The 63,416-nt window shown below is 41.9% G+C and overlaps 2 protein-coding genes across 11 annotated transcripts; both read right to left on the bottom strand.

Annotated features, from left to right (window-relative positions):
* Positions 1 to 9,181: 9,181 nt before the first annotated feature.
* Positions 9,182 to 32,740, bottom strand: nup214 (nucleoporin 214). 7 transcript variants are annotated; one of them, XM_068706312.1, is made up of 36 exons: positions 32,581 to 32,740; positions 31,675 to 31,870; positions 31,394 to 31,548; positions 30,748 to 30,946; positions 30,598 to 30,668; positions 30,422 to 30,485; positions 30,137 to 30,240; positions 29,423 to 29,529; positions 29,213 to 29,282; positions 28,459 to 28,582; positions 26,757 to 26,915; positions 25,862 to 26,297; positions 25,634 to 25,770; positions 25,403 to 25,491; positions 24,939 to 25,022; positions 24,251 to 24,400; positions 23,918 to 24,076; positions 23,716 to 23,819; positions 23,454 to 23,633; positions 22,929 to 23,017; positions 22,749 to 22,835; positions 22,204 to 22,515; positions 21,879 to 22,046; positions 21,374 to 21,485; positions 19,519 to 19,582; positions 18,688 to 18,757; positions 18,038 to 18,122; positions 17,689 to 17,741; positions 15,624 to 17,282; positions 14,658 to 14,725; positions 14,370 to 14,556; positions 14,103 to 14,255; positions 12,878 to 13,064; positions 11,812 to 11,957; positions 11,418 to 11,451; positions 9,182 to 10,026 (listed from the first exon to the last, which is right to left on the bottom strand). In XM_068706312.1, the coding sequence occupies exons 1-36, from the start codon at positions 32,620 to 32,622 to the stop codon at positions 9,990 to 9,992; spliced, it is 6,141 nt and encodes a 2,046-aa protein (XP_068562413.1). In that variant the 5' UTR covers positions 32,623 to 32,740; the 3' UTR covers positions 9,182 to 9,989. The 7 variants fall into 7 exon arrangements, with proteins under 7 accessions (XP_068562413.1, XP_068562414.1, XP_068562417.1 ...); XM_068706313.1 differs by having other exon boundaries at positions 14,370 to 14,553; XM_068706316.1 differs by having other exon boundaries at positions 14,370 to 14,550.
* Positions 32,741 to 33,818: 1,078 nt separating this feature from the next.
* LOC137869124 (nucleus accumbens-associated protein 2) lies at positions 33,819 to 63,166 on the bottom strand. Of its 4 annotated transcripts, none has more exons than XM_068706307.1 (7): positions 62,720 to 63,166; positions 44,409 to 44,590; positions 43,534 to 44,298; positions 41,677 to 41,853; positions 40,131 to 40,236; positions 39,795 to 39,892; positions 33,819 to 39,698 (listed from the first exon to the last, which is right to left on the bottom strand). In XM_068706307.1, the coding sequence occupies exons 2-7, from the start codon at positions 44,518 to 44,520 to the stop codon at positions 39,166 to 39,168; spliced, it is 1,791 nt and encodes a 596-aa protein (XP_068562408.1). In that variant the 5' UTR covers positions 44,521 to 44,590; positions 62,720 to 63,166; the 3' UTR covers positions 33,819 to 39,165. The 4 variants fall into 4 exon arrangements, with proteins under 4 accessions (XP_068562408.1, XP_068562410.1, XP_068562411.1 ...); XM_068706309.1 differs by lacking the exon at positions 62,720 to 63,166 and adding an exon at positions 45,888 to 46,431; XM_068706310.1 differs by lacking the exon at positions 62,720 to 63,166 and adding an exon at positions 45,920 to 46,431.
* Between the last annotated feature and the right edge of the window lie 250 nt (positions 63,167 to 63,416).

Raw genomic sequence — 63,416 nt, 5'->3', positions numbered from 1 at the left:
GCAGTGTGTCTGCCTTTCGGTTCAAAGATATTGCCTTTACAGCGGGATGGAAAAAATACTCCAGCGTCTGTGTGGAGAATGACTTCTTTTTTTTTTTTTACTTTATTTTTTGCCCTTTCACCACAGACAGAACACATACATACAAGATGTAAACATTGTCCATTTGTCCCATTTCTCACGACATCGCTCCTCTTCAGCTCTTATTCTGTGAGTTAGCAGTTCTATATCATACAATTCAGTCACAATTTTCAACCATCCATCTTGTGATGGTGGTTCTATCTTTCATCTCTTCGTAATAGCTCTTTTACTAGCTGCTAGCAGAATTTTCACTAGATACCTGTCTTCTATTAGCACAATATCTTCTGTCATATTACCAAAGTAAAGAAACATACACGACTTAGGTATATCATAGCCCAGAATTTTGGTGATAACCGTATGAACATTTCCCCAAAACTGTACTATTTACGGACATAACCAAAATACATGGGAGTGGTTTACATTTACTGCCCCACATTTCCTCCAGCATTTGAACAATAGACAGATATTTGTTTGTAGTTTGAGGAGTAATAAAGAATCTGATTATATTCTTCCAACAATGTTCTCTCCAAGTACGCGAGGATGATGAAGACTGTTGTGTCCTCCAGATATTCAACCATTCATCCTCTGTAATATTCACACCAAGTTCTTGTTCCCATTTCAGTTTTACATAAAATGTTGTATTTCCAAATTTTTCCATCAGATGTTGATATAAAGTCGATATGATTCTATATTTATTTGAGTTGTAAACTCCTATTATGGTTTGAATTATTCCATTTCAAGTTAATTTTGTGCTTTATTTCTCTGTTGAAAAAGTCCCTTAATTGCAAATATCTGAAGTGGTCCTGGTTATTTAGTGAGTATTTGTCTTTCAACTCCTGGAAACTCACAACACTTCCATCTTTAATAACTGTGCATGTTGCTGTTATTCCATATGAAATCCATTGTTTAAACCTCGGATCGAGAGCACCCGGGATAAAATGTCTATCATAGGCTATCCATCGTAGAAGCCTGAGCTCTTCTTCTAATCCATATTTTCGTACCACTTTAAACCACATCTCTAACGTAAATCGAGTGACAACATCCATCTGTTCAAGTAAATCTTTTGCTATATTTCTATCTCCAATAAGGCTTTGAATTTCCCTTCCTTCAACATATTGTTCTAGGTTTTTCCATTTTGCGTCATAGTCATTGGTACACCAATAAATTACTGGTCTAATTTGAGCTGCATGGAAATATGCCCTAAGGTTTGGTAATGACATGCCCCCTTTATGTTTTTCAATCTGTAATGTTTCGTATACTTGACTCTTGACCTTTGGCCATTCCATATAAACCTTAAAATAACTTTATCCCAGGCTCTGAATTGTTTCTCAGGGATCTCGATTGGTAGTGATTGATAGAAATAGAGGAGTCTTGGAAGTATGCTCATTTTTATAGTGTCTATCCGTGAACTGAGATCTAGTGGAAGAACATCCCACCTCTCCATATCATTCCTAATGTCCCGATCCACTTTAATATAGTTGGCTTTATATAGATCATCAATACTTTTTGTTATAGTTACCCCGAGATATGTCATTCTTTTCGAACTCCATTTTAAGTGAAGTGTTTGTTGTATAGTTTCGGATGGTTTGTAATTCAGTGTTAAAATTTCTGTTTTTGACAAATTCCATTTATATCCAGAGTAAGAGTCGAACGTCTCAAGTTGGTTAATTAATATAGGGAGGCGTGTGTTAGGGTCCTCTAAATAACACGTTGTGAGAGTGAGAATGACTCTTTTTATTATCTCTCCTCCATCTCTCATTGTTGACTCATTCACAGTTCTTTTCAATCTTATTCTTTTATAGGTTTTTTGGATTTTATTTAAAAGATAAAACTGGCAATACGTTCTATTTTTCTTATTGTCTGTTAATCCCATTAAAACAGCAATATTTTTCTGACTTACCTCACCTGTCTGTGACAAGTAAATCCTTTCAAATGTCAAAATATATGAATCTGAATTAAGTCATTGGAATGCAAGAGGGTACACAAGCATGCTGAACAGCAATAATAGCAGATGAGTTCTTTTCCAGCCCGTGTTCCTCTGTTATAACTCTTTAAGGAGTCCTCAAAGGGTTGCAAAGTGCTCTATTGGGCCGCTTAATTTTCCGTTCATCACTTGGTATATAATATCACCACATTAAGCACGTAAGGTAAGGGCTTAAAGTTAATCTTTAGTCTACAGCGTTAGCGGGGAGCTGATATCGTCCCTTTCGGTACAGGCTCAGAGAATCACTGCAGATATGGAGGACGGTGACTCACAAATCTTAAGAACAACTTTGGGATTCAGCCACTGGTGGCTTTAATGAGGACTGGTCTGGTTAAAAGTAGAGAAGCCAGAGGGGCTGATAAGGTAATGTCCGGTTTACAAAAAAATTATTGATCCTATGACGTGTCCATGTACCAAAAGAACTCGCCCAGCAGCAGTTTCTGCATGCCTGGTTGGACTGCAGCCTCCACTGTCTGTGCTATCCTGGTCACATTCCTGAGCTTTACATTCACAGCTATATTTACTTGACTCAGAGTCTGTGAGCATGTTGCAGTGTCTCCCAACATACATCCACCTGTCCCTATTTGTAATACTAAGTAATCACTGTGCCACTGTATATCTGGCACCAGACATCACTATTAATACTGCATGGTTCAAATGGTGGAAGGTGAAATAGCTCTCCATCATTCTTTGTGATCTCTGGGACAATATTGGGATTTATTTTCCACGGATCCACAGAAACGCACCGGCTCGGCCATTTTGGTTTGAAAAGACCTCCGTCTTTACGAGGGCAGACCTCTTTATGTTAGTTTACACTTTATGTCACTATTTCACCTCCAACGTTACAGTACTTGCAAACATGGAAGTATAATGCCTTTGAGTCACCTTTATATTTTAGTACAATGGAGAATCCAAAGGCATATTTGTGAGGATGTATTAATATTGGCAAATATATATTCTATCAATGAAAAATGGGGAAAATAAGTGATGGAAATGACAGCTTCCGACTATTTCCTGATTCCATTTTTTGTATTCAGCGTTGACAAAGACCAGGAGTGAATTCTTTCTGAGGGCACTGTGCTGTCCGTGTCTGTTATGAAGTGATCAGAGACCGGTGAGGTCACAAAACCGCATCGTGTTTGGTTCCCTGAGTGCTTTCAAGGATGTAATATCCGGTTAGGCCTGCTGGACTCTCAGTCAACACAAACAGAACAAATCAATGGAGGGAGAAAGAAGGAAAGCTTTATATTAAGAAACATATTTTCCTTCAGTCACAGGATCTGATATCCCTGTTGATAGCGTCACTCACAGGGTTTCTGCAGAGTTATCAAAGTTAAATTGAAGACTTAAGTCCTTTTCAATACCACATAAAATGTCCACTTTAATATCCATTTTATGACCATAGAGACCACAGTGAAAGTATGATTAAATCATTAGTTTTTTTAGTACTTTCCAGCATTATAGCACAATAATTAATTAATACAACCTGGGCTAAGGTAAGTGTCAGAAAATGGGGGGATTAAGACTTTTATGAATAAAATTTAGAACTTTTTTAATACCTTCTAAGGCCTTTTTTAGGTAAATTAATTTAATGCGTGACGACTTTTTTTTTTAAGGCCTGCAGACAATATTACGTAATTTTTCATTTAAATGTAATGCTGCATCAAAGTATATAAATCATTGTTGCGCTCAAGCCAGGCACTCACATTGCAACCCTTACAGTTACATAAGATTGGTGTTTAAACAACAACTACATCTGGACTACATCTGGACAGGCTAATCCTTAAATAAGGACAACAACTGCTTACTATACAGTACGGTGTAATACCCATTTAAATTAATGATAGCCATTAAACACTGAACATCCCACAAGCGGGGACAAGGGTACTTATAGGCAAACTTTAATTGCCATCAGTGTAATTACAGCATGTGAAGTTGTTGGCTCCTACACCTCCCACACTCTGCCAAGGCTTTTGTAATAAACGCAGAGATCACCGGCAGCACCTGAGGGAAAGCATCATTTACACAATCATAAGCTGAACTACTTCATGAAAAGTTAAAATGAACACCTCATCTGACCTGAGCCTGCCTTGTCCATAATTTAATTCTGTAAATATTAATACCTTCACTTGCATGAATAAAACATGAGACTTAGTCTCCTTTCATTTCATAGTTACTTTAATTTCTCTGTACAGTTTAAAAGGAGCTTACAAAAGGTCGGATGAGGTCTAAAATAGGTCAGAAAAATCAGACAGAGCAACAGTTTTTGAAAGATTTCAATTACAGACTCATTTTTCTAAAGAGACGCTGATCATTCTCGTCGGTGTGCTGTTGTCCCAAGTGACGACGTGTGTTCTCGTAGTGATATACGGTCACGCGTCTTGGCCTTTGTAATCTCTCATGTGGTGTTCCGACTGTTGAGAAGAGTAAAAAAAACATCAACACGTTTCATTTAGATTGACAGCAGTAAGGAGAGCGCGTGAAACAAAGTTCACGGATGTGGACCGTCATGTCTCGTTATTCCACACTGCTGTGCCATGTGTAGCACCTCCATACATCCACAACCAGCCATTCTCTAACAAACATACACTGAATACACTTGGTACCACTTTCTATTTGTAACTAATAGCTTTATTGATCCAAAAAAATATATTAATGTTTTATAGATCAGTTGCAAGCCATTAATGACAACAGATTTTGGGTTGCCACAATCCTAATGGCTGGTATTTAGCCTCTCTTTTTTTAATAATGCAATTGTATCATCACTTCTGTGGGTGTACATGTTAATAAGTCGTTAATAATGGCTTTTAAACATCAAGTCTACATCATTTATTAACAATTAATAAAGTCATTAGTTGTATAACTAATACTATACTTTAGAAGGATGCCTTAATAGAAAGTGTTCAGCCTACAAAACTTGCCACAAAAAAAATGATCAGCTAATTCGACTTTATTTCGTTATTAATATACAATTTAAATATAGGCATGGAGAATATAGCCAGCAGCACACAAAATGATTTCTTAATCCTACGTCAGATCGCTCAAATACGCTACAAAATAGAAACAATACTGTATCTGTAGATCTGTAGGTTTTAGAATAGACATATCGGGCAAAGGCTAAAGCTACACAGTGAGAATCATTCTGAAGCATTTGCTAACGGAGCGAAAGCCAACAAACAACAGATTGGATCAGTACTGTGGCTGACATTAGCCGCAATCAAACATGGATGTCATTAATGTAAAAGCTTAGTGAGTACATAGCCGATGATTCCTATGCTTATCCTCTTTGACCAATGAGAAAGAAAAGCCATTGGCGACTGGTAGTTTGGCCACGTGGCCTGTTAAAACAACTCGCTTTAAAGTTCATTCTCATTATCTTTATGGCATGTTTGAGTTGACATGGCGTTATTAGAGCCAACATGCCACTGTCTAAAAAAAAGAAAAAGGAAAAAAAGGTGATACCGTTATTGATGACCAAAATCTGGATATGGAGTCAGTTCATTTATGTGCCCTAAATTTGAGCAGCACAACACATCTGCTGACACCAGCAGTGTTTAACATGCATCCAAAATGCAAGACGCTTGCTTAGTGAAAAGAGGGAAAGCCCTTGATTCAGCAAATGAGAGAATTAACTACAGCAAGTGTTGACGGAGATTCAAGAGCTCAAACTGAAATAGTCCCAGAGGGTTATTGACGAAATGATGCAAGTCTTCTGCTGCAAAACAGATTCCACGCGATATCAAAACCACTGCAATCAAATTATACCTCAGGAGGATGGAGAAGATAACACCAAAGTTACTTTTGCGATCAGTTCTGACAAAGTTGATTGATGACTTAGACCATAAGCTCAAACTGAATGCCAGCGCTATAGAAGCAGCGAATGCTCACCTGAGTGGGACATTTAGAGGTGAGGCTGGGAAGCCAGCTGTGGCTCAGCTCACACACTTCAACAGAAAAACAGCTTTTGTGGCAAAAGGGGCGAATCTCAAGTGTGCTCGAGATACTGTCAGAGCAAGACATGCACTATGTTTTCCGCCGACTGGTGGAGTTTATTGTCTCATTTCAGATGTTCCCTAATGTTTACATTTGAATGATGGAAAAGGAAACAGTGTGGCGATGCCTTCCCCCTGACGCCTGTGATAACGCCTGACATCCATGGTCAAGTCTGTTAAGACGTTGAACCCATTCTCAGTAATCCATTCTAAGTGTGGAAATTGCTGTTGCATGCACATGTTTTTCTAGTGTCACGCGTAAATGGGGAGGGGGTGTCGACTGTCCCCGCAGAGGCAGGGCTCACTTTCTGGACACTTTGTGGATACTTGGAAGACGAAATGGAGTTTGATTTAAATTAAAACTCTCAGTATAAAGCTCCTTTGAAGTATCAGGATAAGTAATGACACTGAACTGCGTAATCCCTGTGAGTCACTTAAAGACAGAGAGGGAAAGAGGAGGAACGAGGAGGAACTGAGGCAGGTAGGTAATTAAAGGCTGTGAGGTTGGGATGGACTTCCTGGTATCGCTCGGGTGTTATTTATCATGCATGCTGCTTGTGTCAGTGCTGCTATAAGGCTCAAAGCTGTGCTTAGCATTTGATAATGAATACTGGCCCACAAAGTAATCGTGTCCTTACATTCTGGTACCAGTATACAGGGCTGAGTAACAGCAGTTAAAGAAGGGACAGACATGCAGCTGGGGGCGATGAGTTGCAACATGCACACAATAAAACAAATAAAAAAAAAACCTTTTGAAATTAATATTAATAGTAAATGTGACGATGCAAGACAAAGGCAAAGTATAAAGCAAATATATTTTCCCTTGCTTTGGATTTAAAGCAGTGGGTTGTTTTGGAAAAACTTTTACTTTTTTGGCGAGTAAAAATATTTGACATGCCAATCAAAGTAAAGTAATATAACAATTAACTTTATAATGTGTGGACTAAGAGAAGATATATGTTCTTAGGCTAGCGGCTCTTCAAGGCAGTACTTAGGCACCTGAAGCTAAATGCTAACATCCGCAAGCTAACATGATCACAATGATAATATGCCGATGCTAAGCAGTTATGTTACCATCTAAAAAGTGTTAGCATGCTAACATTAGCGACTTAGCAATAAACAAAACAAAGTACAGCTGCGGATGATAGGAATGTCGATAGTTTTGCGTGGGTATTTGGTCATAAACCAATAAGAATAAGTGAAATTTTGACCTGGATGAAAGGTTGTTCATTCTGAGGGGAACATGAATGTCTCGACCAAATATTTGTAGTGAAATTTCAGTCTGGAACAAAGTGGTGGACTAACAGACCGACCAACATTGCCATTCCTTAAACTAACATGGCTCAAAAAACAATCTGGTTACGAATAGATTTCCTTTGGTATAATGTTACGAATACAAGTGGTCTGAATCCTATTCTGTTGCTCTGCAGAGTAAGAAAAAAAATGGACACTGGTAACCTTAGATCCGCAGTGCACCACCATGTCAGCATGGTGTGCAGAGAGAAGAGAAACAGGGGGCGAGGTCTCCCTCGTCCCTCAGTGGATTATTGGATTTGGATTATCTGGACAGACAAAATTACCCATTAGGGAAAATTGTAGCACGCTCTATCAGAGGAGCTGGTGTCCAGCCCACACAATAGTGTGTGACCTGAACAGCACGGCTGGCACACGTATGGGAGACACCTGAGTCATTCACCACTGTTCATAGGAATGCCTTAAGACCCAAAAGGTGCACCCACTGGGGAGTGAATTGGCACATGTCGAGATGATGAATGTGTCAGCAAAGCAACGCAGGATGTGCTGAAGAGCTGCTAATCATCACTAACTTGGTGATGTGGGGGGGGGGGGGGGGCACAGAGAATGACGGTGTGGTTGGGGGATGGGTGGGAAGCGGTTTTGACTAAGCTATTTTTAACTGGATTCCATGAAGACAGCTGCCATCCTCCCGAGTGTCAGTGAGACTTTCCATCACCAGGAACAGCGCCGCAAGAAAGAAGTTAGTCACTATTGAGTATTTCTGTTATATTTGTGATGTAATAATAATAAAAACAACAACTCTTGTCATTAATGCTTTCATAGAGGCCAGTTGTGGATTGGGTGCTGAAAATGTCATAATCTCATCCGGTTTAGCTGAAAGCATTACAGACTTTGGGCTCTGTAATCTGCCAGTGTGTCCAACTGCAACTCTTTACCTGAGACATCAAAATAGAGCAGACGTTGATCAAGCATCATTGTGATAACGCCGCTTATTATGCGTCTTCAGACAGAAACACAAAAAAACAACACCGTTATAATTTATTTGTAGCCAATTCTCTGCAGGAAGCCTACCGTTTATATACAGTATATATTAAAGACTATTGGGGGATAAAGATTCTAACACTTCAGCCTGTGGGTGAGTTCAGGTCACTTTTTTTTGTATGACCGTGACATTCCTGACCCACTTCAGAGCGACCGGGACCGGTGAGAGACCCCAAGATAAGGATGGACAGTGACAGTGACATGCTCCACAGCCATTAAGCCGGGAATGTAATTCCGTCTGTGGTAGACCAAATGCCACAACATCGAGTCTCTTGATACAGCGCCGCGGATCCCCATCAGCATTCTCCCGCAGCCCAATTTAGCTCCGTATGCGAGTCAATGAATTGCTCACTGAAGACGGAGGAATGAGCTGCATATCAAGGATTTAGCATTAATTAGTGAACCGTGGCTCGAGGCCTTGAGGCTCGCTGCCATGCTATTCTCCAAGCCACCTCGAATTAAAGAGAATTTAGTTTTGATTGACTGTCCGTCAGTTGATTTTCCTCTGTATTAAGGAAATACTAAGCACAGCCATGCCCTGTGACGCTGTGCAATGATGCTACAGAGTTTAATGTCAAGACATTAAACTCAATAAAATGGTATAAAATTAAAGTATCATCTCTCCACTTTGCAACATAATTTATCGAAGCAGCACAGTGAGGGCTTTAGATCATTTAACACTTTACTGCCATTGCTTCCAAGAACATAAAGAGACACTGCATTAGACACTAATGTTAGTTTTTGTTCCGTTTCATGACTACGAGAGAATAAACATAATAAATGAGCGATTAACATGATGCATTAAGAAATACAATTTTGAATAGACAAATATTTTGAGAAATTCCATTTATTTCCACACTTTCATGTAAAAAATATATCAAAGGGGGATTTACTGCAAAAATCATCTGAAAAGAAATATATAACTTTTTTCACCGTTGACCAAAATTCTTTGTATTACAGTTTAGCATGTCGGGCTTGCTTAATTGTGGTTGTAGGGCACATTTTTTGACATATATTTACAACTGTACTGACATATGCAACTGGACTGAATTTGAATTTGTATAGCCATGCAAAGGACACCATTTCCCATCATTCAACGAAAGACTGAACTGTTCAGAAGATTCAAAGTTTTTGTGTATTTCTATGCTTAAAAGTGCAAAAACAAAAACTTACAAATGCTGGACACAAAATGAACTAGAAACCAAAATCGCCCTGCAGTATGAATGTTATGACAACAAAGAATAATTAAGTCTGTAAACTTCATAAATGTGGAACAACGTACTACATGTGTACAACAAAGTTTTCTATAATTTTTTAAAAACCTTGTAGGAAATCTGTTTTTCAATGTTTAATAGTCGATTCTCGTGTGTCCTAAGAACATATTAAGATCAGGCATAAAGTTCCCACATGAATATATATAAGTAAATATAAACTGCAAACTGAAAGCTGGTTGAAAACCTTTTCTATTATATACAAACCTTTTCTAGAAAAGAAAATGCATGTATATCTGCTAATTCACTTTTCTTTATTTAGCCTAAATGCAACACAATCTCCGCCCTATTCCCTTCACACATTATGTGGCACGAAGAGCTTGATTGCAGAAAGCACTGTAGCAGTGACGTGGACGTTTAATAAAACTAGCTTCTCCAACTGGCAAATGTTTGTGGACTTGATCTGGAAGAAGAAACGACAGACAAAGCAGAGAGGGAGAGATTATTGAGAAGAGTTTCAAAGCCAGTTGTAATATTATTAGTTTTATCACAAGCTCTGAACAACTTTTTCCATTTGAAGTTATGGTGCCGTTATATGATTGAAATATTTCTGTCGGCATAAGATGGATACGGCTTCAATAAAGTGTTGGAACAACAAAACCGATATTAAGTGACGCTGAGGAGCTTCATATATTTAAATAGGACAAACAAGCAGTAGAGTTGGACAGCTTCGTAATAAAAATAACAAGAACAGTAATGTCTTTTGCAATTCATCAAAAATCAGTAATTGAAATGGAAATATGATTTTTTTAAATGTTTTTTTGAACATGTGAAAGCTTCACGGTGGATTTAGGATGGGCTGGGGATTTCTGTAAATTTTTTATCTAATTTTGAAGTGGTTCTTTTGTGGTCTGGTTGTTTTGGGGTATTAAAAGGTGGTTATACAAATATATATAAATAAATACAAAAATATATATATAAACAAATACAAAAATATATATATATAAACAAATACAAATATATATATATAAACAAATATATATATATATATATAAACAAATAAAATAAATATATATATGTATATAAACAAATAAAAAAATATATAAACAAATATATATATATATATATATAGTTTCAGTCAAAAATGAGGCTTGTTTTGCATATTAACTATAACATAATCATAATCTAATCCAATGAATGAGAACAGTTTAGCAAAGCAGCATTGATATGAATGTACTATGCAGGGAAGTCACAAAAGAACAAGTACAAAAGACGGAGAGAAGGATTATTAACAGCATGTGAACATGTCCAGTGGGCTAAGCCTCGTCCCGAAACACTCCGGCACACTTCAGAGTGCATTTCACTGGAACACACCCCGGGGAACTCTGGCTGCCATGTGACATGCAGCAGCAAATGGAGAGAGAGAAGCAACATGAACGAAGGAGAGGTAGGAAGTGGGACTGAGGGACGAAAGACCGAAAAGGAGAAGCAGTAGTGATGGGAATGAAACTATAATCACAAGGGGACAATTAGTAAGGAAGAGCTCGGAGAATGATGCATATTTAGTACTGTAAATTTGATCTATTGGATATTTTTAAGCAAGATTTTAATACAGGGAAATAGCAATAAAGCTCAGTTTGAAGCTAAATGAATAAAGAAGAGAAAAGGCAAATAAAATGAAACAGATGAGGTGGTATTAAATCTGAAAGGTTCTATGGCAAATTGTGTTGTGGTAGAAAGATGTGAGCTTCACCACAGGCACAACACACTGCTGCCAGTGGGGAACAGGGAAATGTGGGTCTGTCCATTCATTGGTTCACTCAGATTAAAATGAAATGTGTTGACCACACTTACTGGTTTGTAGAGCCAAAAGTGTTTCCGGAGAATCCTACCAAATAGAGAATAAAAGAAGAAGTGATTAATCGGGTGATTGTAGCAATAAAACATTATGACTGTGGAATTTGCGCCAAAAGATGAAAACCCACAATTGTAACGCAATGCTCAGTAAAATGAATCACTACATACCGGGTGGGCAACTACAATTGTGATTTGCACTGCCTGTATACATTTATAGGATGAAAAATAATGGACTGAAAATGCTTTGTTGCCATTGCTATTAATATTGTACTGATGAAGAATCGCATAGCGACCAGACTTGAGCTACTGACCGTGCTGCTTAACAATATGTAACTGCGTGCTGGTAAGACATTTGAAGATGATGAGGGAAGAAAAGAAGTAGCAGTCTCACCTCCCGCCTGTGGCTGTTGTCCAAAGCCTGAGAAGTTGCTGGGCTGACTTCCGAAGCCGGGGCCCTGTTGGGCGAGGCCCCCGAACGACGGAGCGCTCTGAGTGGCTAGAGCGCCAAAGGACGGGCCGCTGGGCGGGGAGGCAAACCTGAAAACGGAAGCAGATGTGTTCACAGCAACAAAAACGGTACATACTCCTTGTCTAGCTGCTACTAAGTAAACATGCTACAAGGCAGAAGGTGTCAGATGGTGAATGTGTGTGGATTGCGAGACAAGGGTTTAAGAGGTAATCCCACTCCCCTTGAGTCCCATGGGGAAGAATGGGGGAGAATAAGCGAAACAGAGGGGGGAGAGAGCGAGCAGGCCAGTTTAATCTGCAGGCAGCATGACCCTGGAGTGAGATTATCTGAGGGGGAATAATCTAGTCCTGCACAGTGATGCAGAGTTTTGGGCTCTTAGCCAAGCTCACTGTAACAAAACACATGGATGTGGTGGACACACAATGTTGATGGAGCTGGAGAAATCATTAGAGTGGGAATAATGACACGAAGGAGAAGATTTCTGATTTGGAATAAATCTGACTTCGTGGGGGCTGATAGGAATTTCCCATTTAGTGAGATTCAGAAAATTCAAAATGTAAACATTTTTAAATGTATCTGTGTTACAGTGTGAAAGCAGCCTCCCTCAGTAAATGGACAAGGTTTCAACGGGGCTACTAAAATTTGCTCCATTTGGTAAATTTGATCACGTCATCTCTATAATGTTAATAGAGGGTTTAACACTGGGGTGAATGGTGCTCTTCAGTTGCTTTATGTGTTAGTGATGGCGCACTGAGCCAGAGAGAAAGCAGATGTTCCCTGCAAGCGAACATCAGCTTCTCTGCTCTGCTCAGCCCTCTGTAAAGGCCTAATGGCGCCGACATTCTCAATTCTCAAAGTAAACAGCTGGTTTAATGTGATCCACTAAAATGTTGTGCCACATAAAACATTTGCTGACTTTGATTTAGTGAAACTTTTTTTACTTTTTATTTTTTTTTAAACCTTTCACAGAGCACATTAAGTTTCGTACCCATATCCTCCCATATTGGCTGCCGCGGTTCCCTCTCCAAACACTTTACCAGCCGAGGGACCATGTTGTTGAGGAACCATGTTGTTGGGGAAGGAAGGACTCGAGCCGAATGCTGCTCCACCACCAAATGCTTGGGAGCTACCAAAGGAAGGGGGGCTTCCAAACACCGGCGCACTGCCAAAACCACCTGCAGGGAGGAAAATAGAAAAGGTTTTGTAACAGCAACCAGCAGAATATATACAAGGAGCTACATGGTCCTCAGCACTGTTGTTTGTCTGAACTTGGTGAATACAGTAACAACAATGCGTCTTGTTGTGTACAGCACATATTCTATAACAACACACTGTGACAGCTTAAAGACGAGGCGAATACTTCTCACCAACTCAAAGCCACGGAGGTGGGCGTGGCCGAGGGAGGAGAAAGGTTGGACTGAAATTACAGCCAGGCTACCAGCAGGCCTGCAGTAAATAATTGATTGAGCTAATGTAACCAGATTACATTCCCCGTACGTAGGCCAGTGACGGGGCATTAGTGTGCCGACTGGTACCGACATCCCAGTAGAGCTAACAAACAGCTGGGAGGGTTACCACAACGACCAAGATGGATTTAAACCTTTAAAATGTAAACCTTTTGGGTATGAAATGTGCATATGCACTGTGACTTGGTGTGTTGAGAGTTAGGCAGGCAATGACACATCCCGACTACCTCCCTGTCTGCTCTGCTGGGGTGAGGAGATAAGAGCCCTTGCTGTAGCTCAGGTGATAAAGGAGAGAGCAATGTCAGCTGATGTGCAAGATGTCATTATGTGTAGAAGCCAAGGATCGCTATTATAGCCTTCCCACTATCACTGAACCTCACACATCGCCAGACCAGAGCCCCCAAGCCAGACCCCCCCAAAAACGTCAAACAGAGAATATCAAACATCTCTAGTGCAAGCCATATCAGGTGAATGTGTGTGGAATTATGAAATGATGCTATTACACCACTATTTACATTTGCTTGGCCTTTAGCTCAGTTCTAATTGAGAAAATAAATCCCTACCTTAGGATGTATGAACAGCACATTAGTCTGGGTCTGAAAATGTCAGCACTATGAATGCTAAAATGTTAACTGCAAAGTGCAAGCAAGCATCAATTTCATAGAGTGGATGAGAGTAGGGTGAGCCAACAAGGACCGAAGAACCAAAGCACCATTAGAAATAAAAGGAACATGGGGGAAGCTGGACCTGATTTTGTCGGAGAAGAGAAGGAGCCAAATCCCTGGGATGCTACACTCCCCGCACCGGTGGTGAAGGTCCCGCTCGGTTTCTGCTCACCGAAGGAGGACTGTCCAAAACCAAAGGTCTTGGCACTGCTATTCCCAAACAGACTGGGTGCACCTAGAGGAGATTAACGTGTCATTGACACTCGCTCAACAATATGTGAACAGAAGTTGGAATAAAAATATTTTAGGAATCTTAATTTAGTTTTTTGTACAGATTGTGTAAGCGTACCTGTCTGAGCAGGCTGCCCAAACCCTCCGGTGGGGACGTTGGTGCCGAATGGGTTCTTGTTGGCAGCGTCTTCGCTCGGTTTGCCTCCGAGGCCGGTGAAGAAGCCTCCACCGGCAGCTGAGCCCGCTGTGTTAGCTGCATTTAAGCCAAACAGAGTCCCACCAGATGATGGCTGCTGCTGCTGCTGCTGGGAGAGAAATGCTAGTTAGTTACAATGTGTCCAGAAGAATGGAACTGGCTGCTCTATCATTCAAATCAACAGAATTAAAATAAATCAGTGGATGATACCTGGCCAAATACACTTCCGCTGCTAGCTTGTTGGCCAAACACAGGGTTCGCAGGAGAGCAGCCGAAAGCTGTAATAAGAAGGAAAAAGAGTCAAGACAGAGACATCCTCAGCGCGACTAGATGTCAGGAATATATATATATATATATATATATATATATATATATATATATATATATATATATATATATTTTTTTTTTTTTTCTTCCTTTTCTTCCCCCGATATCATAAAACACAATAAGTGAAGTCTGGAAACCCAGAGAGACAGGAGAGGCTGCGTCTTACTGCTGAGTCGATACGTTAACATCAGCTGTCAAGACAAAGACATTCCCATAATATGCTGGGTATTTAGAGAATCTATGGGAATGCGACAACTCCCCTCATGCCACCCTCTTTACTCAGACTACCCGCCCCCCCCCCCATCCACTCAGGCAGGCCGTAAACTACAGACACAATACAATTGGATGTCTTCTCTGCTGCAAGACGACGGCTTTTCATCCAAACAAAGTGCCACATTTGACATCTGACACTATCTTAAACACTGTCAGACACAACTTAACTATTTGTAGCTGCGTAGTTCTGATTAGTATAATATAACAGCACTTTTGAGTGACAACATCGTCTCCAGCTTTTTTTTTTTTATGGCTGACTGGTTTGAAATGGAGAACCTTGTAACACCCAATGCCTTTGAAAGCCTGAAGGTGTCGTTTTCCTTAGTTATAAATAGTCACAGGATTCCAATTGAATACTGTGTTGTGGTGAAATAATGTAACGACTTGAGACCGTCAGGTTCAGTGTAGCATTAGTGACATTGGAACTGTAATTTGCATATGCCATAGAACGTAGAAGACAAAAATGAGAATCGCATGACAAAAATAATCTTCACAAAGCTATTGCTTTATATAGACTACTATTGCATCCCACAGATTTTTTACTCCGCATTAATAAATAAAACTGCACATACTCACACTCACCTGACGGCTGTCCAAAGCTGAATCCTGTAGATGAGGATGTGGTGGTGTTACTCCCAAACACAGACCCTTGTCCAAACCCTGAGCTCTGGCCAAACGCCGGTGCTGTGGTTTGTCCGAACAGCCCCGACCCAGTGCTGCTGGCGGTGTTGGCACTGCTTGTGCCAAAGGAGAAGGAACTGGCGTTGGTAGCAGTAGCAGCACCAAATACGCCTCCGCCAGTAGTCGCGCTGTTGGGACTCGCTCCGAAGGCCGACTGGCCAAAAGAAAAGCCGCTGGGTGTTTCGGTGTTGCTGGCAGGCTGACCAAAGCCACTCATCTGGCCAAACGCAGATTTGCCAAAACCAGTTCCAGTCGGTGTTCCGAAGGCAGTTGAGCCAAAACCGATGGATGCTGGGGCTGCTGGGGCTGTGGGGGCTGCTGGGGCTGAGGGGGCTGCTGGGGCTGAGGGGGCTGAGGGGGCTGAGGGGGCTGAGGGGGCTGAGGGGGCTGCTGGGGCGGCTGGGGCTGCTGGGACCGCGGGGGCCGAAGAAGCTGGAGGAGCAACAGGTTGTCCAAACACAGTGCTTCCAGCTGTAGTTGTTGTACTGTCAACAGTAGGGGTGGGAGTGGTAACTGCAGCGGCAACTGTGGTGATAACTGGTATAATACCAAGGGAACTGCTGTCTGTTGTTGCAGGAGCAGGGTGAGTGAAAATGGAGCCTGGTTTGTCAGAACTGGGCACCTGGAATGCTGTTGGAGCGACCTGGGAGACCGATGCTTCAGCAGGGGTGGCCGCAGCGGAAGTGGGCACAGGAGCAACGGCGGTGGTGGTGGTGCTGTCTGGGGTGGCTTCTAATGCGGGAGCCGCACCGGCTGGTGCTGGAGCGGTTGCTTCAGTTGGTGCAGTGATGGAGGAGGGAAGGTTTGCGGTCGGGGCAAATGTGGCCAAAGGAGGTGTTGGTGTTGGTGCTGGAACTGTGACTTCGGTGGTTTCTGTCGCAGTTGCATCTGCTGCAGGCTCGAGTACTACAAGGGGACTGCCGCTGTCTACAGCTGGTCCAGTAGCAGGTTCTTTTTCAGGGGGCGGCGTGGGTTCTGAAGGTGGTGGGGAAACCTTTGGTTCCTCTGAGGAGTCTGAAGGAGCCCCAAGGAGACTACCGAAAGACGTAGGTGAAGCCGAGGCAATAGAGCTAGACTGGGGAACAGAGAAGGCCTGCTTGGGGTTCGGCTCAGGAGGCTTGAACAAACTGCCTGACGCCGCTGCCCCCATGGACAAGTCTGCTACTGTAGAATCTTCTGCAGACTTCTGGAGACCTGAAGCAAAGCTAAACTGTGCTGCTCCCTTGCCTACACCAAGTCCCGCCTCCCCAAAGGTAAATGAGCCGGCAGCAGGTTTGGCGGCTAAATCTTTAGCCTCTTCTCCGTGGCCCACGCGCAGTCCAGAGAAACTGCCCAGAGTCTCTCCTCCAATTGTCTTAAGGGGCTGTGGCTCTATCCTGAGGGCAGATGTGCTAGAGGCAGGTTTGTCCCCTGATGTGTGTGGAGGCTGGGTGGGAGATCCTGTGCCAAGAGCAGGGGAGGTGGATGTTGGGGTGAGGGCGAATGGCTCTTCTCCCGTCTGCCCAAACATCATCTTGCCATTTCCACCGAAGGCGAACTTATTCACATCTTTCACTGGAGAGACAAATAAGAAAAAGGATGAGTGTGTGTACATTTGACATCATCCTAAGTCAATTGACAGAGAAAACCAATCAAATCAAGCAAGAGGCGGGCTTTACTACTTTACCACTGACTTCCTGTTTTTATGTAGATATCGTTGGAACGGACATTGATATCAGCGATAGCTGATTACGATGATATATAGAATTTCCCCCTCCTCCTCCTCATTCAACGGCAGAGCAACAGCAAGAGCTCGACGTCCACATTGAATCATTTTTCTCTCCGTTGTTTACATTTGATCGCCGCTCGCCCGGCTCATCAGCTGTTTTGCCTGACTCGCTTTGCCACGGTGCGTTTTTGAAGCGTCTCGGTTTGATCTGCCCCTAAGATTGTCTGATAGCAAGCTGCTGTATCGTCTTACCTTGTGACATTCCAGCTCCCTGAGTAACAGAAGCAAAACTGAAGCCTGCAGACCTGCAAGAGAACATTTAAGTCACAATGAACCAAGAGCATCTTTAGCTTCTGTAATGCCACACATTTCCAAGTGAAACAGAACATATGTATGGGCAGAGTATTATTTCAAGAGGGATTGATATTGCGATAGCCAAATGCCACCAATAGCTGCTTTCACCCACAAACTGATGGTCAAGTGCATTTCTAAATGATGGAAGGTCTAAGTTAGTCTCCCCAGACTACATTTGATTGGATACATACATTGATAATTATGAACATAAAATATGCAACATGTTAGGCATACATAATTGACTCACCCTGATGTAAAGGAGAAACTTTTGCTGGTGCTTTGCTCTGCTGAGAAAGCAGGAGCCACTGAAGCGTCTGTTTTGGACGTTTGACCTAAAAGACACACAAGTTTATTGCCCGATATCAGACAGAATTGTCAACTCCTCACTTTCGAGGGGGTCATATATTAAAAAATATTATTCAGCAGCCCAAAAGTGAGGGAGATCGATTCAGAGATGTCAGGGTAATTCTCCCGTATAGACTCAGTGTCTATTCTGGGAGCATTTGTGTAAATGTTTTAAATTATTTGTAAGACTTGGATATTCACAATGTCCGCGATACGCCAACAAAGACGGCACAGAAAAGAAGCTATGCTACGAGACTCAATCCGTCATCTTGTAGCAGTATGACAGAGGTAAATAATAAATTTTTTCCCCAGACATCAAAGCAGAGTGCTGTTGGAATTTCAAAGATATCTTCTTCTTTTAATCGATTTAGAACAGCCTCGATAGCAGCATCAGTGTCGCCTGTAGCGCCCTCCATTGTTGTCATTATTACTCCTCGGTTCCAGCGCACAGCGACATTAGACCCGCCCCTGGTGCTGATTGGCTTATCATTAAAAAAAAAAAAAAAAGCTTCGAGGAAACTATGTATTCACCTACATCTAAGCAGTGCTTACCAAACACAAAGCCTGTTTGTTGGGAGGTTGTGCTTTCATTGGACATCTTCTGGATACCTTGGGTAGGATTCTGTAAAGACAGTTTTTAAACAGGGATTGGCTATTAATTCTGCAAAGTGTTAATACAGACAAACAGTATATTCATTGTGTATGATTAAGAGATCATTGTGCAGGTTCCTTTGAACACACAGCTATATCTGCCGCAATTTTAAGGCAGATGTGAGTGTTTATGTGCACACATGTGGCTGGAGATCAGTATGTTTTGGGTCATTCCCATTTAAATTGAACAGTGACGAAGATTCGTGCGAGGAGTTCCCATGTCACCAAACTGCAATTTGTAACATCAACATGGGAGGGAACTGGGGCATTTCTCACCCATGTAGTTAATGGTCCGTCTTCGCATGTAAAACTGTCAGCAATCTGTGAATTCTCACAAGTTGAACAATCTTTAAAACTGCAGGCAGAGGGATACTAATACTGAATGTGCTTGATCTTAAGTGTTTAAATAACAGCATGTAAACGGACAAAATACATTGAAGACATGTATGTGTGGCTGCACCAAACAGTTCCACTTGGAAATCGCAAACACTACAGGTGGTCATGTCAATATTTTCACATTTCTTTTAATCAATTAACCTTTCTTTTTTTTTTTTTTAAGCTCTAAACCTTTTTAAGAGCATCTGATTGTGTACTTTGTGGAAACGTGTGGTATGATATATATATATATATATAAATAAATAAATAAATAAATGGTACATAGCTGTGTGGGTGTACAAACGTAAGACAAGATGAATGACAGCTTGGGGAGTGATGGGTAGATGGAGAACTCACTCGTTTGGCCTGGTTGGAAGACACTGTTGCAAAGACGGGAGCTGCTGGATCTGGCATTGATGAGCTGGGAAACAGAGCAGAACAAAGAGTGGAGAGAGTGTTCAGTGTTTGGTTTTTAAAACTGTCCAACTGACACCTTAACATCTAGAGAGAGATGCGGTGTTCATGTCTAAATGAGGTATCCACAACCTGGTCTCTGCTACCAAGTATTTCCTTTGTGTAGGATTGGACAAAAATGAAATATTACGGTTTATCATCTCTTTTTCATACCAATCCCTTAGCTTTAAGTCTAAATTAATGGTAGTTTAAATCTTAACCAAATCTTTAACAATGTGGATTTTGAAATTCTTGGGAGCATGTATTATTATTTTTTTCTTCTTCTTTTGGTAAAACAAAACGTATCAAGCTGGGAATCATTTGAAAAAATGTCTGAACCTTTACACTACTGCGAGATAAAAGAGTAGGCTGGAATCAGGGAAAAAAACCCACATTCATAATCATCTTACTCTCACAATGCCTTGCTGTGCTCGTTATTGTGAGCAGGCTTTATTTGGGTAAAGCCGCAAGGACGGATGGCCTGCCGAAATATCAAGCACAAAAAGTGGTGCGCAGCCCAGTGAGGCAGAAAGAGGAAGGTGCAGGAGACTGGAACAAGAGTGTGTGAGTCATGCAGTGAATTAAGAGTCCAATGAAAGACGTGGAAGTGAAAAGGATAGCGGTATTAAAAGAGACAATTAGACAGTGTGCATACAGTGCAGTCTATTCACACCGTTTTGTTTTGGCTCCATTCTACAGAGATTTAAAATCCAGTGTGCTGAAGTAGAGCCATGACGTAAAAATACAGATCAGTTACATTCTACAGGATCATACACAACATATTAGAATAAAGAGGTTTATAAAAATGCAGGAAATGGAAGCAGGATTTTTAACTGAACATTAAAAAGGTAAGACTATATACAAAGTGATATTTATTTATAAGTGTATAATTATATGGAAGAGATGGAATACTTGAGGAAAACAGGCTCAAATGCAAAGGCTGCTGGGCTGAGCCAGTCGTGAGCATCGGCTGAGATTAGGTGGAGTCAGTGACCTGATAAATGTCTGCAAAACAAACAGGAAACCCCTCGAGGACTCACAGTGACAGACCGTCTACTCACTGTATCACAAATAGATCCATGTGGATACTGGCAGGATTTAACGTCATATATATTATATAACATGTTTAATATTAGACAGGATGTACATAGATAGGACAGATAAGATAAGATATATAGATTTAAAAAAATAAAAAATAAAATATGTATTAAACCAAATAAAGAAATTGCTTAAAAATTGAAATTTTCAAAAAAATAATTTCATTTATCTGCCATGTTAATTAAACGTGATAATACGACTCTATTCCAATTCAAAGTGGACTGCATGAGAACCAGTTAGGACATATATTGCTAAAACGTGTCATCAGTAAGCGTCCACAAACTACAAATGTGTGATTGTTTACAGTTATTCTGTAAAATAAGACAATGAAAGTGTCTGTTTTGTTGATATCATTGTCACTGTATCATAAGAGCCATATCCAGACCTGAAATATTAAGCATAAACCACAGAACTTTGGATATATTCCTGACTTTAACTGCCTGAAACTTACAAAAGTGGTTGTCATCAGACTTTTATGTGTGTGTGTGTGTGTGTGTGTGTGTGTGTGTGTGTGTGTGTATATATATATATATATAAATATATATATAGTTTAAACTACATGTATTCAAGACCTCCCCTACCGTAACACAGCCAACTGTCACTTAGTTAAGGAAATTTAGGCATAACTCAAAAGAAATCTATATAATTCTTTTTTTTTTACCTGATGATATTGGAAACCAGCATAGGAGGCCCTTTGTCCTTAAGCTCCTGGACATTGACCACCTGAGGAACCGTCTTCAATGTGGACTCTGTCAACGAAGTACTGACCACAGCTGGTAAACACAGATATGCATATGTAACCAAATCACACACAGATGGACATATACACACAAACTTATACACGTTCATATTTTTAAAGAAGGAACACATCAGGCAGGTGTATTTAAATGAATTTAACATATCCATGGGGATTCATGCCTGGTTTGAATTGTTTTAGTAAGTGATTCTAAGACATGATGGGGCAACCACTGTGCTTAGTCATTAAGCTACCCGGTTCACATTATTTCTGGAAGTCTGTGTCTCCCCCTGGTGAATTACAGTGGGTACAGCAACACAATATTATACAAACAGCTTCTTAGACACACAGTGTAGCCCATAACAACTTAATACATCTGCCATTACCATTTAAAAATAAACTAATTAGTATTTTCAACTGCTCCCCCTACCTGTCTTCTGATTGGCCATCTGCCTGCGTAGAGCAGCCGTGGCTGCAGCCTGCTGGGCGGGGATGGCGACAGGGGCGGTCCTCTCAGATGGTGGGGCTCCATGTTTTACCGTCTTTGTGGCGAGAGCAGTGCTATCAGCCCCACTGAGGTTGATCTTATTGGTTGGAACTGAAATATCAATACAGTTAGCAACAGTTATGAAACAAAGCATGTCTGCTCGTGTTTGACAGCTGCACTCTGTGTTTCATGTGACATTTTTAAAAGCAGTTCTCTCCTGGCTTTGAAGGACAACTTTAAAAAGGAATAGTTAGTGTGATTTACTCACTTGGGCTGGCAATAGGGCTGAGTCCGAAGGCCATACCCTGGGCTGAGTGGATTTTTGTTACAGGAGTTGACTGGATGGCCCCAAAGCCAGGCGCGATAGAGGGGGTCCTCACAACTGTGGGGTGGCGGGGGTTGGGCAATGCTGAAAGGCTGACCGGAAGGGGTTCTGGCTGTAGCTCCTCCTCTTCCTCCTCCTCTAGCTCCAAGTCCGCTGGGTGAGGCTCCAGGGACTGGGACAGGGAGGACGTAGAGCTCACATCGTCCAAGTCCTCGTAGTATTTAGGTGAAAGGAAGGCCGAGCGAGACAGGTTGGCTGGAAGAGAATAGATGAAGAACATCTAGTTCACCAATAACCGTGGTATTGCTGTATTAAGGTAATATTTAAAAACAAAAAACTGTTATTTTTCTTTGTTTGACTGCTATTGGGGTCCATTTGAGAGTTCTCGTTTCACGGAACGACAAATTTAAAGTCAGTAGACCAAACTTACAGAAGAAAAAAATACTTGTAACCCTTGTTAAAAATCAGTTTGTGCAGGATGTGTGTACCTGGTGCAGTTGAGCGGACAGGAGGCATCTGTCCCTTTGAGAGGAAGTTACGCAGCTGGGACTGTTTCACTGGTGAGATCTTGACTGCTGAAGAAACGTATATATATGTAGTGTATGCGGAAATAAAGAAATTTGATAGCCTTCATTATTTTTATACCAAAAATATATAAAGCTTGATACCTGGAGACTTGGACTTGGTTTGAGGCGGGGTGGTGTCCAGCCTGGCTTTCAGGAGTGCATCCCTTAAGCTCTCAAGCTCGCTTTCCAAACTGTCATAAAACACAGATACAAGTTGTTTAGGTTGGGAACAACAACAACACATTTTCTAAGAGCTGTTTGCAGTGTACTGGTGCAGAAAATTACGAATCAATGTTAATGTCCCATTCCACACTGAAAGAAATTAGTGCAATCGTTGTTATTCTTGGAAAATGGTGATTATTTTGCTAGTAATTATACCACACTGTTATGAAAACAAATAAGTTGAATCTGTTTATCTTTAATTACCAAAAAAACAATTCTAGATTCAAATTGCAGCCCATTTAAGTCAATGTTAAATTGAAATATGAATTATCTTATCCCCAAACCCACTCCACAGTCTCCTCCCTCACAACAAACCTAAAAAAAAATCTACAAAATGCAATACTCATTTATCCCACAAATGTTCACATTCCTCCATCTCTACGACTGCTCCTTGCCAGCTCCTACCCAGCAGTTGTTTCAGTAGCGGCGCTGCGGTTTATAGTGGGAGCGGTAGTCTTGTTGTAGAGGCGCAGTGAGGTGAGTTGCTTAATCAACTGGTCCAATCTGTTCTTCTGTTGGTTGATGATGTACAGGTTGTTGGCCAGCGTAGTGAACAGACCCTCACGCCCCGGCACGGCCATGTGTCTGTGAAGAAGATCATTATTTCATAATGAAATTATACTTAAACAACAAGCTTTTCAGTAGATTTTAGAAGCGTTGTGCTTACTTCTGCTTTTTCTTCTTCTCAAGGTGTTTCTCCCATTCCACATCCAACACGTCATTGACGTCTTCCACAGCAAACGTAACGTACTGGTAGAGCCTGCGAATCTCCTAAATAAGGAAAAAAAAAGAAAATCAATGAAATAGAAGAAATGCTCAGAGTGTGTAGGTGACTCTACGAAGAGTATCGATTCATGCAAACATTTCACCTTGAGGTGCTCCTCGCTGCGGGGGTCCAGAGGTTTTTTGTACAGCAGCTGTCTGTAGTTTCTGTCTCTGCTCAGCTCACTCTGGGCCTTGGCTTCTTCTGCCCCAGCAAAGCCCTCCAGCAAGGTGGTCTTCAGTGTACCAATGTCTCCATGGAGAGACTGTGAATCAGAAAATAACATTAATTCAACTAGGAGACACCACCTAACCACCGCAAACATGTGACAGTGACTGTAAGGCCATTGCATTCTGGGTAGGAGGCAGTTGTTGGGTGTGGGATTAAGCGAACAAGGTTTTTATCCGAGTGTGTTTTGGTTTTCTAACCATGCTCTTACCTCTGTCGTTTCCTTAATCTCCAGGGTGAAGATATGGAGGTCCTCCGACTCCTTCCTTAACTCCTTCATCTCCTCATTGGCGCCAACCTTGAAGTCAGCTCTCGCGCTTCGTGCCTTAAGATCGTCCAACTCCTTCTGGAAGTGTGCAATCTGATAACAAGCCGAAGACATGTTTAGTTAAATAACAAACAGAGAGTAAGTGAAGCATATTGTGCTGTAACAGAACTTCAAAAACTCACCTTTTTTTAGGAGGCCAAATAATATATTTAACATATATATTTGTGTCAGAGTTGTAGTATTAATGCAGTTACACGTGAGCAGGAAATAGCCAATTAAGCTAAGCTAACCAATGTTATTGAGTCATTTAGTCTGATGTCATTAATGCTTTATAACTTGGGGTATATTGTGCCGTTTGTGAACCAGTCTACCCAGTTTGCATCATTATTTGAATCAGATCAGGTGTCAGGCCAGATATGTTGACCACATTCAATTAATCTCTTTTACTTTACAATCTCAACATCATATCTTAAGAAAACAAGCAAACATCAGTTCTGTAAGGTGAGCGCTAGCTAGCTAACCTAGCTCGGTTAGCTGATATGTAGCTAGCGTTATGCTCGTATTTTTGGTTTGGGCCAACGAGGAGAAGTGGTGCATGGTACTCTAGTGTGTAGTGAATGATGCGTCTCACCTCCTCCAATATACCGGCCATAATGGGGTCGGAGTCTCTCTTTTGCTGTAGCTGCTTCTCCAGGGCCTTCACACTAACAGCTGCCTGCATGGAGAAGTAATAAAGTAGATTAAAATCGACACTTAAGTCAATAGGAAACACACACCAACAAATACACACACAACAAAGCTAAAAATGATGTAATCTAATTAACACTACGGTTCTTTAAATACTAGGGTGAGTGTACTCATGGAGGCTCAGTGCCTTCAGCATGTTCCTATGGTGGATACTATAGAAATAGAATAGGAGTAGAAGGGTATTTTCTTTTGGTCTAGTCAGATGACCACAGAAAGTGGTTCAATGTCCATTCATATCCTATTTCTATGGAAGATATATTTATCTTTTGAGCAAAATATCTACAAATAACAAAAAAGGTCTCGTCAATGTATGAACAGAAAAAACCCTTCATAATAAACAGATAGGACCTGTGGAGTTTGGACACGGCCCTGGGCAGCAGGAGCAGGTTTCTGGACGATTGCGGGCGGCGTGCTGGTTTGAGCTGGACGCACTGGAGCTGAGACACGACCAACAGCATTAGAATCACAACCCCGAGCCATGAAACGCTTACCATTCAAAGAATTCTTTGATAAAATATCAAAGAAGAACGACGCACTTGTGCAAAGAAGTAACAAGTGACGGTACTGAGGCAAGCTTACTCAAAACAGCTGGTGGCTTAGGGGCTGAGAGTGGAGGGGCGGTCAAACTACTGGAACTGGGAGCAACTGTTTTGGGCAGCGGGGGATTGAAGGAGAAAGACTGCGGGGATGGTGCTGGGGTCTCCAGTGCTGAAAACCTAGGGAAAGAGCAGACAGATTTTCTGAGTCTTTGTATGTATGTATACAAACGTCAATGTCTCCGTTGGAATACCGTGATAAATGATTTACCTCTCATTTAGATTCAGTTTTACTGCTGATGGGGCGGCAGCAGCAATGCTCTGGGGTGTCGGAGCTAGAACTGGGGCTGCCACCGCAGACGGTTTGATCGAAGGGGTGAAAGAAAACGCTGAAGGAGCGTCAGCGGCAGGTTTGGAGGCAAACGAAAAGCCAAGGGACCCCGAGCCAAAAGGTGCGGGCACCCCCATTGAGAAAGGTGGAGGAGCAGAGTTGGCGCTTGTCGTTGGGACAGAGAAACTGAAGCCCGATGACGATGCCATGGACGATGCGGGAGTAGCGGGAACCATGCTGAACGGGGCAGCGGAGGACATTGCAGCGGGGGCTGGAGGGGTGGAAGCAGCTGCTAAATGAAGACCGAGGTTCGGGAATGGTGCGAGGGCAGATGGGATGGAGGCAGCAATTTTGGGTGGCTGGGCTGCCAAATAACCTGTGAACAGAAAAGAAAGTGGCTCTCATTTGATCTAATCACATGCTGGGCAAGTTGTGTCGACAAGATCCAAGTCACATTTATCGTGGTTCTTTCTTTGGCACAAAAGAAAGTTGAGCCCTAAAAGGAGTAAAAGCAAGCACTTCACAGTCTAGTCGAAGATGGTTTGCTTGATTGACGGGTCTCTCGGGCTGTTAAACTGAGCTGTGAAACCAAACTCCACTTAAAAATGCTCCTTTAGAAACCAACGGGTGGCATGTCAGATGATATGTCCATGAATTTCAACAGCCTTTGATGGCATCACACCAGAAAAGGGAAAATCTTGCAAACACTGCCTGACAAGACTGCATTAGATGACTATCTCTTCAGGAAATGTATCACTTCAATGTGCGATTACAAAAAAAAATTGTGCAGCTCTCTCAACATTTGAGACAAAAACTGAGTCACTGGCTCTCTCACCTGGCTTGGGCAGTCTCTCCCCCTCCAAGGCGAGGACAGTAAGAGCTGAGACCAGTTGCTTTACCCCAGGATTGAGGTTGAGCAGAGCGAATGGGCAGAGCAATCCCTCCGTGGACAGCATCAGCATCGTGGGCGCTGGAGGCAAGGTCTTCTCCTCAGCTGTGAGAGGGAGGCAAGATTGGAGACAGACATTCAGACAGAGAAATACTATTGTCTACATGGTGAAAAAGACAGACTTAACAGCAAGTGCTTTATGCTCACTATGCGATGTTCAAAATGCTGTTTGTGGCTCATTCTGCCCCCCAGTGGTTAAAACAAGTACCCAGAGTTCAGTTCAAATAAGGGACACTGTACTCGTGTGCAGCGACAACCGTCCTAAGATGCCTCATTTGGTAAAACACAGTCCATCGCATCGCCCCAAACTCTTTCCTGCTCTTTACACCCACTTCCCTGCACTCTCAAAAAAATCATGCAGTGCGCTGTGGGCTGAAAAAACAAATGGCAAAAAAACAGCCTAAACCAACATTTAAATTATGACTGAGTGTTCACACTCCGAATTAAAGATGCATTAGTCAGAGTTGACACAAGTCATTTGAGACGCGTCAAAAAGAGTACACTTTGTCCTCTCTACAGCTTTCTCATATATTCCTCAATTATAACTTTCACTGTCATCTGTGGATGACAGCAGTAGCTGCTGTTCAAAGGCGTTCCAATGTTTGATTCATTACCACTGACTCACCTCTCTATTGTCCTATACTTTGCATATTTAATATGCAAATACATATTCACGCACACAGAACACAGAAAATGCTTCACAAAATAAAATGATCCCAAGTTAAACACAAAATAAGCACACAACGCACAAAAATAGCAGCCTATGTTCAGTTTATGTTGTATTTCAGTTAGGAAAGTAGAGTCCAAAGTTAATGAGAAGTAGAACTGGTGACAGCGAGTGAACAGAAGGGAGCGGCACATGGTAAACCTCATCAGCATTCTGCAACACAATCGTCTGGGCTTTGTTGTTTGTTGTGGTCCTCTAGCATGCCTGAGACATTTTAATGAGGGCAGTTTTTTCTCCAACTCTTGTTTCCCTCCCTTCACTCTCCCTATCTAACGTCTCACTTCAGATAAAAGGTTTTGATCCGACTATAATCATGTCAAAATGTTGCTCCAATTGCAGGTTTTTTTGTTTGCTGGGGAGGGAGTTCTCGGAGTGACAGGGAGAGATGAGGCTAGACAGCAACAGCAGCTCTACGTGAGCGTCTGGCAGACGAAGCCATTTAAGATAAAACAGTGTACTGAGACGGTAGCTTATCTATATTCTTTACACACGCTGCAATACAGCACTACAGCAATACATCATCCACTGCAGTGGATGATGTATGCACAAAGAAACCTGATGGATTTCAGCCTCATCTGATCATTAGGGGAGTATTGGACATAAAATGTTTTGGAGCTCAAACAAAAGACAAAGGAATGCCGTTCAAAACACCAACTATCATGAAATTATCATGAAATAAAGTTAACTTTTAAGTGCTAAAGCAGACTTTACTGGGCTCCAAAATTGGTGTTATTTGGCCAAAATTGGCCAACTGACAACCACCGTTAGTGTCGGCTTTACCGAAGAGAATTAAAGACTGTTAAAGACGAAGTATTGTGTCAATGTGCAAATCTGGTCAGACAAGTGAAGAGAGTGACTTACTGATGTGGATCTCCTGCAGGCTGGTGTAGTCTATGGCTAAGCCGAGGGGCAGAGTGTCTTCATTCGTCTCAGTCACTGGAAGCTCAGCCCGACTCGCGTCTTCCAGGATCCAGAGCTCCCAGTTCTAAAAAGGACAACGATCAGTCACGGTCACCACAGTCTACAGAGGTTTGATGTGTTTCCCTCACACCAGCAGTAAGCAGTAAAACTGTACATTAATGCCAAATGAAAATATCTGAATAAAATCTGTTTTTAATCAGAATTCCATCTTATCATTCGTAGCTTTGAACAAGTCTAATTCTACACTAAAAACCCAAGATAACAGGATTTGTTTTGTAGTGGAGACCTCATACAGTAAATTGGGAAAAAAACGTCAGCATATCTACAAGCTGTCCTTACTGTCCTTAAGAGGGCTAGTTTAGCAATTGGCTGACTGTAGGGGGGGGGAAGCTCTGCTAGCATAAATTATTTAAAAGTGTTTTTAGTGAGAAGAACTTTGTAGAACAGTTATGTAACTCTCTTTGATACTTTGGAGCATGTCATAATGCAGAGCTCAAGACTCATGTGTTACATTGGTAAACTTTTTCATTTAGGTGCACCAACATTTTTCACCATGCCTTGTTGCACCGCAATACCACATTTAAGGGCCCGTGTCCACATAAACTATATAGATCTCAGTTTACTTCACTCCTGGAATTTAAATGGAAAAATACACCTTTCACTTCTAGTTCTATTCAAAACAGTGTACAGGTACCTTGTCCTCTGGTCGAGCGGCTATGACGCTGACTTCAATGGAAGCCGCTGATGCCGCAAACAGAAGGTCCCTGGATGAAATAAATAGATGAAGCAAAACATTACACCAATTTGACATGACACTGAAACAATCAAAGTTAAGAGTTAGCACTGATAAACCACACAGTCATCACGCCTTTGTGTGGCTCCTGTAAATGGTGGTCACTCTTACCAGTCCTCTACATGGCTGAGAAAGTAGTGGTGCTGTCGCTCAGTGCAGCTGCCGTACACCGTGTCACTAAAGTTCAGATACTTTGTCTCTATCTTCTCATCCTTCTTCTACAACAAAAAAAACAAACAGAAACAAATCACACTTCAACACATTTGCTTAATGCACATTCACACGCTGGAACAACAGATGCAACGTCTGTATGGTGGAAGCACCATCTGATTAATAGCTTCATTTTACCAGAAAGAACGCCGCTACAGATACTGAGAAGTACCTGCTGTTCACTGACATCAACTGTGATTTATTTAAAATGTTAAAATACTCAGTGACACAGTTGAAATGAACACGGAGACCTCAGTAGCTCTATGAAACCAACAACAGCCGTACGCTGTATGGCTTAGTGGTCATTTGCATGAAGCATCCTACTCAAATTACAATACTTACAGAGGCGCATGGGAGCTGCAGGAGGAGCCTATATGTACCTACAGAGCCACTACACAAGAATATGGTGACACTGACAGCACCTTTAAAGCTACAGTATAGAATCTGGCCATGTGGAGAAAATATCTTTAATCAAACACAAAACATTTATGTGAATTTCAAAGGAAATATATGGTCAAATGTAACTTCATTGCCTCTCCATTGAAGACTGGAGGGGTGAAACCTGACAATAACCCAAATGTGATTCGGTGGACTGTGGATGTAGGGCGTACTCACAGGAAGGGAGATCAATACTAGCTCGGGAGGGGTCTCCAGGGACCCATCTGCAGCAGCGTAAACCACTGCAAACACAAAGGTTCTCAGCCACAGCACATCCAGAACTGTGAGAGACGGGAAGGAGAGGCATTAGCCACAGATGGGATTCAGACACAGTAATGAAAGTCATAATAAATGACGTAACGTGTATTATACTGGTCTTATATGCATTTCACAATCAAGCTCAGTTTTCGGGCGTAGAACACAGATGTTAATATGTTTCTATTGGTACAGGATTGGTCTTACCTTTGACAGGTTGGTCAGAGGTGTAGAAGTGTGGACACGGGATACATTTTTTCTCTTCCAGTGCCTTTTCAGAGGAGGAGAACATCAATTATCCATCTTGTCAGTCATTGAATGCTGCAGCTCTGACGGAGCAATAAGTGCTTTATTCTTAATCACGGTGATTTAGGTTGACTTACTGGTGTATATTGACTGACTGTGGAATTCATTTTTCCTGCAGCGACTTGTTTTCCTTTGGGACTCCAGCAAACTGTGTGAAACAAAGTACATTAACTAAAGATCTATGGAGAACAAGTGAACTCAACTATTATGCGCAGTCTTTAACTTACTACATGTGATGCCGCTTGAAGCCGGCAGCTCAGCCTGCACTTTGACACCGTCGGTAACATCCAAAATCATCAAACGGCCGTCAGACAGAGAGGCAGCTAACATGGACGCCTGTCCAGGATTCCACTTCAGGTCTTGCACTACAGTGCCAGGGGGAACTGCTGGCAGCAAGGATGCAAACGGAAGCTTCTGTGGTCTCGCCTGGAATGGCAAAAAAGAAAAGTTGAATAAATGAACATCGGGGAAAGAGAAGCGGTCACATATAAAATGTAGACTATGCCCATCTGCAGTAGAGGTTTACAAACTTTGTATTTATAAAGGGCAACATTAAAAGGTAGAATAACTATATTATGGTGGATTGACTTACAAATGATAAATGATTATTGAATTCAAAATAACTGCTGAATGTCTGGGTTTTCAAATCTGCTGCTGCACATAATTGGATAGCTCTGAATAATAATGCCAGCTTAAAATGTTCACCGAATGTTCCTTAGAAAAGAGTCAGAACATCGGACAAATACTTAGCGGAGGATCGTGGTGATCCCGAGACCTGCTTGCCGCACAACTAGCCAACCTTAAACCATCTGTTTATGTTTTTTTAAGTAAACAAACATATATAAAATCCTGAAATGAGCGTAAAGTGGTCACCTTGTTGACGAAGGTGCGGACGTCATAGAACGTGAGGGACAAGCCCGCCCCCTCAGACATGCCACACACTGACAAAGTGAGCTCATCACAGCTGAGAGCCAAGTGGTGCAGAGCCAGTTCCACAGTCACCTCCGCCAGCGCTGCTCTGCCCTCGACTAGAACAAAGAGGAACATTCGATTGCATTGTGGGAAAGAGACATGAATGGAAATTAAGATGAAGTTTTGTTAGTAAGGACGAATAACATGACAATGTAGGGAAAACCGTACGGTCACATGCATACCTATTTCGTTGGCGTTGCCGTCGAACGCATCAGCAGACAGAACGTCTCGAGTTTGGTAAACTTTGAATGTTCTGTCGAGCCCGACAAAAGTTAAACCAAATTTGTTCGAGATGGTGAGCAGACTACTTCTTTCTCTCGGCAAATCTTCAACAGGGTCAAAGACTCTCGTTTTCTTCATCTGACGAAACTGAAAATCCTGAAAAAGGAAACAGACAAGTAGTGATTGTTACTTTAGGGTTAACGTTATGTGGTTCCAGTTCAATAACTGCAAACTAAACCGCACCTCCCTCTAGGATGTAAAACAGTACTGTACAGTAAACATGTGGGAAACATGAAGCGGAATGCTTTGCTTTTAAACCAGTAACGTATACTTTCAACTTGACTGGTTTGTGCACAACTGAGGTAACGTTAAGTGACGCAGAATCTCAAAGTGAAAGTTTAAACCTTGGTTGATAGCAAAACATGCTGAGCAGTCACGTCACGTTAGCTAATGATGCTAAGCTAAAGCTTAGTTACTGAACATGACAAGTATTACATGTCGTAATTCCAAACACAGGAGATTGTTAAGGCACATACTGTCACGTTAACGTTCAACTCTCAATGAGGAAACGTTACAAGATGTGGCGGATGTGCTAATAGCTAACGTGTTAGCATAAGTAGGCTACAAAGTCAGAAGATAAGTGTTCTTTACTTTAAAGCCGGTATCAACGTCTCTAACTGATATTTGTGTCCAAGTTAATATGGCTCCTTGACGCTGTATGCTTTGTGGTGCGGTTATCTAAACATAAAACATAAAACAGGCCAGCTAGCCAACCAGCTAAGCTAGCCACAACCATAGAAAACCAACTGAGCAACATTAGCTCACACATGCTAACTTGTCAACACAACTTGTGGATAACGTCATACCTTCATTTCCCTCTCGGGAGGGGAGTCTGTGTCGTCACTCATTTCGAGGGACAGAAGCTGTTGCTCCTCCTGAAGATCTGTTGTATTTTGTTTATTCTCTCCTTGTCTGTATCTGAGACAATTTATCCGATCAACTTTAGTCTGTCAGCGCAGCTGAACACACGCCGCGCGATTTTGCCATAGAAAAAACGTCACACAGCTACGCAGGATGACAAGTAGATCCCAGAGCACCCTGAGACCACACGCGCTCCTACACTTAGCCCGACTACACTTCCTCTACAAAATGGGGACAATTTCTGGCATATTTTGGAATAATGTAGGGTAATATTTAAAGACAAACACGAAATAGATCAAGCTTCAATGCAGATTAAAAAAAAGGAAGAATTTATGAAGAAATTCTGTTTACAAATTCCCCCAAAAAACACTAATATTACCAAGCCATTACTTTTCTGTCCTGCAAGGATTAGGTTAATATCAATCTATTAACAAACACTTTGCGATTAAATCAGTCAAATAACATTTAGCAAATAGGACAGCACAGAGGCCTCGTAAGCTAAATGAGTTTTAGAATTTTAAATAAGTTCTTATAAGCAGGGTATAGTTTGATAGTGAGTTGCTATTTATGCCTCCGGTGAAATCATTCTGAATTCTTGTTGTGGCTTTCAAAAAACTTGAAGATTTTCATTTCAATGAATGTCTGTTAGGTCAAATCTATCACCGAAGGAAGTAATACAATGGTGATTGATTTGCTGGTCCACTGATGAAAGTATTACATTATTTATATATTTGCAGTATTACGAACTGGTTGTCTGTGCGACATACATTAAATACACACAACAAATGGAACTATGCACACTTCATAAAAATAGGACACAGTTCAAGACTCCAGACTGCTACACTTTACGCACAACTCAACTGCTTTCCCTCAAATAGACATTCTAAATCGATCAGGACTGAAATCTTAAGGATTGTGATTAACTAACTTTTGTCAAGTTGATGTGATTTCCCTCCTTGAAAATGTCCTGCTATATCTTATGTGAATCCAAATGTAATGCATTTCCATAATACATCACAACTTGCAAACACTTTTTTAACGAGGCTGAAATGAGATCCTCTTGTGTAAAGGGAATTTGTGAGTCAGCATTGGCCAAATCGCTGAAGGTACACAGCTTTCTTATATAAATAACCTAATAGCATACACAAAAGAAAAAAGAAAAAAAAGAAAGAGGAGGGCAGTATATGGTGAAGTAAGGACTTTTATTAGAAAGCAGAGTTTTCTGTATTGCATTTAAAGAAATCAGGTACTCCTGGACTACACAACTGAAACTGGTGATGGCAAATACCATGATGGGAATGAAAGGTAGATTCTTATGCAACATCAAAAGTGGCAACTTGCATTTCTGTTGTATATATTATTGATGCTTGAGTCAGAAGGCGCATAAACATTTTAACATTTTTCATTTGAAACATAAAGCAGTATCAACACTGAAATTGTCCCATCCCAGTTTGCCTGGTCCAAGCCCTGTCGATAGTGAAGAACGTTGCCACGATCAAAGTGTAGGGTCGCATGATAAGATCTTTTGCCATATGGACTATTGTCCATTGAGAGGTTACCAATTAGCCCAGACTTAGGATCAAGTCCGGCACATGCTTACCAGAGCATTACAGATATGGTCCATGTCAACATAGGACAGCTCTGTTCACGAAGCACCAAGGTATCAGTCAAACATCAGTCAGTCCTCCTTGCAGAGACACACACTTATAACCAAGAAGGCTAGAGTTTATCATGTCCCTCCCCTCTGGAAAGTAAGCTAGCACAGACCAAAGCAAGCTGGAGAAAGACAAAGCAAATAGCAAGAGCACAGCAAGTCATGTCAGATCTCCCATAATGCACTTTGGGTCTCATCCTTATTCTGATTGTCAGCGCTCTGAACACATGGCTTTAAAAGTTGCGTTTTCTCGTCGTTCGCCAAACCCTCGGTCGCTCTTTCCTACAATTTTTATTCTAAGTAGTTCTAAAGTGCTGGCATTATGTTCAAGGACACATACATACACATACAAACGTTTAGTGCATTTTTTCTGAGTCTGCTGAAGGTTCAAATGCACCCTCAACTGGGTAGTTAGTCTATGAATTCCACTCTTAATCACTACTTTGCTGTCATTATTATAATAGTTTAAACTTGACGCAAACAGTCAATAAAAGGCCTTGGGTGTGTGATAAAAATACAACCCTACTCGTCGCAAGACTCCAAAGTCTTTGTTTGCTAACAGTGACAACAGTTATTCAGCTTAAATTACATGGTGCATAAAGATCAGAGGTTTCATTGGGTTAGAGTGTGTGTCTGAATGGCATGCATTTTTATAATACAAGTGTCTCTTTGCATATAAATGTTTTGTTTTCAGAATAAACCACTCAATGGAACAAAAACTACTGTGCCCATCAGTTTTTACAGTAATGGGGAGGAACGGAGCACTATGTAAGGTTTTAGAAAGTAAATAACAATTTATTTGCAAAGAAATGTTTGATGAAAACAGGTTCTTTTCAACCAACAATCTATTTTCTTGTTATTTCCAACGATCATCTAGGTGAATGGCAGATATTGCAAAAGACAAATTTCTGTCATTAAATAAAATTTAAAAAAAATAATTCTTAACTACAGAATTTTCTGTGAAGGAGACACTGGTTCAATCAAAGATATTTGTAAAATACATAACATTACATACATTTTACATGACTTTTTGCTTTTAGCCACTTCAAACAGTACACCCTTCCCAAGGCTTAGCCGTGACATTCTCTGAGAATATCTCAGTTTATATAGTGCAACATCGTTCAATTTTAAATTCACCCTGCGCAAGAATAATAGACCTTAAGCAGCAGAGAAGCCAGAGACGTTTTTCCTAAAAAGGTTGGAATTTTTTGTTAGCCAGGACAGAGTCAGACATATTTAGCTTGAAGGCAGACAAACAGTGAAAACGATGAAATGTGAATGCATCAAGGGAAATAAATGTTTACGTATATGGGATTATTTTTGTGAGGACTATTCCAAAGTGAAGTCTCTCAACGGCCTCATTATAAATTTGAACGGGGGAATTTTTTTGGAGGTCTGTCAATTGTATAAATAATGTGAGGATGTCAGTCCAGGACGTTGTTGCTGATTAGCTGTTGAATGCACCCAAATACAGTAAATCTGTTAGGAGTTCAACTGGCAAACATGAAGTGAGAAGATGAGTGAATGCAATATTAAATTATACTGAGCAAAGGTTCTTTGATTCCAATTTTAGTAAGGGAAAACATCAGTCAATGTCTGTATCCTACCCCATCATGCACTTTGTCTTGTTCGTTCACATCACAACAACATCCACACAGTCACAGTCTAAGGCACTGCTCCACACCCCTTTATCCCTACAGCGGACTATATCAATGTTTCCCACCCTATATTATTTACTGCTTAGTTTTAACTGGAGTTAATTTCATATTCCTCTAAGTTAAAGTAGTGGCCATGCAACAACAAAAAAAATTGCCTGTACAAAAAAAGAACCAAAAGCAAATATTGATTGTGCATGAGCATACAAGGAGAAAGTAGAATATAAATATATATGTTAGACTTACTGCACAGTTTAACAGTGGAGTACAGGTTTCAATTTATTGGGGCAGCAGGCTGATTAAGTTACAAGCTATTTTGTGATCTGAAGTAATAACTGTGAATTCGGTTAACTTCCAAAATTCTATACATTTTGGGAAGACTGTTACCTTAGTTGATAAATCAGAAATGCAGGTGATCTCATAAAGTCCAGTAATAAAGAATTTCAGAATATCTTTATTTTTCTTGTAAGCAACTTTAAGAACTGAAGCTCAATAAATTAAAAACAACATAAAGCTATCATTTGTTGAATCTTGAAGTCTATACAGATTTGTGAACAGTCATTTTTAACATTAGAGACACATATAACTGTCATATCTAAAAAAAAAAAATCACGAGCTTGTTGGGATAATAATGAATAAACCATAGAGTAATAAAAGCCTCATTAAGTTTACTATGTTAGAGAAATGCTTCCTGCTGTTCACTACCTTGGAAGACCAGTTTAAAAAAAATCACTAAAATTTAGGCTTGAACATCATACAGCCTCATGCAATTGAGGAAAAGGTGAGTCATATAAAAAAACGAGTATTTGATCATATTCAATCAAGGCTTGGACCCCTCCCCAAAGCAGTGCTACAGTTTACATTCATTCATCATCCCAGTCATTCTATCACAGCCCTGTTTCATCTATGGTGGATCACATTTACTCCAAAAGAAAAACAAGAAACCTAGATACTGTAAACGTTAATATTATTATTACCTAGTGCAATTATAACTCTGGTTCTTGTGCAGGGCCATCTTAAAGCTTCTTCTAAAGAATCCGACAGAAGTCAAGTAAACACAACCTTTGAGGTGGCACCGCACTGAAGCATAAACAAACAGATCAAATATCTCGGGCATATACTGTATTTTCTGCTTGGTTGTTAGCTTATGCTATAAATTTTTACAGTGGAAAAGTATTCATTTTGCCAATAACTTTGGGGCTCATTAAAATTTGATGGTCTGACCTTGTGGTTAAATGTGCTTTGACGCGAAAAACAAAGAACAAAAAAAAACATACAACAGTGTATCTCTTAAAATCAATGCACAAAACAATAAAGGAAGGTTGTGTGGACTATGTCCCTATAAGCGTGGCAGAAAGCATGAACAGCAGAACAGATATCAAAAAAAAAGAAAATGAGTATGACACATACAGGTTTTTGTCCCTGTTCGACATTGCTTCACTCCGCCCCCTTTCCGAAATATAGAAAGTTATCTTCAGAAAGACCTCTCTTTTGTCTTTACAAACCCACAATCTGCTCATCAAATAAACAATCAGGGTGATGTGGAGGACATTTTCAGTTTTTAGTACAGTCACATTTTGCCTACACTCCTTAGTTTCCCACCCTTTAACCTCGAGTGCAAATGCAATAAGCCAGCAGAAATTGCTCTTATAAGTTTTATTCAATAACTTACCCCCCCAACCCCCCCCAAGAAAAAAAAAAAAAAGAGAGAAAAAAACAGGATGGAAGCAGGGCTATGTAGTCGTGGTGCCAATCACACCACCACATCAAGGTGAAACAGTGCTTCTCTCTTCTACCGCTCAGTGTAGTGCGCTTCCTCCTACTGCTCCATTTATTCAAACCCCTCTACACGTGGTGACAGCAAGCCCCATAGTTAGAAAAGAAAATCCAATCGGTATTGTGTGAAACAGTCGATCCCGCGTCACACCCCGGTCAGTTCGAACACGTGTCAGACTGAGGTCAGAGCCCAGTGAGAAATGAAAAGAAGTCCTTGAACGGCATATTCTGGAGGCAACAGTAGCTGTTTGCTTGTTTAGATGCAGGTTTGTGGCTTTGTTGTCGTTTACAGTAATTCTCTGTATCCATTGTTTGTATTCATGCATGCAAGCTTGGGTTTTAGTGCATGTTCTTGTCCGTGTCTCTCTCTCTTTATCTCCAAGACAGAATGATGTAATCGAAAAGGATTTTTTTTTAAAAGATGAAAAGCACTGTTCCTTTTTTTTTTTCTTTTTGGACAGTGACATTTTTTTACTGCTTCGCTGCAGATATTAAAGGCTAAGTATCATAAGGTGAGAAATGTGTACATATGTGTGTGTGGATCTGTATGTGTGTGTGTGTGTGTGTGTGTGTGTGTGTGTGTGTGTGTGTGTGTGTTTGGGAGGGGCGGTCTGGAGCAGACACAGGCATCACATTGACAATTTAATCCAATACGTCACGGCCAGATATGCATGAAAACCCAACTCCATGTGATAGATTATTTGTTGGATTGTCAGGAAGTCTTTAGCTTTCGCAGACAAAACGTTTCTTCGTCTTTATCCTAAAAAATGACGTGACGTTTTAACACGAGGGAAAATTGTTCTGTCCAACGATGGTAATGCAGTAGATGACCTTTAATTATAATACAGTCGTCGTTATATATTCATACATATTTATCATACAACAAATAAGCCGCTTTTTAAAAGAGCTTCATTTTTTTTTTGTTTTTTTTCAAAAGGTTGCTTGAGTAATTTTTTAGAAACAGAATCATTTTATAAACCATTATGCCACAATCCATAAACTGCCAGCAAAGCAGCCGTTGAGTTTGTAAAACACACAAAATGATGAATCATTCCAGCCATTTGTTCTGCTATCAGGTCTTTGACATATTGCTGCAGGAGCCCAAATATTGAGTAAATACTGAATACACTAAGAAAAGGGTGGAGCAGGAAGGGTGGATTTTCTTAATGTGCTAATGCCATGCCTGTGTCTACTTTTATTATGAATGATCTACTTCCACTATCAGTAAGTATGCGTGGACACGAGCACACGGGTGCGCATGCATGTGTGACAAATTCCTGTATAGTAAGATCTACGAGCGCAGCTTCTTGTGCTGAATAATTCCCGTTGAGGAAGCACAGAGGAGAAGAAAGAGTGGTGGACGAGATGTTAGAGTAGGAGAGCAAGCCAAAGAAAATGCGCTGTTAAACAGATTTCACAACGCGAGAGGCAGCCCGAAGGGACATTCACTGTCCGTTCACCCTCAGACCTTGTCCAAAATTTTCCACTTCCTGCTCGGGCGGCGTGTCGCCAGAATTGCCTGCCTCAGCTCCTGGGATCAAAGTTGGCGCCCCCAGTGATCCGTCTGCACCTTCTAGCCCAGCATCATCCTCATCTTCCTCCTGATCCTCCTGGACCACTCCCTCGCCTTCACCTTCAGCCTCTGCTCCAGCTGCCCCAGACCCGGGGCTGCTGTCTGCCAGCGGTGGGTGAGTCCTGAGAGGGTCCTTGCGATCTGGATACAACCTTTGGTCTAGGGCCTTGAAGTCAGGCTCGAAGGGGAGGGGTACCCCTGGTTGAGAGGCACCCAGCGCCAGGCCCAGACCCACAGCAGCACCCATGCCCATTCCTGCACGGTACACCTCCATGCCGTCAGGCAGCATCGACTTGATCTTGGGCAACCATCGCTTGCGGACACGCCTCGCGTTTGTGCACATGTCAGCAGCAATCACATTCATTTCACTCTCCTTGAAGTTAGGGTTGAAATTTTGACAGTAGACTGTGAAAGAGAGAAAAACAACACACTCCATGTTGACAACTTGTGCTCTTTTGCAATTCTATCCCATATATTTGATGATTTAGAGAGTGAACCTACGTTTGACAGCGTTGAGGACCCTGCTGTCCAGGGGTTTCCTACTGGGGTCACTAGTCGACGAGCGGATACCTGTCCCACAGCTGTTGGCTAAAGTGTTTCTGCAGGGACACAGAGTCAACACCAGGGGGCAGAGTCAGCAGGAGGCACATACAGTAGACAAACATGGGAACACACACAACTAACCGCATTGCACAACATGGCCACAGATGGAGTGTGAAAGTTGGTTTGAGACAACAGCGGTAGTGTTGGAGTCATACAAAGAACTCAGATCTTACAGTAAGCCCTTAAAGACTCATACAAACTGTTCTGCTTAGTTGTGCATATCTTTACACTCACCTATCGAAGAACGTGGCTAGCAGACGGCGAAGCAAGACTTTGTGTTTGATACCAGCACATAGATGACAATTCATCAGCTGTCCTCGAGTCATGAACACCTGTGTACCTGGTGTAGGAAAAAAAAAAAAAAGGATTTGCTGAGAAAAGTACTCACATTACAATCCATTTGTCTTTTCACATTCCAGGGCTTTGGCTTTTTTCCTCTTTGGCCCTACTGCCAGTTGATATTTTACTCTTCTGCTACATTTTGAAATTAATGTTCAAGGAGATCTTTCACGCAGTTAAACAAAGCTTCAGTTGTGAAAAGTAGAATCAGAAATCAGGAGAGGAATTTATGTTGAAGGCCATGAAAACAGCACACTATTAAATTACTTGGCTTTGCTTTCTTTTGAAAACCCTCTCTTTCACATTCTTGTATTGTATTCTGTATCTTTCATGCAGACTGTGGAACTGAATAATCTGTTATGTTCTGCTATGTTCCATTGTGTTTTTAAACGACATCAGATTCTGATAGAATCTGAGCATGCGGTAACTTTTTGACCTTTTGTACCAGAAAGTTTTTTTGAGTGATTACTGACTACAACTTGCAGTGTTCAGGCTCTGTTCTTTTGTCTGAAAAGATTCAAAACTAAATTGATTAAACCTCCTTTATATGAATTATATTATCTACATGTTGAACAGTACCTGGTCTCTTTGAAAGTCTCTGGTCTGACTGCTAAGAGCGATGTCTGGCAGTCACACCAAAGAGTTCAGTTTTTGTTTCATCATACCAAAAAAAAAAAAAATCGTTTTCTTCATGCTCTCAGAGCCCTGGCCTGTAAGGGCCATTTGGCAAACTCCCGGCAGGCTGTCATATGTTTTTTACTCTAGAGTGACTTCTGTCACGTCACTCTACCATAAAGGCCTGATTGATGAGTACTGCAGCGATAGTTGTCCTTCTGCCACGGTCCTCAATCTCTGCAGAGAAGCTCTGCAGCTTTGTTCTGTCCCTTTCACATCACCACAGCGATGTGGCTCAAAACTACCTTGGCGGCCAATCAGAATCGAGGGTCAGACGCTACCAAGCGCTGTTTTCATTAGCGACGAGAAGTCATTTGAATGTTATTGATGTCTTAACATGGTTTACCCAAAATGTCCTAATTATATGGCTTTGCGCTGATTTATTTTAGAGCTAGAATTCAGTCACTGTAAACGGTGATGAGCAGAGATCTCTGACTGCAGTCTCATATGGGTCAAATACAGGTCTCTTGCATAAAAAGGTAAGAGTCACTCGAATGTGGGGAACCTCCCACAGTTACTGATTTTTTTGCGAAAAAGCAGCGCTACACAAAAGCCTTGCTTTTAAAGATTTTCAAGTTCACAAAGGAATACCTGCAGTTCTCTCATGTCCTGTATTTCACGTCATCAGTTTTATTTTACCAACAATTGAATTTTAAATGATGTAAATGTGCAAAAGGGTGGAGGCAAGAATACTTTCCATACAAGTGCATGTGTGCACGTGGTCAAATGTGAGCAAGTCAATGCGTGCGAGTGTGTGCGTGCCTACCAGCTACCAATTCCAGCTTCTCCCCAGGGTCCCCCTCAGTGTAGAGCTTAGGGTGGCAGCGGTAGCCTATCTGGCTGATGAGGCTCGCAGGCAGCGCCACCAGGTCCCTGCGGATCAGCACACAGTTGCGGCTCTCCAAGGCCAAGGGCATTGCTGCCATCTCTGGCTTGTCCTGGACTGATAAAAGCAAGCGAGAACAGAGAGGGATATGAAGGCTTTTGTTACACAGCAAAAAAGAAGCAGATAAATATGGATGCGTCCATATAATTATTATAAACTACAAAAAAACAACTAGCATCCATACCCTTCTGTGCGCTCTATCTAAAGAGAGGCTACACAATTGAATTAGTAAAGCAGGTTTGTGTAATCTCAGACAAGCTTGTTGTGTTCCATAAATGTTTCAGAGCATTGCAGATGTATCCCAGATAAGTCATGATGCTGCATCCGCAACTTGAGTTTTTGGACGGGGGACAGATCCGACCTGGGTGTTAGGTTCTTACTCACAAAATGATTTCTCCTAACCTCTGGGATGACTTATGAGAGTATGCAGATGCACACACCTCCTGTGCATGCACATGTAAACACACGCACACGCACGCACACACACACACACACACACACACACACACACACACACACACACACACACACACACACACACACACACACACACACACACACACACACAGACACACACAGAGAACAGGAGGAATAAATCCTTTAAATGCCTCGCACATGCACCTAGTGCATCTAGAAAAGTTTGACTAATGCATTTGCATGTGGATTCACACTTCAACCTACCACACACACACACACACACACACACACACACACACACACACACACACACACATACACACAGGAAAGACGTGCATGGTTCTCAAATATCCCACAATGTCACCCTGGGGTGCTCTGATTGCAGATAGAGTGGATTTCATAAATATGTGAAACTCTAGAATTTGACAAAGCTGCAGGATGCTAAGAATGATGGAGTGTGTGTGTGTGTATGTGTATGTGTGTGTGTGTGTGTGTGTGTGTGTGTACATGCGTACGTGAGTTTTTGTGTGAATGCAAACACAAGTGTGAATATACTGTAGCATCTACGCCTGTATGTGTAGGCAAACCTGCACCGACATGAAAACTATAACAAAATGCAGTACAGACCAGCTGTTGTAGCTGTGATAAGGAGTGTGTTGTTGGTCACGATGCACTCCAATCATAACTCCATAAAGCTATCTTTATGCTGAGAGAACCCACACACACACTGGAGGCACAACATCCTGCTTTTTCAAGATGCTCAGGATACATGATTTATGAAAGATTCAATAATGGAACTGGGATGAAATGAATGTGCATCAGCCTTTTTCTTTCTGGACAATGAGGAACTATGTTCCATAAATGGTACAGTCATGGGTATATATTTCTGCAAGCCATGTCGAGTTTTACTTTTATGCCGGTCTGATATCAAATTAATTTCCTCCATGTGAACCAAGAGCAACTGAGAAAGTAATTCACCGACTCAGATCTTACGTGAATAGATTTTGAAGATATTGGTGAGAGAATATTGATGCCGGCTTGACATTTAAATTGTCTCGTTAGTATTTTCTCATTACCGACTTTAATTACTGGAGTTTAGAAGTAAATACTATAACTGTTGTAGAGGAATAAAATATTCTTGCTCGTTTGTCGTAAGATACCAAAGTCACATTAGTTTTTTACTTTAACTGAGAACATAATGTATTTTTAGATGTTTTCAATGATGACAAATATTCAAGAGTAAAGCTCCAGTGATGAGTGCTCTACACTGCAACACTTCACACAGATTTCATAAAAGCATCAATTCAACATAATACTCACTCCCGTAAGGGTTAGCTGAACGCCCATAGAGATGACTGTAGGAATCCTCTGTGATCCCATCATAGGGCTCTTCCTCAAACTCCTCATCCTCATTCTGGTAGGATGTTGGACTGTCAGTGGTTGGCAGGCTGGACGCACCAGGACTGGACCTCTCAACTCCCGCTCCTCCTCCTGCTCCACCCCCACCGAGCCCTTGAAGGTGGTAAGAAGGCAAACCAGGGATGGCGGTCCCACCAGCCGTCGTGTAGAACAGTGAACTGGCCCTCGCCAGCCGACTCCCCAACTCCGAAGACGAAATCTTGCTATGCGCCAAAGGTGTTGTCAGGGGCGTTGGGTCTCCCCCTTCTAGTTTAATCTTACGTTGCGACATGAGTAGGGATGGAGACCAGCCCGGGGTTCCCAAAAGGGCAGCCACCGCTAGCCCGTTTCCATTATTACAAGGACTCTGCGGCTCGGATCCTGTTTCCTCTAAAGACCCTGCTGTTTGCGAGTCACAGTGAGGCGAGTTTGCCTTGAACATTAGGTCCATGCCTCTTTCAACTATATGCTGAATCTGGAGGTAGCCAGCTGTGTACATGACCACCAGCTGTTCGCTAGCTGCCATTGTTAGCTTCCCTGTATAGCAGAAAGTGAGGATCTGCTCAAAGCAAGCAGGTGTGACTGAGGAGGGCAACTCAAACTGGCTCTTGGTGGAGCTGCTGAAGAGGTCACGAAAGTAGAGGCTGCTGGCAGCCAAAACGGCCCGGTGGGCTTTGAAAGCCTGACCTGGTTGATAGAAATAACAGAGAACAGAAGAGAAAAATTGAGATACAAAATTCTAGTATTTCAAAGTTACTGTAACTAAAATAAAATCTGCAGATTCCCTATGAACAAACCTTTGACCAGGATGGATACATCGCAGTAGTGTCCCAGCAGGCGCTGCTCATTAAGGGAGCCCAGAACTGTGGCTCCAAAGTTTGGGATCTCCACATGGAGCAGCTGGGACATGTTGGCCGCAGAGGAGGAGGAAGGTGGGGTTTCAGATATTTACTGCAGACTCCGCCACTGAGAGAGGCATCTGTAAGAAGGCATGTAGAATGCGTCGGTAAAACAAATGCAGTGATAAAGAAGGAGTGAAAAGACAAAGGGTGAAAGATGAAAAGACATGCCAGAGGGAGGTAGAGAGGCGAGAAGGGAAAATTGAGAGAATCTTAAAATGAAGGGAGGAGCAAGAAGGAAAATAGAGTTGAGATGAAGTGAGAAAATGAATTCGGTTGAGGGAGAAGTGAGAGGTGTGTGAAAGAGAGATGGATGTGCAGAGATAGTGGGTGAGACAATAGAGGCAGGAGAGAGAAAGGAGGAGTCAAGTCAGTCCACATAGAAGAAAAAAAAAAACAATACAATGCCGTGCCTACTGTACATGAGGACATTGTGAAATACCTTCAGGCTATGTTGTTTTAACTCGACTTAAAATCCAAAAACATTGAAGTCATTCCACTTAGTGCATCAAGCTTGGGCTTTGCCGACCTGTAAATCTGCCTTCACAACAACTTTTCTAAAGAAAGGAAAATCACACCGAATACAACCAGTTTTTCATGTCAGAGTTTAGAGATACTTCTTGATTTTGCTGACTCTTTATACCGTTGTCAGCATTTACCCACCTTCTAAACCTGGAAACCAAACAACACAACTCACGCCATACACACAATTTCCCACTAACTTTGATTTCATCCTTCTCAGTGAAATACTCCCGGCATGTTTGCACCATCTTTCCTTCCCTGAATCTTGTGTCATTGTTTTTTTTCTTCTTTTTTTCTCCCCACCAACCCACACACACACACACACACACACACACACACACACACACACACACACACACAAACATATACGCACTGGTTTCATTATTAAGCAATGCTGCAGAACAGTTTCCAGGAATACAAACTGAAAAAAAAAATGTCACCGCCTCTCTCTCTCTCTCACACACACACACACACACACACACACACACACACACACACACACACTCTCACTCTCGCTCACTCCCACCTCATGCACTCCAAACAGACAGGCTTACTTACATAAAAGTGTTCACGCCTAAATACACACACACACACACACACACACACACACACACACACACACACACACACACACACACACACACACACACACACACACACACACACACACACACACACACACACACACACACACACACACACACACACACACACACTCACTCTACAGGCTGCATAGGGAAATTACTGTGTACTCTGGCACGCAAGCACTCACCTGGGGAAACCAGCATACGACACTCTCTCACACATGCACAAATGCAGAGAAAAGCGCTCACTGTTATCCCAGACAGTTCTGACCTGTGTAAGCCAGTCTTCTGGTTAAAACACACCATGGAGCCTTGGCACTCGCTAACACACCAGCAGCAGTCGGGACCAGGACAGAAGAGGAGTAGTTAGAGATGGAAGGAAAGCACTCTGATGTACTCCGTCTGGTCGACTCTCTCTTTCACTTAAAGTGTCATTCCCACTGTCTTGAAGATGATTCTCTCCCTGCTGTCTGACTGACTTTTCCTCTGTCTGTCTTCCCCCGGCCTATCCTCTATCTCTATATCCTCCAAAGCCCCATTCTCTTTGCTCACTGTCTGTCCTAGCGCCGTCTCAAAGCCTCCCTCTGCTTCCCTGTCATTATCTCTCTCTGTTTCTCTCCCCTCTCTCTATTCTCCAAGGGTTGAATTCAACAAGTGCCGCTGTAGAGAGAGAGAGAGAGAAAAAGAGAAAGAGAGAGAGAGAGAGAGAGAGAGAGAGAGAGAGAGAGAGAGAGAGAGAGAGAGAATGGGGAGGGAGAAGGAGAGCAGAGCAGAGCGAATCAATGATGAAAGGAGTGGGAGGCTCACTGTGCGAGTGTGTGTGTGCATGTGTCTGCGCGCGTGTGTCTGATCAATGCAGTATCTATACGTCGCAGGGAGTGGGAGGGAGAGAAAAACACAGGCTACAGTTACAGACAGAGACTGGGCAGAGCTAGAGAGAAGCAACGGTGGGAGGGAGGCAGGGAGTGAGGGAGGGGAGAGTTGAGACAGAGAGAAAGTCATTTGAGGACAGTACGAGCAGAGAAAGACAATTAGGTTGAAGCAACTTCTGCCACTTGCCCCTGGACACAGATGCCTATATGGTCCAACAGAAAGGGGGTGGATGACTAAGACAAAAGAGAAATGAGAAAAGCTTACAGAGGTCACAGCCACCATTAATTAATTAAACATAGAACAGCGAAACTTCTGAAATCCCTGTTTGACGCAAGTCTGTAAAGAATGCGTCACGGCGTCTTGGTAAAGCAGCGCTAATAGTCGCAGTCCTCTAATCCTTCCAATTGTAGAATTGAAAAGGTTCATCAAAAACACAAGCTGTCATTTCAAGGTATTTCCCATTGTCTTACAAATTTCGAAGGACAATAGTTAAAAAAAAAAAAAGAAAAAGGTTTTTACTTTTGAGCAAGTGTTGTGTATTTTCTCTGAATCATGCGAGGACCTCTCTGCCAAACACCTACACACACGCGGAGAGAAGTTCTGGCTTCACGCAAGACTATTTTGTATTTTTTTTCTACATGAATTGGTAATTTAAATGATTAATTCACGCCTCCACTTTGCTGGCTCAGCGTATTGAGGTGACACTTTTGTGTTTTGTGTTGACCAGCGCATGGAAGGCATCCCTAAACGTTGCTTGATGTGGCTGAGGGAGGACAGGAGCCAGATGTCGCAGCCTGTGACAGGGAAGGAAAGATAAAAGACAACAGCTAACAGAAAGGATACGTTCCAGAAAGATGTGTGTGGGAGGATCAGAATGCGAAAATTGCTGTGACAGATGAGTAAGTGTGTTTGTACAATACTGTATGCGCGTACACACATACACATGTGTGTTGTGTAATTCTTGCATGTCAGAGCAAAAACACAATGGAGGAAGCTCTCTGACCTCTGCACTGCATTTCAGTCGAGGAGACATGAAGACAGTAAACATTTCAGCAAGTGGTTTCAAAATCTCATTTCATCTTTTCACCTCACAACACACAATTTGTAAAAAAAAAAAAAAAAAAAAAAAAAATGTCCCCAGAAAGACACATTGTGATTCTCTTTTTTTTTTTCTCCAAGTGGAGAAAGTTGTGCTAAACTGAGCAAACTTTTACTCCTCAGTCACAGTGGAAATATGAAAGGCAGGATATCACAAAGCGTTAAATAAAGTGAGTCACACTTCGGTTTGCAGTGTGATATCTGCATGGCACATATAGCCACACATGAGTGAGCACACACAAAAAACACAGTCGAACGCAGGAGACACAATTCTGTGAACACACTAATGGAAACAGACGTACACACATTCTCCCCCCCCCCCCCCCCCCCCCCGTTCTCCTAAACGCACGCCAACAGTCAGGTAATCTCCCCGTGCACTCTCAGCAATGCACATTCTGTTTGTTTGTCTGTCTGTCTGTGTCTCTGTCCCTCTGTGAACCTGCCGGACTGCTTGTCCATCGGCCCATCAATAAGTTATTGTGACTATTGTGTCCTTACATCGCCTCCTTGGTTCTCGCCTCTCCCTTTTCTCTATCCTTCCCGCCCTGCATACCACATACCCGCTGTCTCTCTGCCAATTAATGCACACAGGGCTGCATTGCAGTGAGGTTGGCGCGTGCCACGGCAGCAAGCACAGTACAGAGTCTACAGACATGCATGTACGTGCCAGCCGGGCAGAAAGAGAGGGAGGGGGAGAGGGGGAGGAGAGGAGTAGAGGGGGGGCAGTGAGGGAAAAGAGGAAGAGGGAGGGGGCGAGAACGAGCAAAGGAGAGAGTGAACGGAGAATATGTTGAGTCAGGCAGACAGGACGGCAGTGTGGCACACTGCACACATATATACAGACACACGGCCGCATGCTCATGTAAATGTATGCGCCACTGAATCTGAAACCAATATACATGTACATGTACATTACTAGGACGGGCACACACCTTCACAAGCCCATAAAAGCACACACACGCGCACACACACACACACACACACACACACACACACACACACACACACACACACACACACACACACACACACACACACACACACACGGAAATTGCAGTCTCCTCCTGCCTGCATTAAATATAGACTTTGCACATCCGTGATGAAAAAATATAAAAAGGTATGAACTCCCTCAACGAGTGATTACATGCGTATGTGCCTCTCTGCTGCCTGTGTCCTCATTTCCTTCTGTGTTTGCATTTCCATGTCAAAGTTTCTCGCATACCTAGGCGTGTTTTCATAATCAACGTTGTATATGCGGCTGTGACTTTTAGCACTACAGACACTGTCAGGCGTGCGTGTGCATGTTTGTGTGTGTGTGTGTGTGTGTGTGTGTGGCAGCGTAGTTTGTGATTTAAGATACGAGATCTGAATGCTGTTCTGATTGCTGTTGGTTGCTTTGTTGGAATGTGTTACATCCATTTTAATCAAGGATTCATACCTACGCACAGTGTTATTAACTGTAGCAGCAGGTCCAGGCATATTTGAATAATATGAAGAAATGAAACGATTCGCCAGATGGCACACACACACACACACACATACATGCACACAGACTTAATTACTAGTTACACAGTAGTGATACCAAAAGACAATAGGGTATCATTCCAACATAAGACTATAAAAGTCATACACAATTATGACTCATGTATTTGCCATTTAGTACTTTATAGAACAGTTCGAGTAAGTTGAACCTTGAAGTTAAGTTGGTGTCGTAATAACTTTTAATCAAGATGCAGATAATAAAAACCTAACTAAGCTGAACATACATTCAGAAGACAAATACAGAGAAGTGATCACGTTAATTCATATTTTATTACAGTACGGCAATGCACGAATGAAAGGAAATTAGAAGACATTTTTGAAGTGAGCTGAATAGGAACAGCTCCTTCCTCTCTCGCTTATGTTCCCTCTATACAATCTCAATATGAACAGTCCCCTCGTTATAAATATTCAGATCCTGCAGTTGTTCTCATGTCTAAAGTGTACCAGACAACAGATTCTATCCACGTTGAGACGGCAACGCTCCCTGGCAACAGTTCTACCAATCGGGACCAAGCGGGTGTCTGACTGAGTCTGTCTGAGTATCATTATGGGATGTTGAGAGAGAGAGAGAGAGAGAGAGAGAGAGAGAGAGAGAGAGAGAGAGAGAGAGAGAGAGAGAGAGAGAGAGAGAGAGAGAGAGAGACGCTGCTTAGCACTGCTTTTAATGCAACATCATTCTCTGTGTATAGACCCTGCTGGGTGACGTTGTCTGCACATAGTCGGGATCAAAATCATCTTTTCTTTAAAAAAAAGAAAGAAAAAAAAACTCCCTATGATTCATGCAGTTATGTAACAAACAGACAACTATGAAATGATTTGTTGTGGGCTGAATGTTGTCTGGTATCTTTCCACTTGTATTCACTTAATATGCACCAATAATGTAACTTGTGGTCTGAGTACTGTAGGAGAGGAAAAAAAGAGGCTGAATTTCAGGTAAAACTAATGACACAATGCTGTCCGTGGCAATGTAAAAATGACAGTGTGAATATTAAGTCATGTAGAAAATTAAATACTAGGGCGGGATGATTTGACCTAAAACCTGTACGATAATATCGTTTCACAATTAGTTTGAATTGTTTTAATACATCCTGAGAATGTATTTCTTGTGCTGGAAACAGTAGGACCACGTACAGTTTTCTGGTTATATGACTCTGAAGTCGCCTCTCAGCTATTCACTTATAAACAAATCCATATTTTTAGAATAACGAATGACTGTGTTTAATGTGAATGGGGTCGCTCGAAGTGACCAACCCAAAAGAGACAGATTTTTTTCTCAGGAGTTGTTAGAGACCTAAAAAAAACCGAGCTAAAGGAGATTGAACGGTCGCCATGTGTCCAGCAACTCCAAATAAATCCTCATCGGAATCTGCAGCAAGTGTAAACAGGCTACTGCATGCTAACGAGTTAGCATATAAAACGTCAGGGTGTGTTAACAGATTGTTTGCTAGCAGCGGACAAAATCAATTCTACATGGTAATTTAGAATCGGGCTATGTGGCTTGTGTTCAAATTTATTCTCACAAGTATTGTATTAGGAGCCGTTTAAACTAACAACGCTTCTTTTTTAGAAATACCGTTTTTTTGTAGTTATTCTCAATTTTATAATATAACTCAATTCAATTTGCAGTTTGAGGCTTAGATAATAAGACATTCATAATTTTGGTAATTTGACACATTTTGTTTAGTGCCCAGCTCTATCACATGCAATATGAATTCTTATTGCTACTGTAATTAGTGGACATTATTTCCCCTAAAATCAATCAGTCAAGAGGCTCAAATGTGATTTGTATAAAATGACAAATAACATCCATCCATTTTCTGGTGCAGGGACGAGGGAAAAGTACCAACATGAACACGTACAGCAATACATATGTAAGAAACGCAGCCGCTTTATGGAGGAAGACAGCACTGCAGCAAATTAACAACCTCTTCTTGCAGCTTAAACTCCGACACGTCTGTGGTTGGAGACTTAACCAAACACAAAGTTGTGACAGGAAACTCCTGTAACGGTGGGCTACCTGTCTGTGTAGCTTGTAGCTGTGATGTGTGAGAGAAAACGAGATAGTGGGAAAGACAGAGGAAGAGCATGTCCGTGTGTGTGCGTCTGTGTGTGTGTGTGTGTGTGTGTGTGTGTGTGTGTGTGTGTGTGTGTGTGTGTGTGTGTGTGTGTGTGTGTTGATGATCCTCCTGAGGCAAAGGCATTGCTAATGAACTCCAAGTGGCTGAGGGAGGTAAACAAACAAACAGTAGCAGCGGCCACTATATCAAACCTAACTCCAGTGACTAGGTCATTGGGATTGCTGCACACACCCATACACACAAACATGTCAACTCACATATACCCTTTGAATATACATGATGGCTTTTGGGCATACATTTGAGAGCTGAAGAGATAGAGATAGAGGAGGGAGAGAAAAAGTGAAAGGTACATTAGGGGAGAATAAATTGAGGGAGGCGAAAAAAAAAGGAGTGGAATAGAGGAGTTAGACGAACAAAAGGAGTGAGGACAGAGAGAGGGAGTGTGTGTGAAAGATGCAAATAGAAAAGAACAAGAGAGAAGTTGACAAAGCACAGTCACAGGGAGACGAGAGTTAGAGAGCAATAGGGAAATCAGTCTGAGTGATAGAGAAAGGTAATGCTTAAAAAAAAGAGGTCTGGATGAGGAATGAAACTGCAGGAGACAAAAATACAAAGAAAATACAAAATGTTGGAGGGAAAAAAAAAAGGAAAAATAAATACTATGAAGCTAAATAGACCTGATTGGCTGTATCAATAATTTTACCATTCAGAAAATGATCAGAATGACAAATAATTTTGGTTTGTGGTGTAATTTCAAACTGATGATGAGATGAGGCCAAGTGATATCAACAATCCGACACTTTGTTCTAATCAAAAGACATTCCACCTCCACATTACTGACGCCAAAATGTCAGTTCCAAAGAGTCTTCTCAGAATGCTATTTTCTGGGAAACAAAATCCTGCGATATGACAGCGGAAAAGGAAAGAAAACACAGGATAACCTGAGAACAACAGGGGAAAGTGTTAAAAGGACAAAGACAGTTGGGTTTTTGCAGTAATACTCATATTGCAGAACCACAGGGGCCAGCGGGTCGTTCCAGTTTATAGCAACACATAAGTGTGACGTTGGAGCAGCAGGGAAACTCACGCAAGACTGAGATGTTTTGAACAAACACTGACACAAGACCGAAAATTCCCCCGATCTCCAACTTAAAAAGGAAGCTATAAACCAGCACAGGAAGAAAAAGGAGGGAAGAGAGAGTCCACCAAGACAAGAAACGATTCAGGAGGCATCAGTAGAACAAATGTGTGGATGTTACGCAGCAGCATTTGTGTGTGTACACAATGATACAGTATACTGCATCACGAGTGCCATGTGATATCATTTCTTTTTTTGGGCCAGTTTCATACTGATAAATCCTTTACATTGGCATCGGCTCCCAGCTGCCATGTGACTGGTGGGTGTCAAAAGCGTAACACACAACTGTACATTTTCCATGAGCCTAAGGGTGCTAATTTCATGCTGGTATGCACTTATCTTCTGCCAGCAAAGTATCAGTTTTGATGGTCTCAGGCAGATTTGCCCATTTGGTGGTGACATTACTTAAAAATAAACTGATGTTGGTCTCAATTTTGGTATGCATGGCATATTTAATTACAGTTTCATTGCAAAAATTGGGGACTGTATGAAATTATTGTTCTGTAAAAACAAAGGGAGGATTATGCAGTTTTTTCTTATCCTACCTTCATGAAGGTAGGGTTTATTGCAAGGCTAATTTGAGCTAGGTGTACCTAATAGTGGGAGCAGTGTGAATGCATACAAATTACAAAACTTTTTCACGGTACAAAGTGTAAGAGAACAGATAACAGCGTTTGCCCTTGGCATCACAGTGGGGGTGTTGAACTGCTACTTTGACAAGGACATCGGTTTATTCTCCGGAGAAGCCTTTGTTGCATCTCGAATGCGCTCCCTCGTTTCTGTATACAGAAAGTATACCGGTTTGAGACGGAGTTGATTGGCTGTAGCTGACGCCTGCCTTTAGAGCTCCTTGATAATTTATTCTTGCAAGTACAATTACAAAGCAGGGGTGTCACTGCTGTGCTAGCGCTCCTGGCCACGAGACATCTGATACTCAAGTATGCTAAAAACACAGCGGATTTGTGCAGTTGCTTGCACTTTAGTTTGGAAAGCACAGGGCCCTAAAACCCCATTGATATCCTCCTTAACGCGACCTTCATCTGGGGACAAGGGCCATGAGTGGGCCTGCTGAGTGTCACTGACTGTCACACAAGGACTACAATTAGGTTAGGTTTCACAGGAGGGCTGCATGTTTGCGAGTGTATGCGTATCAATGGCGACACTCTGTACGCATGTTTTTTTTCCAAACGTGATTTGATTTTCATGGTGAACGAGACAGTGAAAAATGGGAAATGGGGTGAATCAGTAAGAAATGAAAGCACATCAGTGGTGATCCTGCGCGCACACACACACACACACACACACACACACACACACACACACACACACACACACACACACACACACACACACACACACACACACACACACACACTATACAGAACAGAGACACTAAGTGAATAGAGTGAGAGAGAAAATATTTCATTGTACAAACCGTATGTATTTTTAACATCGATCTGTTGAATAGAGTGACGAATAATCAAAATGTTTACTTTAATTTTGTCTTACTTTATTTTTTTGTTATATTCAGTGTTATTTACCATAATGCGTGTCCTTAAGGCCAAATAAACCCATTGAGTGCATTTCCTTACAGAAATTCTTGTATTTCCAATCTTGAATTGTTTCCTGTTTGGCACATTGCTGTGTTTCATTGTGCATTAGTGCCATCGACTGGAATAGCATGAAACCGGTGGAAGAAGTGTGGATTGCGTCGCCCGCATCTGTGCATGCTCGTACATGTGCGAGTGAAAAAACTAAAACGGGGACCTACTCATAAAAACATTGCTTCAAATAGCTACTAATCGTCAACAACTCGACAGGGTATGATTATTTTTTCATTTTTAGGTTTTCAGATGTACCTTAACGTTCTTCTTCCCCTCCTCTCTTAAACTTCACACTTCATCTCCAAGTGTGGTTGGAATTTATATTTGTCTTTATGTCAGCATTGTGATTCTTGTCTACGAAGATTCTTAGTCATCCAGGTCAAATTCGATCTAGAAGCCAAAGCGGGCTGGATTTGTCGTTTTAGACTCATCCAAGGAACTTCAAAAGGTTCTGGCGGGCGGGGAGTTCCCGGGCGTTTGAATCTCAAAGAGCTTAAGTTTTGCTGGGGGAGTTTCAAGCTGATAACAGAAACAAATACAAAATGTAAATGTGGTTTCAAACAGTCAGAGCGTTATTTAAAAAAATAAATAAATCTGAGCAAAATAGTTATTTATCAATTTCACAGCCTCATCAATCCAAGCCCTCTTAACTACCAACATTGAAGTAATGTGAAAATGACTGCACTGTAACATGTACATTTTGGGGGAGTGCCTTGGAAAGAATAACTAACTTTGCTATCCAGCAAAATATTGGAAATTATAGCCAACATTGTTAGAAGGGCTGGTACCAAATTCCTATTGTTGTAGTTCCTGAGGCAAAGCTCCATCCATGAGACGAAGGGGCTTCGCAAGTTCTTCCCTTTCTGACTCACGCTGAGAAAATTATTTGACGGTCTATAGGTTTTTACCAGCTGCAAAGCCATTTCAATGATAAGGTCTTTAGGCATTCATGTATTGGAAGAATGTGACACATTATGCCAGTGAATGTTCATCTAAGAACAATTAAAAACGCCGGAGAGCAGCTGCAGCAAGAGTGTCAATCAAACAGGGGGCAAGGCTAGGTGAGAGGAGAAGGATTGTGGCACCTTTAGGGGTGAAAGCAGCAGTTAATTCCTCCCCAGCAAAGACGCTGCCCCCCCCCCCCCCCCCCCCCCTCATGAGACCACCCTCTGCATGAAAAAAACGACAAACTGTATGTTTCCAGTGCATATAGCACAGTGAGTATAAGAGTGAGCGACAGGAAGAGAGTGACACAGAAGTAGACAGAAGGGTGGGGTGGGGGGGGATATGGAGATGATGAACATGCCATTTTGATCAGCCCGCACTGTGCTGAATGTTCTGCAGTGACACATGCGTGACATCAGAGCAGCCCAACATGACCGCCAGAGGAGCCCAGTGCAGTGCAAAAAAAAAATAAAAAAAAATGAGGACACATCTTTCAGCATCAGTGCCCCACTGTCTACAAACAGGCATACACAAACACACGCCCACACAAAGACATATACAGAGAGAGCAGCGCCCACATCGGCTCAGCCATGTACATGTTTTTTTTCAATTAGAGCAGACAGAATGCTTTAATTCATTATCTTGCATGCAAGAGAAGAAAAAAAAAAAAAATGCAGTGGGGGAACGAAATGCTGTTTGATATGATCATCAGGGTAGGTGAATCAAAAGAATGTCTCATGACATGGGACGTTTCCCATAATAAAAAAATATAATGCTGTCTAGTGTTATGTCTTATAAAAGTCTTGTTTGTTCAAGTGCACAGCAATACATTCACATTTATTTTGAGTGCATACACCCCCCCTCCCCCCCCACCCATGCCCACCCTCACACGCAAACACCCATTACTGTGACCTAAGAGTCTCCCAGTCAGCACCAGACTAAGCTAGCATACATGTGATCAAATAACATGCCACCTTGGTTAACCTCATGGCTAACACTGAAAAGGGCCCGAGCTGACCTATGCCAACAGGGCTTGTTTATCTCTTTCTCAAGCCACAGTTGAGAGAACATCGACTAAATGAAAAGGACATTTTTCACAGTCATATGTACATATAGATGGGGGTCAAATGAGGATGAGTGAATTGTTATTGCTTAATCATGTGGTAGTTCCACAGAATGAACACAAACACACACACACACACACGTGTGCGTGACTTAAAGTGCTTGCTGTTGCGTGATCCTGTACTAAAGTATCAGAGTTATAATAGCCTTCCTTGAGGAGATAACATCATGTTGTTGTTTTTTACTTTTATTAAAGGTTATTTTGGTTTGCTGATGAACTGACAATACGGCCTACACTGTTTTTCATGTAGCTACACATGTATCAATTAAAACATATATATTTTAATGTTAAAGTAATAGTAACAATAGTTCCACATTTTGGGAAATACACCTATTTAGTTTGTTTCTGAAAGTTAGATGAGAAAATCAATACCACTCTCACATTCATATACATATGAAGCTACCGACAGCAGCTGCTAACCTAGCTTAGCACAAAGACTAGAAACAAGGGGAAATAGCTAGCCTCGCTCTGTCCAATGGTAAAAAATAAATAAATCTGCCTACCAGCACCTCTAAAGCTCACTAAAAAACCTGTTGTATCTCATGAAGAAAACAAACACTCAAGTACAAAAACATCAAGTTGTCCATTTACAGGGGTTACGTACTAGAATATTTTTTTTTTTTGGTAGGAGCAATGCCATCCAACAACCGTTTTTTGTATGGATGAAATAAATGAGATTTCTTGTACTTAAAAAAAAATCTTTGCTAGGCTACCTTCTTTCCCTGTTTCAAGTCTTAATGCTAAAGGCGCTAACCGGCTGTAGCTACATAGCACATCAAGGGATGATTAAGTTCATTTTGGCCTTCAGAACAACCAGAAAACAAGTGACATTTCTATAATTTAGCATATTAACAACCAATACATTGGAGGGCAAAATTTCAAGTCAGAGTGGCTTTCCCCCTTCTGCTGGGAACACAATTGCAAGCATCAGGTAAGTAATGCTGTGATTTTACAGTAATTGCAAACGCATGTTAGCTGGGGAAATGGGAGGGGTGTGTGTGTGTGTGTGTGTGTGTGTGTGTGTGTGTGTGAGTGTGTGTGTGGGGGGGCTGTGTAGTGAAAACTACCCGCCTCAGATTCCTGTCTTTTTCCACTGGCTCCTACCAGCATTCTGCCAGGCCGTAAGGACATGAAGAGCACATACAGGACAGGTCATCGCCACAGAGAAGGGGTCAGCCTATTTGCTTTCCTCGCGTACTACCTTATGCGCTAATTAGCAAGCTTTGTCTACTGGCACGAGTCTAGAGAGACTTGAAGTTTGCAGCAATTTAATTATGTACAGCACACGGCGAAAAGAGAATGGAAAATTGAGGTGGGCTGCAAGGATAAATGCCATCCACAGTGCTCTCTCTCTCTACTTCTGTGTGTGTATCTGAATGATTCTGTGGGTTTTATTTATGTGTTTGTGAAGTCGTGTGTTTGTGCATGTCTGCGTGCGTCATCCCCCCCGAATTATAGGTTTGACTTTCACAGTAAGTCTAATGTCCCCTCGCCAAAACGTGAAGGATCTGAAAAAATGTATCAGGCTACAGTCTTCAGTTACAATGAATGGGGGGGGTTTCAAAAATTGTTTTATTTAAGGTCACACATTCTTCTTTAGAGATTTTTAAGTGAATGCAAGTGACCTTAAAAACTGTAAACTAAATACACAACAGGAGTTCAACCCTAACCCGAATTGTAAATCATATGCCAGGTAATACTGGCTTTTCAGAATCGCCCCTAATACACGTCACAATACCAAGTGAAACAAGCTCTCTATAAGGCTACATAACCTTCATTCATTTGTTATGTGATGATGCCACAAATACCGGAAAATCAGGCAAAATAGCTTTGACTGTAAAGTATTAAATAAAATGTTCCATCCAATTTGGGAATGAAATCTCATGACTATCAGAAACACGTCCTCATCGTACTTCTCAGCTCATAATTCTTCGCTACGGCTACGTGCTCCTATTCATGCTGAAAATACTTGGAACAATCAAATGTGCACATGCTCCCTTTCTTTTCTTTTTTTTTTCTTTTCTACTCAAGCACAAATGAACACACACACACACACACACAACACAGGCACGACATTCATGCCATGTGATCTTGCTAGGCATTATGCCAACGGCCAAACATGTCACTTACCAGAAATCTCTGAGACAGAGTGAGAGAGTGAGAGAGAGAGAGTTACAGAGAGAGAGATAGAGAGAGAGAGCTTCTGCACATTTGTCCGTCTGTGAGAGCTCCTTCTTGTCAAATGTAAGTACAGTACATACACATGGAACATGAGATTTAGCTGCTGCAGTTATCAGCAATGTAGTATGTGTGTGTGTGTGTGTGTGTGTGTGTGTGTGTGTGTGTGTGTGGGGGCAGTCGATTCTGAGAAAAGGAGAGACACGTGATCTCTGAGATCTAATGTGGAATTGTTCTGAGGAAACATGCCATGTTTACTGTTCATTGTCTAAATTCTTGGAAGGCTTCCTGAAAAGCACGTAGCAAGCCAAAGTAGCCCAAATGAGCTACAGTTTAAGGTTCCTAATGGCTTTTGCTGATACTCTCTTTCTCACATTTGCCCCCTCGTTATGTTTTTTTCCACGTTTCTGTACTTCAGTATGTACATAAACGTACTGTACCCGTGTGTGTGCACAGTAAACAACAACAAAGAGTACTTAAATGGTAGTAGAAACTCAGATCCATGGCAATATTATTATCGCTGTGTAGACTACAAACCACTGGGGGGGATAAGAAATGAATTTTAAGGGTGCAACAGATTTCCTTATGTTTTATTTTAGCCTCAAATTTGTGTGAAAGACTGAAAGTAGGAGGGACTGGCAAAAGGTAGTAGTGAATTCCAAGAGCCTGCTACACGACTTATTCATTTGAATGAGCAGTGCATTTGAGGAATTGCCCAACCCTTTTTGGCAATCACCTTTTAACATGTAGTTCGGCTGCAAAATAGTGTCATGCAAGATATATGCAAATCTTCTGTTTCCAAATTTATTGATGAACTCTTACGCATATATATCATCAAAACCCATTTTTTTAAAACTATTGATTAGGTGGAAAACGTTGCCTACTGGGTAGCGATATCAGTTAGAAGACAGACCAGGGAACATTAGTCATTTGGACGTAATTTCGTTTACCTAAGTTAATCTACTTTATCAGCAGTGCAGCCAAATTCACCTATAAAGCCGTCAATCTGATTTGATGTGAGTCCCAACTTAATTTTGGCTTTGATGAGAAAATATGTGGACAAGGCGAGGTCACCGGGGCCTGCGACTTTGTTTCTTATTAATCTGCATTTCAGGAGATGAGGATTTATACCCCTTTAACAGGAGCTGTATGTAACATTCAGAGTATTAATATAGCAGAAAACAACCATTTGCTATGGAAGGAAAAAAAAAAACCGTCTACCTGAATAAACCCGTTCCACCTCAGGTAAACACTGTCAGCTCTGTCAGCACTTTTTCGCAATAGTTTGCACTTTTAGAGCCGTTAGCGCCGTTAGATGAGCTGGCTCGCCGTCGACGCGTTGAGAGCCTTTCGAGAGGCAATCAAAATGCTCCCTATCCCGTATCTCGCACCTCTAAACCCACACAGAGTGTTGGTTGGATACTCTTTTTCTGTTTGTATCTTTCAAACCTTTTGGGATGGCTACTAAAGTCATCTCAGAGGTAAGGACCATACCAGGCTTTTATACTGAACTACCCCGATACTGACAGACCCATCACCACATTAAGAAGAGAACCAATCTGTCGTATTTCTATTTTCTATCTCTCTGGTACATTAGTTTAAGTGCTCTGCGAAATACTACATGACAAAACATTTGCATGTTGGTCAGACAGAACCAATAGGAAATGGTTCATTTGCGAACAGATTTCCGTTGCCGCCACTTCAAGGAAATAAACACCTCGACACCTTAGAAACCGCTGGAGTGCAGACCAACCGATACGTGTAGAAAATGTAGATAATTAGAATCGCCCTCTTATAAAACATACAAGTCACATTTCTGACGCTGACATTCAATTCAGCAGAAAGACATTTCGGGCACAGTAAACCTAAACTGTTCCAATAGCAGCAACCAACATGCCTGAACACACCAGCAGCAGCAGCAGCAGGAGTAGTTCTGTGCTTCATCGTGGATACAAGAATGTATGAGAATATGATGCATGACTGGTGCCCCGTATCGCATACCATCAGCAATGACTCATTACTGTCTCAGGAAAGGAAAATCAAACACACATAAACACACTCCCCACATGAGTATACACGCATATAGAGTGCAGATAAAAGTGCACCAAGCAGTCACACACACACACGTGCGTGCGCACGCACACACACACACACACACACACACACACACACACGCACACGCACACGCACACGCACACATGCAGAGCAAATTAAGGGAAAAAAACTCCAGGTTCTGAATGTTCCAAGTGTGTTATTGTTGTCCTCAAATATTTGTGTTCTCAGAAATTAAGAATATCATAGCTTGCATACCCTGAATATGCTTTTCATGTGTTGAGGCAACCTCAATTCCAGTTCATTCAGGGGTGTAACAAGAGATGAGGCAAGTCTCTCGCAGCCTTTGTACTTTCTCCCTCTTTCACCCTTCTCTGCCAGTATCCGCATCAGTTATATTTGAAACTGTGCTGTCGTTCTCTCTCTCCTTGACACTCCCCACTTGCACACAGCCCCGGGCCCCCTTGTGGAATGCTGTATAATGTGAGGCCTATGGAGGAAGGGCATCCCGGGACACAGCGAGAGCACACACACACACACACACACACACACACACACACACATGCGCTAATACACTCACCGACACACGCAAACACGCACACACAGACAAATACAGCTGTTGAGAGCCATCACAGCCCTTTGGCAGACGTCCAAGTCAAAGTCGAGTGGCGTTGGAAGGCCTCCGTTCCGAGAGAAAGAGAGAAAAAAAAGTCCCACATTTTCCATGTATGTTGTGTTAAACACTGAAGATAGGAACTTGGCAGTAAAAACTCCCATTACCCCAATCTGATTTCCTCGTATTGGGGGGAGGGACATCGTAAACTACCTTGTAAAAGCTACCTTTGTGTTACTTTAGGTCTGGCAGGCACAACTATGGATTCATACTGTTTTAGTAATTCAAAAGGGAAGTATGATACACCTTGTTATGCCCCATGATGTCTCTACAGGGGGAGAAGCAGAAACAGATGGGCACTAAAACGCTCAAACACTCTGAAGTGGGACTCAAAAGTGTAAAATGGCGAAGAACGGCACACACTTCACACTACGCTATCTAAATGATTCATAGGAGTCCATAAGCCAAGCTGTCGTTTTAATGTCCAACCTGCGCGACACCTGTCTGGGGGACCAGGATGCTACATATACTGTAAGCTACACACTCAACCCAGTCTGTGTTGAAACCACATGACAGAGATTAACATGTGTAGACCATAACTAACCTGGAAATATTTGGGATTTTTTTGTTTTTCATAGTCATTTTGAGAATACACGCACGGCTTGACGGCGGACTAGAGAATAAGAGCAGGGTGACAGAGAGAGAGTGTGTGAGAGGGAAGGAAAGTGACAGGAAATGAAGAAAATTGCCACAAGTTGCATGCCGGCTAGTCACACACACACACACACACACACACACACACACACACACACACACACACACACACACACACACACACACACACACACACACACACACACACACACGTATGTATATGCAGGAGAAAGGTGGGGGGAGGGATTGCATGTATACTCAGATGACTCCTGCAGGGTTCAGGTGAGGTAAACAGGGCCACAGCTGACACTACAGTAGTAAAGTGTATAAACTAAACTTGTTTTCTAACTTTAAAAAATGTCATCTTAATCTTCCAGTCACTCTAATTCATTTAACATTATGAATCCATTTTTGGTTCACAAATCCTCACAGCCCAAATACTTTACAGTCTGTATCATGTTTTTTTGTCTCTTGTACTTAGGAAACATGTTAAAGATGAAACCACAATTTACAAATACCTTGAACTAACAATGCTGACAGCTGAATGCGTGGAAAATGCTTAAGGTTGAAAATTTGAGAAGCCAGCTGCATTCTCATTACACTTGTGCAATAATGACCCAGACAGCAGCAGCGACTTCCATTGATTTGTGTAAAGTAGGCCCATTCCTTGACGCAACAATGCAACATATAGCACTACAATGGATCCTTATGGGCGGAGAGATTTTTTTTTGTTTTGTTTTGGCTTCATCGTGACACAAGACCGATAATATTGTGCCACTTTCTCTACTCATACAGTTGGCAACTAATGACAACACTATTTCCTGTGCTTAAGTGTTTAAAAGTACTGCCCGGCTCTTTATAATTAGACTAGAATAAGCTGTGGATGGTAAAGAGGTACACATATTACTCCTTAAATCGGATTAAATTATTCTAGTACCGCATGGCCCACCTATGCTCCTCCGCGTGAAAACATTCACGTTTCGCGATATCACTTCGTGAAAGTTTAAGAGTCGTACTTAGTCTGGTACTTTCATCTAAATGAACTCCCATGCTGTAATGTCAGCAGATAGTCGGGGTGTGCGGCTGCCTATTGTGGCTCTACAGAAGGAGCAGCGAGGGAATAATGCACGGTAAAATAAAACCTATGCGTCACACAAATCAGGCATTGTAAACATCAAGCCAAGACAGAAAGGGGATATATTTACCCGAAAATATGTCGCTAGTCCATAAACCGTGGCTGTCAGCTGGCGCAGATGTGGCAGGCTTTCTTTCTTCGGATAACCTGTAAAGTTTGCGGGGTGTTAAAAAAAACCCACAACAACAGCAGGGCCCGGTTTCCCCCCTCGTCCGCTGGCTCACTCTATATCACTCCAGTCCTATCTTGGCTGCTCGTCCCCCCCCCCTTCCCCTCCCCTCCATCTCTCTATCCCACTCTCTCTTTTCTCTCTGCCCGCTCCTATCCCTTTGCAGGAAGTGAACGCCGCTCACATGAACAGTGCATGCAGCCTGACATCATGCACCACCCGGTAAAGAGTTATTTTTAAAGACGCAGACGTGTTTTTAGGAGGACCTGTCCGGGTTACTGTAGGTACACTGTAGTCTACGCGACAAAAAAACGGACCGTCAGCGGTCATATCGTGCCGCCTTTACGGACACGCGAACTCGGTGCACTCTGCGGGGCTTAAAGGTGCAGACTTCTGTCTGTGCTGTATCAAAACCCACGCGGCGAGTTAGCGCGCTACCGACGCTGGGTGTGATATGTCACGAACAAGACAACTTATTAAGCGGGTCTCATATGCAGTTGTGAGTAAGACAGGAGCTCGCTGTGCTCCTAAAGAAAATGTACATGTGTGGTTACCTCACGTGTCCCTATGTGATGACAGCTCACGCTACACGGTGCGC

The sequence above is a fragment of the Cebidichthys violaceus genome, unplaced genomic scaffold (assembly GCF_023349555.1).
Source record: "Cebidichthys violaceus isolate CVI_PGR_0920_01 unplaced genomic scaffold, fCebVio1.0.p SCAF_12, whole genome shotgun sequence".
Lineage (NCBI taxonomy): Eukaryota > Metazoa > Chordata > Actinopteri > Perciformes > Stichaeidae > Cebidichthys > Cebidichthys violaceus.
This window is presented reverse-complemented; position numbering and strand designations above follow the sequence as displayed.

Excerpts from the sequence above, each read along its gene's own strand:
- nup214 (XM_068706312.1), bottom strand. The coding sequence starts at position 32,622 with ATGAGTGACGACACAGACTCCCCTCCCGAGAGGGAAATGAAG. Across the intron at positions 26,916-28,458 it reads CCTGCAGGAGATCCACATCA|CTGAGGAGAAGACCTTGCCT; the intron begins GTAAGTCACTCT and ends TCCCTCTCACAG. Across the intron at positions 11,958-12,877 it reads GCCAATATGGGAGGATATGG|GTTTGCCTCCCCGCCCAGCG; the intron begins GTACGAAACTTA and ends TTCCGTTTTCAG.
- LOC137869124 (XM_068706307.1), bottom strand. The coding sequence starts at position 44,520 with ATGTCCCAGCTGCTCCATGTGGAGATCCCAAACTTTGGAGCCACAGTT. Across the intron at positions 44,299-44,408 it reads TGTATCCATCCTGGTCAAAG|GTCAGGCTTTCAAAGCCCAC; the intron begins GTTTGTTCATAG and ends TCTATCAACCAG. Across the intron at positions 39,699-39,794 it reads GGTCCTCAACGCTGTCAAAC|TCTACTGTCAAAATTTCAAC; the intron begins GTAGGTTCACTC and ends TCTCTTTCACAG.